The 72089-nt window shown below is 37.3% G+C and overlaps 3 protein-coding genes across 3 annotated transcripts; 1 reads left to right on the top strand and 2 right to left on the bottom strand.

Annotated features, from left to right (window-relative positions):
- Nucleotides 1–13311: 13311 nt before the first annotated feature.
- Nucleotides 13312–31789, bottom strand: LOC121427690 (ATP-dependent RNA helicase DDX19A-like). Its single transcript, XM_041624213.1, has 11 exons — nt 31513–31789; nt 26506–26641; nt 24674–24818; nt 23835–23927; nt 22681–22780; nt 21016–21130; nt 20225–20402; nt 18870–19107; nt 17682–17844; nt 15366–15557; nt 13312–14670 (listed from the first exon to the last, which is right to left on the bottom strand). Exons 1-11 carry the CDS (start codon nt 31558–31560, stop codon nt 14612–14614), a joined length of 1467 nt encoding a protein of 488 aa, XP_041480147.1. The 5' UTR covers nt 31561–31789; the 3' UTR covers nt 13312–14611.
- A 7052-nt stretch (nt 31790–38841) lies between these two features.
- LOC121427691 (28S ribosomal protein S22, mitochondrial-like) lies at nt 38842–56627 on the top strand. Its single transcript, XM_041624214.1, has 8 exons — nt 38842–39001; nt 49858–49991; nt 50350–50514; nt 51235–51378; nt 52283–52366; nt 53871–54016; nt 55267–55375; nt 56431–56627. The coding sequence occupies exons 1-8, from the start codon at nt 38893–38895 to the stop codon at nt 56533–56535; spliced, it is 996 nt and encodes a 331-aa protein (XP_041480148.1). The 5' UTR covers nt 38842–38892; the 3' UTR covers nt 56536–56627.
- A 5769-nt stretch (nt 56628–62396) lies between these two features.
- Nucleotides 62397–65162, bottom strand: LOC121427707 (fibrinogen C domain-containing protein 1-like). The gene is made up of 3 exons (XM_041624233.1): nt 65000–65162; nt 63722–63983; nt 62397–62796 (listed from the first exon to the last, which is right to left on the bottom strand). The coding sequence occupies exons 1-3, from the start codon at nt 65144–65146 to the stop codon at nt 62528–62530; spliced, it is 678 nt and encodes a 225-aa protein (XP_041480167.1). The 5' UTR covers nt 65147–65162; the 3' UTR covers nt 62397–62527.
- Between the last annotated feature and the right edge of the window lie 6927 nt (nt 65163–72089).

Below are 72089 nucleotides of genomic sequence, written 5' to 3'. Positions count from 1 at the left end.
CAAGGCGACTGCCTTGCGCTCGACACGCTTCACACCGTTTCCACCGCGACGCTTTCCCTTTGGGTGGCATGTGGCACACGTTCTCAGCCCGCTGCAGGCATTCGCGTTGCGCTTTTGCTGCGCCGCTGATGACTGGGCAGCGATTGAGCAGCGACCGTCCGCGCTGCTACAAAACACCGTCCCGATGGTGGCGGATTATCACATTTTCAACAGATAAAATGGCGACACCACGACGTTTTCAAATATACCTCCCAGAAAAAGGACCAAAAACGGCTGCCGGCGCTCCAAGAGGAAGTAAAAGAGGTTATGGTGGTGGTAGAGAAGGAGGAAGAGCCAGCTTGAAAGAGAGAAAAAAAGACGCTCACATGTCTTGATGACGAAATGGGTTACCTCCGCAAAAATATATAAATTGACTATGTTTTAAAAATAGAATGAATTCTAACTACAGTGACAGTAGACAATATTAGAATTTTGTCACTGATGTATTGATTGGGAAAGCACACTTTATGGGGATTCTGGCATTGTGCCCCCCCCCCCCTCCCTTATGAGTGCTCTCACTTCTAGTAAGCAAATTTGAAAGGAATTTACCTAACAATTTTGAGTGACAAATTTTTGTGGAAAAAAAAACAGAATATCAAAGATTTTTATGCTCTTTTATAAAATTATGGATGCATCCCTTTTATTATCCCTTTATTAGGCTCATCGACATCTTTTGAATGAAATTATTATAGATATTGTACATTATGACTTAAGTGACAGTCAGGATCGGACCCAGTATCTTTTTGGCCTCCTCCTTCTCCTTTCCTCGTACTCGACTTTTAACTGATGTTGTTGTATAATGCTAAGATGTATAAGTCCAACCAAATTCTGGTCATCCATCTTGGTCGGAGTTTGGCATTCGACTGAAAAATGTCTCATGTGCCACGATTAATATGCCGATTGCTTGAAATCGTTTCAAGAGCCCATCATGAACGTAACACAATCGCTCCATTCGTAGCACCACCGCACAGTGGGCCAGAATGGGATGAAAGTGCGCCAAAATTATATTCCGTGTTAGATTTTTACTTTAACATGTTGATTATGGGTAATTTTGGGCGTAGAATCGACTGAACATAATCTAAAACCGATATGACGTCACCTTCATACCAAATTTTGATTGGCTACTTGAAATATCTGTGAAAACACAAATTACATATAGTATATAAACTTTGTGTTATGTGCTACTTTAAAGTTGGGCAGAGTGAATGTTAGTTTATGCCTTAAAAGTGTTTTAAGAGATGCCGAAAATAATTTTTACTGCATCAAAATGATTATTGATTACATTTATAAACAAAAAAACTTTAAAATCTGAAAAATATTAACCGTGCTTTATCAAGCTGTGTTGACTTGTGTAAAACGCGGAGTAAATAACACCACGAATGTATCACTATTACGAGGGTTTTGGGATGAAATTATTCTACAAGTAAGTTTTTTCCCTGGAAGAGTTGTGGGTATAGCCCTTATTTGTTTTAGCAACATTTATTTTGTTTAAATTAAGCCCGGAATTCACGTCACTTTCATGGAATGGAAGGGGAATCGTCCTCGCCGTGCAAAAGCGAACGGCAATGTACCCCCATGCGGTGCGCTAAAGATGACTGCGCGTTTTTGAACAGGTTTTTGGGGTATTGTGTCAAGTTAAATCGGCTCTAATATAAAAACGGGCAAATACGGGCAGCTAAATTTGGTATCGACTTAAAGCTTAGACATCGGGAAAAATGATGTTTATAGAATTTAGACGGAAATCCACGGAAATCTAAACTATTCTATTGTAAATGCAAAAAAACATGGATTTTTCAGCCTATTTCGAGGAAAAAAATCATCCTATAAACCTCTTAAAATGTGTTTTTTATCTACTTTGAACCCTTTCACACGAAAAAAGAATATGTCAGGATTATGTGGGAGCCATTTCAGATTCCTACATGAAAAACCGTCTGTGAAATGGCCTGTTTTTCAACTAGGATGTCATATACGCGACATTTCGCAAAATGTCACATTTTACGATTTGATGTAGGAAATTAACAACCTTTATGCAAATTCCGGAATGAAATATTTTGCTGAAATATTCTTCAAAGTATTGTCTTTCAGCTTGGCATGACAAAAATTAAAAATCTGAAATTGCCCAAAATGACTTTTTGAGCACTTTTGTTTCGCCCCGGCCCACTGTGCACCGTACCGAGGTACTAATTAGCGGATGAGCCTCGTTGTACGGTCACTTTGATCGCAGAAGCAAGGCATCACATCTGCCTCAAATCGTGGCAAGAGAGTGGCAGCGTCGTACTATCAACGTATTATCATCGCCTTCAGCGCAGATCCGTCGTAGTGAAGTTGCAGTGCAATCGCCTCTCCGGCTAAAAATAGAATTCGAGGACGATTCTGCTACGCTATGCGGGATTTAGACAAATCGCCATGGTCGCTATGATCGCCATCCTAGTGAGATGGGGGCTTTGCACGCTAAATTAATTTTTGGGGGATAATATTGACAATTGTTTCCATGTTATTGTCTTTAATTCAAGATATCCATATTGCACCATTGATACTTATTATTATCATATAGATGTTATCCAACAACTTTTTCCTTTTATTAGCTTATCTAATTTGAATGTTGGGGAGAAAACTAATTATTACGATTGTGGGATTTAATTGTACAAAATAATATGCAAAATTGCAACATCAGCGCACAAATGGTTAAAAAAACACCACCTCATTACTTTTTACCATATTCTGTCAAATATTTCAGTCGAGAAATATTGTAAAATTTGACTAAGGTATTTGTAAACCTCGAAAAATCCGATCTCATTATTTTTTTCTAGTAGAACTTTTATAGGCTAGGAAAATTGGACTCTCACAATAATGGATATGCAGTAATAGATAACGTATTATTTCGGTGTTCCATCTCACCTCTATTAGGTCAGTTTGAAAAAATAATCCATTATCAACTCCGGTGATAATAAGAATTTATGAGTACATAAATCAATTACAAAATGTGCTCAGTTATTTCTTTATATAGGCAACAATATACATTTAGAATTTTTGAGTAATGGTAATTAGCCCAAATCGTAATCTCCCAGACAATCTTGTAATTGCAAACCCCTCATCGTTAACCCTTTTAATAATCGATCCGGTTATCATTAAAGTGAACGGAATAAAAGAAAAGAAAAGGGAAGAAAAGAAAAAAGAGAGAAGAAAGAAAAGAAACAAAAAGAAAAGAAAAAGAGAAAAGAAACAAGTGGAATGCCTCTTGCCGTCTCACCTGCATCACGCGGTTCAATATAGCAGCAGTGCTTACTTTGAATACTACTCTAACTCGCACAAGATGTTCAGTGATACATGGTTACTCTTATGTCCACTTTTTATGAACGAGACCAATAAACTTACAGAGATATGATGGTTATTCAACAAAAAACCCCAACATGGCCAAAGTTCATTGACCATACATGACCTTTGACCTTGATCATGTGACCTGAAACTCGCACAGGATGTTCAGTGATACTTGATTACTCTTATGTACAAGTTTCATGAATCAAATCCATAAACTTTCATAGTTTTGATGGTAATTCAACAGATAAACCCAATTCGGCCAAAGTTCATTGACCTTTGACCTTGGTCATGTGACCTGAAACGCGCACAGGATGTTCAGTGATATTTGATTACTCATATGTCCAAGTTTAATGAACTAGACTAATAAACTTTCAAAGTTATGATGGTAATTCAACAGATACCCCCGATTCGGCCAAAGTTCATTGACCCTAAATGACCTTTGACCTTAATCATGAGACCTGAAACTTGCACAAAATATTCAGTGATGCTTGATTACTATTATGTCCAAGTTTCATGAATCATATCCATAAACTTTCATAGTTTTGATGGTAATTCAACAGATAAACCCAATTCGGCCAAAGTTCATTGACCTTTGACCTTGGTCATGTGACGTGAAACTCATGCAGGATATTCAGTGATACTTGATTAACCTTATGTCCAAGTTTCATGAACTAGGTCCATATATTTTCCAAGTTATGATGACATTTCAAAAACTTAACCTCAGGTTAAGATTTCGATGTTGATTCCTCCAACATGGTCTAAGTTCATTGACCCTAAATGACCTTTGACCTTGGTCATGTGACATGAAACTTTACTAGGATGTTCAGTAATACTTGATTAACCTTATGGCCAAGTTTCATGAACTAGGTCCATATACTTTCTAAGTTATGATGTCATTTCAAAAACTTAACCTCAGGTTAAGATTTGATGTTGACGCCGCCGCCGCCGCCGTCGGAAAAGCGGCGCCTATAGTCTCACTCTGCTTCGCAGGTGAGACAAAAAAACGAAAAGAAAAGAAAGGAAAAAGCAAAGAAAAGAAAAGAAACGAAAAGAAAAGAAACGAAAAGAAAAGAAACGAAAAAGGAAAGAAAATAGAAGAATAGACATGAAAAGAAATGAGAAGAAAAAAAAAGATAAGATAAGAAAAGAAACAAAAAGAAGAGAAAAGATAAAAAAATAAAAGTAAAGAAACAAAAAGAACGTATCCAACGTATTATTTTGGTGTTCCATCTCACCTTTATTAGGTCAGTTTGAAAAAATAATCCATTATCAACTCCGGTGATTAGTAAGAATTAATGAGTACATAAATCAATTAAAAATGTGCTCATTTATTTCTTTATAGGCAACATTATACATTTAGAATTTTAGAGTAATGGAAATTAGCCGAGTTCGTATAGTCTCCCAGACAATCTTGTAATTGCAAACCCCTCATCGTCAACCCTTTTAATAATCGATCCGGTTATCATTAAAAACTGAAGTGAACGGAATAAAAGAAAAGAAAAGGGAAGAAAAGACAAGAAAAGATGAGATAAGGAAAGATAATGAAAGAAAGCCAAGTTCAGACTGGTTTGCAGTAGTACAGGTATTCTATTCTACGAAAAACAGCCTCGCTGCAGAGACAAAGAATAATAAAAATACAATGTAAATACATATTGATAAAATAACATTTTATGACCCATGTACAACATTTATTCCATGTGATAATTTACAATTATTTCAATAAATAGTTTACACAATATGATGATTATAAGTCTCAATATGACATTTCTTTATTCTTGCTTCACACATGAGGGTTGATAAGATATACATTCATATCATTTATAACTAAACTGCAGTTTGGATAAAAATGCAAAAAGAAAACATTGACCTGAATATTACATAATAAAAGATAGGTTTTATTGCAATACGATCCAATTAAAATAACTCACCGCCCACTACTCTCAATATCTCTAGGTTACTGTACTCTGGTAATTAGGCCTACAGTGTAGATGCAAACATCCTCTAGTGAGGTTGAGCTAAAGGGAAAATAAAACAAACTACAATCAATATCATGAAACAGAGTGGGTTACATTAATGTAAAAACATTTATAAAAAATCTTAACTTTAGAAGCATAAAATAGGTCAGTTTACATTTGAAAATTCAAATAAAGTACTCCCGTAGGCATCAATAATTATTTAGTAAGAGTAAAATACATGATCACACAAAGTTTACAAGTATACACTCATTCAATGAACAAGGTTATGATATAACCTTGTTCTCAGTTATATCTCTATGTGTGACAAATTAAGGTTGACAATGTTTGGATAATTTTCTCTTTTTCTTTTGGAAAAATGCTTGATTTTGTTTTACACTGTCAGAGTGTCAGTTTCCATTACAGCTTTTCACTATATAACTTGGCTCTTAAGTAAATTTGATTCTTTAAATTATTTTTTTAATTAAAAATAGAGCTTGAAAAATGAAAATTTTCTTGCCATATTACTTTCCACCAATAGAGGGCGTTCAAAAAAATATGCCCAAAACTCAAGTTTTTGAATGCTCTGGTCAATACAAAAATTATTCTATGTTTCTAATAAAAATTGAATTGCAACTGTATGGAAATAGATCATTTTTGTCACAATAGTGATTTTTTTAATGATTTTTTAAAGTGTGTACTCAATACAGCATCGTCCATAGTCCTACCTGTAGATTCTCCACAGGCAGGATAGTAGCAGTGAACAAGTGCAAGTATACAGTAGTATAATAACAATAATAATTAACTCACTTGTACTTTTATTCAAACTGACACGGGGAAGACAACCTTCTTCAAAAGCTCAATCTCTTCTGCCCTCTTCCCGCCAAATTCGTGCTCTAGCTGGCTTGAAAAGAAAGCCTCCTATACCTATTGGGGGTACATTATTGCTACCCCCAAATGAGTCTTGATTGGTCAAGAGATCAACCCAGCCAAGTATATCCAGGGATGATTAAATGCATACCTGAATACACTTTGAACAATAGCCATTGTTCACCAAACTACAGCAAATTTAAATAGCCTGATGCAACCCAATAGGGGTAGCCAATTTCACATTACAACAATAAGATAAGAAAATAAACAAAAAGAAAAGAAACGAAAAGAAAAGAAAAGATAAGAAAAAAAAAAGAAAAGAAAAAAAGAAAAGAAAAAACGAAAATAAAAGAAAAGAAAAGAAACGAAACGAAAAGAAAAGAAAAGGAAAATAAAATAAAATAAACGGGGGCGAGTATTCCGGATAGTGCCTGCGGTTATAGATAAAGGTTAGGAGTAAATGTAGCTTTACAAATTATATGAAATAGAAGACGAAAACTAACCAAGATTTAGGTCCCGATTAGTACATTTCAGCGAATTTCCCACGTGGTTGGCGAAGAAAGAGCGGGCGGAATAAAAAAAAAATGGGGGAAAAGAGCATAAGACAACCTCAAAACCCAAGTGGTTGGAAGTTATTTTGCATGTGATCTCTTCAGTATTTTTCTTGATATCGTTTAATGGGAATACGACAAATGCTGCCCCTATACATGAATTTTAATCAGTTTAATTGGTCCCGAATTGAATTGTCAGAAGTAGTAAATTAGATGGTTTTTCTTAAATGAAAATGTACGAGGCAAGAATTAGTAAATAAAATTTGTAATACATGTACATTGGCATTAGCAGTGGCGTACCGTGGGTCCATTAAATATTTTGAGTCACTAAGTGAGCGCGCGAAGCGCTCCCAGTTGCCAGGTATACTGACCTAATAGAGACATTTTAAAGACAGTGCCATAAGACGGATATGTCTCTCACTAGTCAAATAATGCGAGCGCGAAGCGCGAGCTTAAAAATTTTTATATTCAGGCCTATATATAAAAAAGGACATTATAATCAATCTTTTGTAATCATGATACGTACCTGTCTCGCTAAAAAATTCGAGCGCGAAGCGCGAGCTGAAATTGCTGTAAATATAGGGTCTATATTTACACATCTCACCATAGTCATCTAATTCGAGTGCCAATAAGCGCTTGTTGATTTTGTTAGAATTACATCTTAACATGCACATAAAGCACTTGTAATCATGATTATCAGATTAATCATGATAAACATACCCATCTCACTAATCAAATCTTGCGAGCGCAAAGTGCGAGTTGAAAATTTAAGAAAATTTAGACCTGAAGAGGGGCATTTTAAGGTTGTTTGAAGGAATTCACAAAGACCATATGTAGTTCACTAACCAAATGATGCGAGCGCGAAGCGCGAGCTGAAATTTTTTATATTTAGATTAGAAAAAGGGACATTTTAAGGACTGATTCTAGGAATTCATGGAGAGCACGGACAGGAAATGTATTATATTAAGACCTTTAAATGGGGCAATAACTTTAAGTAATCATCAAAAAGCATACTATTGTACATAAAATAATAACTCGAAGTGCAAGGAAATATATTTGGCAGTTTGGTGTATATTGACTTGAAAACGGGAGGTTTTAGTATAACAGGATTATATATCTCGGTATACAGACAATGCGAGCACCAGGAACGATGAAGACATAGGCCCTGAGCAAATTATGTTTCATAAAGTTCGGAAAAAATGTTTCTTATGTAATATAACATAATGTAATTATGATATATCACATTATAATGAACAATAATGTCTTTTTTCCCACTACGTTTCTCTTCCTTTCTCCCTCTTTTTCTCCTTTTCCCCGTTTTTTGTCAGCCGATGTGGGGGGGGGGGGGCACGTGCCCCCCGTAGTTACGCCACTGGGCATTAGGATATCAAATGTTAAACCATTAATACATCCATCACATACCTCTCAGAACGTATTATTATGGAAGCTTAAAAGTGCCACCGAGATGTTGAGATAATTATCTTGGGAAGTCGACATCATGATAGCAAAAGATCAGATGACGAGATCTCGGAACTCGTCATTTCGACATCTTGTAGAAGAGATGATCAGATGACAAGATCCCGGATCTCGTCATGTTGACATCTTGTAGAAGAGATGATCAGATGACAAGATCCCGGATCTCGTCATGTCGACATCTTGTAGAAGAGATGATCAGATGACAAGATCCCGGATCTCGTCATGTCGACATCCTTTAGAAGAGATGATCAGATGACAAGATCTTCGATCCATGATCATATCATCTGATCATCTCTTCCACTGGATGTAGACATCTCGAGATAGAAGATCTTGCCACCTGATCATCTCTTCTAAAAGATGTCGACATGACGAGATCCGGGATCTCGTCATCTGATCTTTTGCTTTCATGATGTCGACTTCCCAAGATAATTATCTCAACATCTCGGTGGCACTTTTAAGCTTCCATATATTATACTTCAGATTAAAATCGAATCTCATAGTTCTATTTTGGAAATGCATAATTCAATTAATTGGCAAGTGTTGGACAAAGAAGAAACGATCATTCCCTTATTGCCATGTATATGATCATGACTAATAAATAAACAAACAAAAATATTTAAGAAATGAATTTGAGATAGCATCACGTAGGTATCCCTCCCGTCTTGGAATCAAATTTAAACTAACCAAACCAAGAACAAATTACACCAAAAGATCCTTCAATTACAAAAGCGCCATGGCTTTATATATTTCCCTTCCTCCTCACATTAAATCATCCCCTAGTATTGATATATTAAAATCTACGATTATTGATCTGTAGCACATAGACTCCGGTATCCCCCCCCCCCCCTCCCCTTTCCTGTTAGGTTTGCAACCCTTCATTTTTTTTCTATTAGCTGTGCTTTATCTACATTACGTTTTTTTTTGTTGATACATTTTTAATCACTTATGTCCTTCACTGTTTTCATTTATCTTCTGTCCATCTGAATATTTTAATCTGCTTTTATTGTGTCTCACTTAAATGATAACGTTAAATGTTCTTGGACCCCACGGAAGAGCAGCGTGACTGTCAGTCACGCTGAATCTTGGCTATCCACCGTATTTTATCGTATATAATTATTTGTTTAATCCGGAAATAAATACTACCCATTACCTACTATATAATTATTTGTTTAATCCGGAAAATAAATTCTACCCACTACCTACGTTTCCCATACGGCGGCGGTCGTCCGGTGAGTCGAATACAGCCGTTGTATTCATTTTTATTCAAGCCATCTATATGAAGCTGGTACAAAAAAAATGTTAAAACGGCCATTTTCGAGTAGACGTATAGCCACCAAGGGGAATTGTGATTGAGGAATAATTATATCATGTTTTTTTTTTCATTTTCATCACCACAATAACACAAAAAGCAGAAGCAACATATTGTACAGTAACATATTCTTTTGCGTTTTATTTTCGGTAAAATCTTTTAACAAAGTTGTAAAAATGAACCTAAATTTATCATGTTTGCATTTTAACATTTTGAATGCACTTGCATTATGATTACACACAAAGACCTCTCTCTTAGTCTACCTCAATGTATGTATTACCGACAAGAAAATAAATAATTGACTTAAAAACAGATTTTTTGGAAACCTGACACAGAAATATCTTAAACAAGAGTATCGAAGATTGATGAATCATATGCATCTTGCTCAAGTACAAAATAGAAAAAAAATCATATTGCATTTATAGTCTTCTGATAAGACTTAACCTGGCAAAATATTCCAATGTTAATGTTTACAAATACCAATGAAAACAAAACTTTTTTCACAGCGCGTCGGAATTTACCTTTTGAATTTAAAGGGCATTTCCAAAATGGGCCTGGAACGGAATGGAAATCGTGTTATTAGAGTTAAATATGCCAGTTTGTCCTTTAATCCGAATTTTCTGTGTTTTTTCCGACTCAAGTCTTGGAACTTACATAAAGAATATTCTTCCATTTTAAGTATGAATGGAGTAATTGTGGGTCTGCAACATAAAGCTCAGTAATTGATTGTAAGAAAGATTTCTACAAACGATTGCAATGATTATTACTTGTGATCAAACGTATACATCATCTCTACGATCGATTGCGAAGGTTTATGTTACAGGCCCTAATTCTACACACAGCACAAACTTTTTTTATACCGAATTTTATCTGTGATTTAGGGGGACCTCAACTGAATTCCTTCAAAACTTCAGGCAACTTTACGGTAAAGGTATTCAGTAAAATATTTTTTGATATGTCTATTTTATCCCCCCCCCCCTTGTTTTAAATACATTAATGACAAGTACATGAATTATGCATAATGGGTGTTATTTTCATTTGCCTTTGCTCAAATTCGAGCTGTTTAAAAGCTGTTCATTCTACAGAAACTTGTTCACTGAAAACGCATTGTAGGAGAAATGTGACTCAGAAGAGGTACATAACGTGTTTTGAATTATGAACAATAACAACAATTTACCACATAAAAAATACCACTCTCACTTTATGAGCACAATCATCCTGCAGATATAAACTGCTTATTAAAGTCAATCTTGTGAAACCAGAGAGAGTTGCGATTGATCCGATAATTCGCAACTATGGAAAGCCAGCAAAGTCAACATATAACATACATGTTTGTTCAAAAAGAATTCTAGATATGATGTATATTCCATTACCTCACTGATTTATTACAAATAGTGTATTCTCCTTTGTTTCAAAAGGACACTTTGCAAAATTCCCTGTAGAAAAATATTATGACACTGGTGGATTTCCAATGAGTAACGATTTCAAAACAATGGACTCATGAATAATACAGCTTGGATAACCATGGTAACAGGCGTCAAATTGGCACACTGTGACAAAAGCATGCATCAGTATCGGACAATATTCAGTATTTATGCAGTAAATTAAGCGTAATTTACACAGGAAATCTGCATAAACCAGGGGTTCAACCAATGGTTTTCAAAACCGCCTTTTTGAATATGTGGGCCAATAAATGCATAATCTCAATGATTAATACACTGTTACACAGTGGTGCGCATCCTACAATAATTAGCATGATGTGTCCAATGCTGTGATGCCTGTTATACGACAAGCAACTGCATATTCAAGTGCAATTCTAAGTCATACTTGACTCTGTGAAACACTCCCCTGGGGCCCATCTTACAAAGAGTTGTGATTATCTGATCAATCATAACTATGGAAAGCTAGCAACATTAACATCTGAAATACATGTTTGTTCAAAATATTTTCTAGAAATGATGTATATTCATACATTCACTGTTTTCCTGACAATTCAGTATCTTCGCATTGTTTTCAAAGGACATTGTTTGGCATCATATGGCATTGATGGATTTCCATATACTTGAGATTGATCGGATCAATTGTAACTCTTTGTAAGACAAGTCCCTGTTCTTAAAGTTTGCTTTCAACTATTCAACTTCTGCAAGTTCACCCTTTGCATATGACATTATAATCTCATAGCGCCCTCCCTCAGAGGATATAGGAATACATGTAAACAGAGTTGTCAGAGATTCACCAGCTGCAGATCACCAACGCATGCAAGGCAATGGCTCCAGCCTCTAAGATGGCGGCATGACAATGTAGATGCACAAGGTCTAGAGTATTCTACACAGTTAATTCTCGTCATCTGAAATAGCATTACTGATTGGCTTATGGATACAGAAATTTTGCTTTCATTTTTTTTTCATAACAGATGATATGAAATGAGCCCAGAATTCATCCAGTTTTAAATCCACAACACAATGTTTGTTCACTTTACTTTGAATGAACTGAATATTACGGAAAAGACAGTGGAGAACAAGTGTACATTTACATAGACTGCTGCTGTGTTTCAGTTAAACATGTACATGTATGTAGTTCAAAGTCCTTTTGATAAATAGGTATTCCTTGACTTTTTATTCACTTTTACGTAGTCATAAATCACACACTTTGCAGTTAAGTTACAAAACCATATCTTTTTTTGCCAAAGTACTAGTATACCAAAAGAAACATATCTTAAAAGAAAATAAATAGAAACATTTAAGTTTTTATCAAACATTTCTGATTGAACATTTCAGAATCCCAACATATTTATGAATTGATCTACAGCATGGAGTTTTTTAATTCAATAGCTTCTTTTAATTGTGATGCAATGTAATAGAAAAAACATTTCTCTCAAGTCACTTTTCAACAAAACTAAAACTAATAAAGACCAGCTTTTCTTGGTTCAACCAGTTTTGACAAAATATTCCCCTTTTTTCTTATAAATTTTTGTTCATCAATTTGGTATTCACAAACTTTAAAAACCAAACATGCTCACTCTCGATACTTGTCTTTGATTTCTAACACTCATACACAGCTCTCTCATTCTCTTCAAAATTTCAGTTTCATTCGTTTAACAAAAAGTGATTACCGTCAAGCTGTAAAATAACGACCTGCTTCTATGATTGAACAGCGTTAACCCTTTGGACCCCAAAAAGTCAGAACACCAGCTTCACCATGACCACAAATATTCCAGAAAAGCCGGAAAACCAGCTCTAAGTCATGTGACTCGAAAAGCAAGGGTATTTGATATCAGGTGACCTTTGAAAATTATGTCATTTGATAGACATTCAGTTGATAACTTTGTCGACAACTGGCTTTCATCTATAAGGTTTCAGCATAAAAAATGACCAAAATATACTACCCTACCAAGGAGGCTCGTATGATAATACACGGCGAGTCGTGTACCGACTATGGGTAAGCCATTTTTGAATTTTACTTCCATAAAAGAGGTGATTTTGAGACAAAATTTGAGATTATGGTAAGTACGGGAAGCTAAACAATGGAATCACCCAGGCCAGGTTGTGTACCAGCGGAGTATTAAGGTGCTGCTGGCATGGCTGGGTTCAAATCATGAGAAAAGGAAATCATTTACATCATGCCTTGCCCTTACCCTTCAAAATTTAGCGAGAGAAATGGAAGGGTAGCATTATTCTAATGAATCTTCAAAATTTACTTATTTATCCATTTATATATCCATTCATCTAATTAGGTGGTATTTCACTCTTTTTACAAGACTTTGAGTGGGAAATGAAACTCTTCGTTTCATCGGAGAAAAGTAGGTAATTCAACTCAAGTAACCGGACTTTGCAAGCTCAGCACATAGATTTTGGTTATAAATTACTAAAAGTAGGATATAAAACAAATATATCAGGCGTTTCAATCGAAAGCATAGTGGGAATTAATAATCCTCGGTTGACTGGCAAAACTACTATATTTCCCTTGGGGCTTCGAGACAAATAGTAATTGCCAGACCAACCTTGGATAAATAATTCCACTATACTTTCTCAAAGCCTGACATATTTGTTTACTGTAATAGTAATCTGCCTTCCAGTTGTATCTTTCATGGAATCCTTGATTCTGATTGGCTGTTGAGCCTTGTTACCATTGAATGGCAAAGGTACCATAATAGTAACTATATATGCAACAGGGCTCTGGTATTACAAAGTGCGCTAAAACTTGACATTCAGAGTGGGGATCGTTTCAAAATTGTGCAGTAACCCACTGTCCCTCGCCAAGTGTATGTACCTGTATACATTACAGGCTTCTGTACTCAATGGGTTAATTACACATATTGTTTGCGTGTTATTTGCATTTGGATTGCGCAATGCAGGACATTCAATAGCCCGTATTCTGAAGTCAGGTTTAACCTAGACCATGGTCTAACTCTGTACTAGAATTATGGGAAGCCAAAAGTGTCAAAATTTGTATTATTTAAGTATATGCTACTTATATATTACTGTGCTCTCTCTCCTGATTCATCAATGGTGAAGTCAATCATCTATGTATACTTCCTAGACAATTATGAATGATTTGAGAGCCAAATGAGTTGAAATATGATATCTCTGCCCTTTGTGATTTATGCAGCAATTGGCTATCCATACTTAAACCACAACTTTAAACCTAAGTTTAAGTTAAACCTGACTTCAGAATATGGGCCACTGTATCTAACATCATCACACAACGATTCATGTTATCAATTTACACCTCAAATAATGCACATTATTCAGGTGGGCGCTGAGCTGACAGTTTGCATGGAGCCCAAATCTTGAAAATCATGTAAAATCAACCAATTTCCACAAAAGAAGTCTTTATGATGGCCTGAAATACATGGCCATCCTTGGGGTAGTATTCAGAATTTTGTCTGAAAAGAGATGTCTAAATCGTCTAAAACATGTTTATTTTGGCTAAGAAAGAGTCAGCAAGGTTCCAAGTCATTATCCTGTTAAACTCTCTCACCAACACCATAAGTAATGTGTATTATTTGGAAACTAATAACCATTTGTCAGGTGACCTGGTTGCAGTGATCAGGTGACCGTTGTGTGTGGAGATCAGGTGACTGTTGAATGCAGTGATCAAACTATCTTCTCAATCTCTTCTGCATCGTCTGTGTATAACCTCTCAATCTTTCGGCCTGGAGAAAAAGAAAAGATGTGGGTAAGTAATATTTACCCAGAGTAGCCACTTCAGTTCCAAAAAGTATTCGCCCTGCCATTATTACCCTGGCTTTAGCTTGGCTACCTCAGGCGCTCAAGCTTTTGAGGAATTTCTTCCTACCAGGTACCCATTCACCTCACCTGGGTTAAGTGCAAAACAATGTGGGTTAGTGATTTGCGACCATAAAATGCTTTCACATTATTTTCAATTTTTTTTTAATTCTGTTTGTATTATAACAAAGTCAATGGCAATACACTTTATTTCCCATTCATCAATATTGTACTGGGCTTTTCAAGTACTCTGAAGCACGGGACTTCAAAATCCACCAAATGACCTCAGTCATTAATTAATCATAATCTCTACTTATGGCAAATATCAAAATCATGAAAAAAGCGTCTCTATGCAGTGGAGAAAGAGAATGAAAAGTAAGAACAAATGTCTAATACAGTAATCATTCAATTGATTTGTTTTCAATAAAAACTTACATTTCATACTTGTATTAGAGTGAAAACTTCTCATTTTCTTTCATGTGAATCAGAGTATGATTTTAGCATCGTAAGTTGAATTTTGATTATCTTCAACCGAACGAAGGTCTTTGAACCAATATAGATGATTCTATTCATATATTGTCAAACAGAAGAAGAAACAAATAGCAAAATAAAAAATTCTTACCAAAATGTTCCTGGATATTGTTCATGATCTCCATACTCCTACGTCCATCTACAAAGTTGATTGCTAGACCCGACTTGCCAAAGCGTCCAGTTCGTCCGATTCGATGCAAATAGGTCTCACAATCAGCTTGTCCATTAACGTCAACTGGAAGGTCAAAGTTCACCACAACGGTGACCTGCTCGATATCAATACCTGTTGGAGGGAAGAAGAGGAGAAAAATTGTTGAAATTGATTTTTTGTTATTTTGAAATTGAAATGGTTTATTAAGAAAACTTCATCGCAGCCAAACGTTGAATTGCAAAATTCTGTACAAGGTAAAACACAAATATATACAATAACAATTGCTATAACAAAATGACATGTAAAAGTAACAAGTGGAATGCCTCTGGCCATCTCACCTGCATCACGCGGTTTAACATAGCAGCAGTGTTGACTTTGAATACTACTCTAACTCGCACAAGATGTTCAGTGATACATGGTTACTTTTATGTCCATTTTTTATGAACTAGACCAATAAACTTACAGAGATATGATGGTTATTCAACAAAAAACCCCAACATGGCCAAAGTTCATTGACCTTACATGACCTTTGACCTTGATCATGTGACCTGAAACTCGAACAGGATGTTCAGTGATACTTGATTACTCTTATGTACAAGTTTCATGAATCAGATCCATAAACTTTCAAAGTTATGATGGTAATTCAACAGATACACCCAATTCGGCCAAAGTTCATTGACCTTTGACCTTGGTCATGTGACCTGAAACGCGCACAGGATGTTCAGTGATACTTGATTACTCTAATGTCCAAGTTTAATGAACAAGACCAATAAACTTTCAAAGTTATGATGGTAATTCAACAGATACCCCCGATTCGGCCAAAGTTCATTGACCCTAAATGACCTTTGACCTTAATCATGAGACCTGAAACTTGCACAAAATTTTCAGTGATGCTTGATTACTATTATGTCCAAGTTTCATGAATCAGATCCATAAACATTTAAAGTTATGATGGGAATTCAACAGATATCCCCAATTCGGCCAAAGTTCATTGACCCTAAATGATCTTTGACCTTGGTCATGTGACATGAAACTCATGCAGGATGTTCAGTGATACTTGATTAACCTTATGTCCAAGTTTCATGAACTAGGTCCATATATTTTCTAAGTTATGATGACATTTCAAAAACTTAACCTCAGGTTAAGATTTCGATGTTGATTCCTCCAACATGGTCTAAGTTCATTGACCCTAAATGACCTTTGACCTTGGTCATGTGACATGAAACTCATGCAAAATGTTCAGTGATACTTGATTAACCTTATGTCCAAGTTTCATGAACTAGGTCCATATATTTTCTAAGTTATGATGACATTTCAAAAACTTAACCTCAGGTTAAGATTTCGATGTTGATTCCTCCAACATGGTCTAAGTTTATTGACCCTAAATGACCTTTGACCTTGGTCATGTGACATGAAACTCTAATAGGATGTTCAGTAATACTTGATTAACCTTATGGCCAAGTTTTATTAACTAGGTCCATATACTTCCTAAGTTATAACGTCATTTCAAAAACTTAACCTCAGGTTAAGATTTGATGTTGACGCCGCCGCCGCCGCCGTCGGAAAAGCGGCGCCTATAGTCTCACTTTGCTTCGCAGGTGAGACAATAAAATGAATGTTATATGTTGAAATTTAAGAAAGGAGAGCAGAATAATTTTATACATGGGATAACAGTAATCTTGGATAGTTGTAACCAAAGTATGATTCTGTGAGGATAAAGTCAGTAATTCACAAGCTTGCATGAAAAAAACCCCCCAGAAATTTATAAACAAACGGTCTTCCCTAAAGAATTGAGATGAAATATAACTTGCCGGAATAAGGGGGAAAATGAAAAAGATGTAGATAAGATTGGTAAAACTGCTTAAAGGGATTTTGTCAATGAGAAAAGTGTATTTTATAATAATAATAATCTGATTATTAGAATGCGCTTAAGACATAAATTGAAAATAAGCAGTTACAGATTTATTATTACCCTGGTCAATGGATTCAATCAGTCATTCCTTCACACAATGTATGCACATCCTCCACTCCCTGGGGAGTATTCCAGCGAGTCGGCACTGAAGCACGCACAATATATTTCTGATTAATTCTCCTCTCCTGTGCTTGAAATTAATGGCTCTGACCAATATTTCTTTTTGTTTTCAATTTGTACTCGCGACCTGTGCTATCTCATACATCTTTTAAAAATTACTCAACTAAAAAGCGTCCCGTGATAATGTATCTATGAAATACACAAGTTCTTTCACCAATCCTTACCTCTGGCCATGACGTTAGTCGTGATCAAGATCTTCTCTTTCCCCGCTCTATACCGCTCAAGAACTGCTACTCGCTGTTCCACCGTCAGCTCACCACTCAACAGCGCCACCGCATGTCCTTCTTGTGTCATCCTCTCTGCGAGCCAGTTGGCATTTCGTTTTGTCTGCATGGAATGAATTAGAGGCTCATTTTAACGATCAATTTCTCTCAGCATAAAAGTGATATATGTATAAAACATGTAAAGGTATTACAAGTAATATGTATTGGAGAAAACCCGGAAACGATAAAAGAAGTTTACATAAACCTTGAGAGAGTGGAAAAGTACATTGTTAATACGCAGTACCTCGAAGCATTTGCATTAAGCACTACATAAATATTGTACACTACTATTCTCATAATTAATCTTTATCACATTGACACAGATCCAGTGCCATGATTAGTTCACAACAGTCAGATATAGTCAATATCTGTACTGCAAAAACTAAACCTTTGACCATGCGATTATCATGTTTCATCCTTACATATTTAATTTCTTTATTTGATTTTTCTGAATTTTGAATAAAAAAGTATAATCCTAATGGCATAGGATGTAAAATAAGCAATTTTCATGGCAATTAATAAAGAAGATAATTTTGAATTGCTATTACAGAAAATCCTTAGAAATGCTTTTTTCTTTTAAATTGAAAAAAAAATTATCCAGCAGCATGTCGCTATGTAGCACATTTGTACGCCAAATACCTATTTCATAGGTGGTTCAAATTCCACTGCCAAAGTGAATTAAAGATAAATGCCAGTTGTGGAAATGATCTCAAAATTGAATCCAATAAAATGACACCCATGTGTTTGTATGTAAAAATAAAAAAAATATGTGCTAAATCGCTCTGGGAAAAACTGTTCAATTGCTGAGAAATGAGCGAAATAAGCACAGAATTCCATAAAATGTTGGGTATTTTTCCAAGCAATATCAATACACTGTCCCACATAAGCATTTTTGTGTTAGTGATCAACAGAATTATCGATTTTCAGCTAAGATTTCATGATTTCACAAAGATAAGTTAATTTCAATGTTTCAGATCTGGATCTACAACAATATGAAGGCAATTAATCTCGATTTTAACGTCTTTCTCATGAAATATTTATTTGCTACAACTTCTATCGTTAACCTTTAAAGGATAAAGTATTTCTCACCTGGCAGAAGATCATTGCCTGACCAATAGTGATAGTGCCGTAGATGTTTGACAAGGATTCAGCTTTCTCTTCCTTGTTTGAACACAAGACGTAGTACTGTTTGATGTTGGAAAGACTTTCTTCCTCCCGACGCAGCCGTATGACCACGGGATCCGGCACGACCGTTGTTGCAAACTTCATGACAGTGTTGTCGTAGGTGGCGGAGAACAGCATCATTTGGCACGAGCTTGGAAGTTTCCTTATGTGGGCAAAGTGGAAAGTATTCATACCAAATTTCACTGAATATTATTCTGAAATAGCCATACCCAATACTACTTCAAAACAATTTCTGTTTCTGTTTAACTTGACTCCCATAGGGTCCCAGCGGGACGGTGTTTTGCTGGTAAATGCCAAGCTGGTACATTACAATTAAATACGAAACATTTTACGTCGAAGTTAATCAGGCATAGTGGCTGACCGTATAGAAGACAGAAATTACTCTCGGGCCTACTTATCAAAGTAGAGACAATGGCAGAGCAGGGATTCAAACTCTCTACCCTGCGATTTCATAATTGAAACCAACATTCTTTTATGCATTCGCACAGAATTTCTTGATGATTTTAATAAATAAAGAGTAGGCCTACACAATTTTAACACTTTCAAAGACATTCTTCTTTAGATCAAGAAGCACCCTAATTCAAACTCTAGCTTAAACACTGCATAAATCTTTTTTTTCCTCGATCCGGCCGAATAAAAGATAAACTCTGAGAAAACTACAAAAACGAAAGTTAGCATAATTCAGCAATTGAAATTAACACAGGAAAAAGATACTTATTTGACATTGTCCAGGTGTGTGTTTCATAAACTCTTTGTAAGTTACAAAAGACTTTATTAACGACCGGTGATCTTTTCATAGGAACTAGATCAACACCATTGAATTATGGGGTGTATCACTCACAAGAAAGGATCACAAGCCATTTGTAGAGTGGCTCGTAACTTACAAACAACTTTATGAAACACCCACCTGAGCTCCGTGACACAAAGATTTGCAATCAATCACTAATTATCAATGACCAATCAAGATCATCTTTGCATACGTACTCTGATAAAAACACTGACCAGGAACCACTCGGAGCAGTTCTTTCATATCTGCAATTCATCGCAAACCTTTGTGTTACGGAGACCAGGGGAACATTTCATGAAAAAGACATGTCAGACGTTTTATCCGACAAGTCCCATATTATTCAACAGTTATCATAGTTACAGTGCTTCTCAGCCAATCAGAATAAAAACAAAAGATGTCAGATCTGACAACTTGTCAGACAAAAATGTTGATTAAATGACCCCAGGAATGACAAATTTTATTCCCAACTTACTTCTGGATGCGGATACTTTGGTCTTGGTGCCCTTGCGTCGCAATCATCACATCAGCTTCATCAAGACAGAACACCTTCATCCTTGATAGGTCTATGCTTCGGAACTTCAAACACCAGTCAAGGGTTGTACCAGGTGTTCCTATGATGATCTGTTGTGTGACCTTCTCTCCCCGTGCAACTGGAATAGAAATAATAAATGAAACTCTTTTATATAGGCCTTAGTGCATTGGAACGTCTCTAAAGGCTGTACAGAAATGTAACCCTAGCCATAGGACCCTGGTATATGCCCGCACACAATGTATGCACCATTCCCTGAGGAGCATTCCAACAGGACTCAATTGCAAGGCAAACTATATTAGCTTTTGCATCCTACCGAGTACCAATGTTTCACCTGAGTGGAGAGTGGCAAAGTGTGGATTGACGCCTTGCCAACGGACGCTAGGCCGTGGTGGAATTCTAACACATGACCCTCTGATTACAAGGTGAGAGTCAGAACCACTACACCATGACGCTTCCACGTGAATGAAAAAAACCCTACCATACTGGACAAATATACCTTGAATTCAATAGGTGTGTGTAAACAGCAAAAGAAATCATTTTTTAGAATTCATATTCAAACATAAAGCTGATAGGAATCAAGATTATTTAGAATACATTTTAAAACCCACAAACACATTCTAATCTCTTAATTTGTTGAAAAGTAGGTTGCGATTTACAAACGGCCTTCAGAAACATCCCCAAGATGTTTAATACCATTTAATTGTAGAACAAATATTCTTTTTTTATCTCACCTTTTTGTCCTCTGACTGCATACCTAACACTAACTTCAGGAAGATGTTTCCCCATCTCTTCTACGACCTTTCCTATTTGTCTGGCTAGTTCATAAGTGGGTGCTAAACAAAGAGCCTGCAGGAGTAGAAAATAAGTTATGACATTGTTTACAATTATGTACCATTGAATTCTAATATCAAGACCCAATATTGATATCAGAATGGTGTTTCCCATGGATCTCTTCTACCACCATTCCTACTTAGTGATCTAATTCATAGGTGGCTGTTAAGCAAAAGGCTGAGATGAGAAAATGTACTAATGACACAATAAACTGATGTATGTTTTGATTCATCCAGGAAGAAATACAAATTACGAAAAGAAAATAAATCAGTTCATCTGGACTTACTGTTACTATATGCTGTATACTCCCACATCTCAACACAGCTTCAAAGACGAAGATGTACTCAATCTATAAAAAGAACCTAGATGATTGGGGGGATCCATGAGGCTGTCTACGTCACTTTGGAGGACCCATCTTTCAACAAAGGAGGATTACAACACAACCTCTCTCAGATTCTAAATCCAGTAATCTGGAAAGTTCCTTGATATCTCGAAGACAAAACTCCCATAATGCGTCGGGCCAAGTGGCAAAAACAATTTCCCGTTAGTTCATATGAGATGAAGAAGCGTCCCGAATGGGACATGAAACTGTTCTCCTTCTCAATAACAGTAAGTCCAGATGAACAGATTTATTTTCTCTTTTACCCTTTTTAAACAGGATTTTCTCAGGCTCGGACTATCGCTAGTCCCGTACTATTTTTTTTTCCTTTTCACACATGTCAAATTGTTATTGCTAACCCCAAATAAGGAATGCCTGCTTTTCACACACAAAACTCGCTAACCCTGAACTAGTGGTAGCTCATGAATATTCACGATTGCACTGACGGGTCATTTGGGTCATATCCAAAATCGTGCATGCTTTAAATACATTTGTCGATCATTCGTAGTACAAGTACTTCACTCAGAATTGTTTACTGGCTATACAATAGACCTAATTTCATGAATATTCATTATGCTTACCTCTGATTGGACAACAGGGTTGGCTCTGTTGGGGGGCATGAATGGGAGCGCTTAGCCCACTTTCGTTTTACACTAGCGATTTTAAACCCGTACTATCGCTCTCGGCACCGCAATTGCTGGGATAACCCTGCTTTTTGCAGGGCCAAATAATCCCATATTATAGGTGGGGTTAGCCCACTTTGCAAAAATGCTGCATAAAAAGAAAGTGGGCTAAGCTTAACCCCATACTATAGGTGGGGCTAAATGGCAATTTAGCCCTATGTATAGTATGGGGTTAAGGGAATTTTAGCGTGTGTACAAAGGGTATTTGTAATTTATGCTAATGACTTAAAACAGTATTGTGATTAGTAAGAATCTAGGCTCATCATAGCCAATCAGAGGCTCCAGTGCATAAGTGGATCCCACAGCTTAACAACAACACCGTTTTAAAACAGATCTATGGAGTCTGCTACCATAATCGAAAGAGGAAGAAATTTCCAGAAATAATCATTATCCAAATTTCCCATTCAATGCTACAGACAAAAAAAACCTAAGAAATAAGAACACAAAATATGAATATTCCAATGTGAAAGGAAACCTTTGCAGGTATGTGAAAGGATATTTACCTGTGGGTATTGGTTGTTATCTACTCTACTGAGCATAGTTAATACAAAGGCTGCCGTTTTTCCGGTACCACTCTGAGATTGTGCTATCATGTTCTTGGGCCTGTTAAATGATACAAAAGATGACAAAATTTAGTCATAGTAGATTTCAACAAAAGACATATCCTACATGCATGACTCTTTGATGAAAAATTGAAGACATTTGTTAAAAAGAAAGAAGCTTTGCATAAGGGTGTTTCACAAAGTGCCGGCGCGCACATGATCTGTAACGCGCAATCTGATTGATGGATGTGAGGTAGTGCGTGTCCTGTGCACATGATCTGACCAATGCACTGATGTCTTCTATACCGTACGCAACTTGGAATTGAAGTGCAACTCTAAGTCACACTTAAATCTTTGTGAAACACCCCCAGGGATTGTTTAGCAAGTTTGAGTAATTTACCAGACTAGATAAGGATAGAACATGACAAGGAGCAAGATGACAGTCAACAGTGTCAAGATAAATGGGATAATGGTAATGTGATGAAAATTATAAAGATGGCAAAGTTGATGGTGGTGAAGATGATTATGATGTAGATTTTTAAAAATGCTGATGATGATGATGTTGACAAAGATGATGATGGTGGTGATGATAATGATGACTTAGATGGTGATGCTAGTAATGATGAAGATGATGATCAAGATGATGATGATGATGGTGATGATGATAATGATTTAGGTGATGATGCTGATGGTGAAGATGATGATGATGATGATGGTGTTGGTGGTGGTGGTGATGATGATGACAATGATGATGATGACTTCGATGATGCTAGTAATGATGATGATGGTGATGATCAAGATGATAATGATGATGATGAAGATTATGATGATGATGATGATGATAGTGGTGGTGGTGATGATGACAATGATATGATGATGATGATGAAGATGATGATCATAATCATGATGATGATGATGATGAAGATAAAGATAATGATCATGATGATGTTGATGAAAATGATCATCACCATCACTCTCATCATCATGAAAATGACAAAGATGATTACGACAAGCAATATGAGTATGAGGAGGAAGTTCATCAGGATAGGGAAGCAAGACATTGGCAACTTGAGAACAAAGAGAATATGTCAAAACCAAAGTCACAGTATACTCACGGATCAGCCATAAGAAGAGGGAGTGCCGTTTCCTGAATCTTGGATGGAGCATTGAACCCCATCTCATATACTCCTTTCAGAAGTGCCTGTTTCCTGGGAGGATGAATAAAAACAAATGATTTATTCCAAGTAGCACAACAACATGTCATATAAATGTCAAATACAAGCACCTATTAAAGATAACAGGGTTTGGAATTTCCCTGGAATTTTAACAAGTGGAATGCCTCTGGCTGTCTCACCTGCATCACGCGATTCAATACAGCAGCAGTGCTGACTTTGAAAACTACTATAAAATAATTATTCACAAAAAACACTATTTTACCAAATTGGGAAAATTTATAAACACGATACGCAACATAAAAATAGTTTGGATGTATTTTTACACGTACATATAGCCCTCACCACTTCCTTTTTCAGAAGTCAGAAATATATCATACTATTTAATAATCAATGAGGTAATAAAAAGAATTGACATATAAACCTCTTTCCAAATGGAGATTGTGAACTAACATGTTTGAAGCAACAAGAATTTGATTAGTGTCGAAGCTCTCATCATTCTGAATTTTGTTGCAAAACACTCTAACCCTAATTAGTTCGGCCTTAGGAGGACAGCTGCATTGTGCATTCATGATTCAAGGAAAAAATAAGTCATGGATCATGGCACAGCCACATTCCCCCTACAGTGGCCATACGAGTCGAAAATGGCCGTTTATATTGAGCCCACCTACAGATATAGCTGGCAGGCCTGGTACAAAATAAACCGGCCGTTTTTGACTCGCCGTACGTCCATCATAGGGGAAACGCGACTCCGCAATTGTTCATATTGTACATGTACTTACAAGCGGAGTTCTTCGAATGATTTGACGGAATGAAGCGGAGAATTGGGGTCCTTCTGTTGGACTTCAAGCTGAGAGCTCGCCGTGTGTTGGATCAGGCGGGAATGAAGAGCTACGTTGAGAAGGGATGCTTCAGCTGCTTCCTTAGCTAAAGACAAAAAAAAAACAATCATCAGAGATTAAATACAGAGGAAGGGTGCTACATAAGCACTTGCCGATTACCCAGGGCAAGTAAAAGTTAGAGTAGGGCAAGTGTTTTGAAGTAAAGACCAAAACTACTTGCCCAAATTGGCAAAGCAAAATTCTCACAGTAGAATGACCAAAATTAGGGTCAATATGATATGATATTGACCCTAATTTTGGTCAAGGCAAGCAAGATAAAATCACTTGGAAAAAGAAATGCAATAACAACGCAGATCAGTTCATGTCAAAAGGGAGAAAAAGGTCAATGGTTTAAATAACCGCAAAACTTTCCTTTGAAGAGGTAAACCTTTTTTTTCAAGAATTTTTTTCGGGCAAGTGAAAAAGATTTAGGGGCAAGTATGTTCCAACAATTTAAAAATTTACTTGCCCAACCAGGCAAGTGCTTCTAAAAAGTTATGTAGCATCCTGCAGAGGTTGATGCCCTGACCAGTATTATAGCTACAGTGGACGGCAGTGGTCGGCCAAACCAGCAAAGAAGATTTCTGACCACCACTCATCATGGAAAATATTTCTTCCATCCACCACCAATTTCAAATGAAGTGTTTCAAAACCAACTAATTGCAAAGATGAGTTGCACTTGGGTTCAATTCCATCTTTAATCTTGTTTTATTTGCATTATCTACATTAAACATTTGCTTATATTTGATAAGTATTACTTTATTTCTGAATATTTGCTAACGTCAGATTGTTATTACATTAATGTTCCTTCACTGTTGGCTATTAGACCACTCAGCCTGAAAAAAAAACAACTTTGTAACGACCACCAGTAAAATGGGTCTGGCTAGAACACTGGTACTGACTGTGTCTCTTTTAGTGCTGTAAGGTCACCACACACCTTTCGATTGTTAGGTGATCCAATTTTGAAATAAATTGTAGTTGAATGAAATGCTAATATTGAAACATAGAATATCAACTGTGTATTGTTCTAAGCCATCATCCTCATTAGAACAAGTGCAAATTTTCTACATGTAGTTGTAATGACGTTATGGCAATCACACGTTTGGCTACGATTTGAAACTAATTTGGCCTTTACTCCAAAATAAAGGCTTGCAATCACCCAAAATTGTTATATTAATATTCTTTCACTTAATTTGAACCTCAAATAGAAAGATACTTTTCATTCACATTTTCAGAAAATAAGAAAAAGTGTGATTTGTTTCAAAATCGGATCATGGACCAGTTGTAAGGCATGCAGTGACCTTAGTGGATACAGTACCTGTTCTGTGTCTATAGACACATTCTCTTGTTCATTTATTACATGTATTATTCATATAGCGTGGAGCGTTGTGGCCCAGTGGATTAGTCTCCGGACTCTGAAACAGAGGGTCGTGGGTTCGAATCCCAACCATGGCGTAATTTCCTTCAGCAAGAAATTGATCCACAATGTGCTGCACTCAACCCAGGTGAGGTAAATGGGTACCTGGCAGGAATTTATTCCTTCAAACGCAGCGCGCCTAACAGCTGCACTGCTAAAGCCAGGGTAATTATGCTGCATATACTGTAGAGCACTTAGAGACTTCTGACAAAGTAAGTATTAAGCGCTATATAAGCAAGTATAATTATTATCATATATTTCATTTGATATTATACACAATTATTCATTCTGTTTATATGAAGATAAAAATATTAACCATCATCTTCCTTCTCTTCTGGTGCTACAGCAGCCGGATTGGGAGGGGGAGCTGAGGCTGACGGAGCAGTGCTTGGAGGAGCGGCGGCCTGAGAGACTGTAGGGGGCGCTTCATCTCCAATCCCGAGGTTCTTCACCTGACCAATCAAAAAAAGAGAGAGAAAAAAAGCAATCAATTGTAGCATACATCTACTACATGCAGATCTACGGTTTATTTTTCTAACACAAAAGAAAAACAAGCGGAATGCCTCTGGCGGTCTCACCTGCATCAGGCGATTCAACATAGCAGCAGTGCTGACTTTGAAAACTACTATAACTCGCACAAGATGTTCAGTGATACTTGGTTACTCTTAAATTATTATCACTCTATCTTTACTACAAGATTATCAGATCACTTGAGTTTTTAATAATACAGCTCTGTGATTAGAAAAAAGATGTCCCATCAGCTTCTTGCACATTTGGTTTTATTCTTCACCCATCATCTTGGCGAATGGCGCATCTGATATTTTACAACCTTCTGGAGATTGCCTCGTAGTCAGTCTTGCATGCAACGATCCATATATGTGACCAAAATACATGTATGCAGGGAGAGTAACTCTTCCAGGATATACATGAACATAATTTGTGAAGCTTGAACATCCAGATAAGATAATCCTTTCCACTTTTTTTTCTTTCCTTAATGTGCCAATTCAATAGGATGGGCTGACGTCCAAGTTTCTGCATAGCATAGTGAGACTAAAGGTGCCGCTTTTTCGACGGCAGAGTCAACATCAAATCTTAACCGAAGGTTAAGCTTTTGAAATGACAGCATAACTTAAAAAATAAATGGACTTATTTCATGAAAATTGGCCATAAGGGTATTCAAATATTACTGAACATCCTGCCTGAGTTTCAGGTCACATGACCAAGGTCGAAGGTCATTTGGGGTCAATGAACTTTGGCAAAGTTGGGGGTACATGTATTTGATGAATTACCATCATAACTTAAGTTTATGGATCTAATTCATAAAACTTGTACATGAAAGTAATTAAGTATCACTAAACATCCTGTGCGAGTTTCAGGTAACATGACCAAGGTCAAAGGTCATTAAAGGTCAATGAACTTTGGCCACTATGGGGGTACTTGTGGAATTACCATCATAATGTCTAGTTCGTAAACATTGGGACAAAAGAGTAATCAAGGGTCACTGAACATCCTGTGCGAGTTTCAGGTCACATGACCAACGTCAAAGGTCATTTAAGGTTAATGGACTTTGGCCACTTTTGGGGTATTTGTTGAATCACCATCAAACCGTCTAGTTCGTAAAACTCGGACAAAAGAGTAATCAAGGATCACTGAACATCCTGTGTAAGTTTCAGGTCACATGACCAAGGTCAAAGGTTATTAAGATCAATGAACTTTAGTCAGGTTGGAGGTAATTATTAAATTGCTGTCACAATTTTCAAAGTTTATGGATATAGTTTTAAGAACTGTGGACATAGCTAGTGTCACTGACAAGTCTTAGGTCACATGATCAAAGGTCAAATGTCATTAAGAGTCAATGAACGTGTATCATATCATTATATGAATGGTGTTTTTTGTGAATAATTATTTTATAGTAGTTTTCAAAGTCAGCACTGTTGCTATATTGAATCGCGCAATGAAGGTGAGACTGCCAGAGGCGCTCCACTTCTTACTTCCATGCATTATCGCTGTAAACTGAGTGGATTTTTTAGAATAATGGGTGCGGCGCTTCAGAAAATATGTATCCAGTTCAGTAAAACTCCGATAATCCCGGGTACTACTTTTCAAAACCTAGCTACGCAGCACTTGTCTTGCAGTAACTTTGATGGCGAAAATTTTGCTTTTTCATTGCTTTTTGAAGATATCATCATAAATTTACAGAATTGGAAAGATGATCCTGGGCAAGTCCAAGAAAAGGTCACCCTAGAAGGCAACATTTCATCTTTCATTTAAGAAATTATCTTTGATGGGGTTACTGGGGTAACAAAGCACAAAAATTTCGTAATATGCATATTCATGCTAATTTTGGGAAATTTGCATAATTGGTAAAATGGACATTAACTATGGGACCATTATAAAAACTCATAGAAAATCAAAACAAAACTTGGGAGATTTAGTCATACACGTAGGTGGGACATGGTCACATGGACCCCCTAACATCTTATTACTTTTGAGGTCCAAAGTGGTGTCATCTACAACTAGTATTAATGCAAATTAGGTCTTGACTTGTCAAGGATGGAATATGTCCCATACATAACATTTCAAGGATTTTTTTACACTTATTTCTCATACATGTAATACTTGTATTGTTGCATCTCTGGGAAGTTCTAATTTATTAAGTACCCAAATATTTCAAAAATATAGTTTACTTTAAAAAAAAGTTAATGAAAACATTGTTACATGTACACATGGGACAGCATGTTACATGTATGTATGGAACATTTACACACAATTTCAATGGGGAGATTTGTGTACAAAGTGAATGGAGAAAAACAAATTTCAAGAGTGCTCTAAAAAGTGATCATTTACCTTTTCTTTATTTTTAAAGACTGACTTGTTATGAATGCTGATTAATGGAAACAATCGAAGCAAAAAATTATGAAAATGGAAAGAAAAATAGAAATACATAAGAAATTCATGAAACCATGAAAAACAAGAAAATAAATTGTTGAAATGGCTAATTTCCTTTTCAGTCATATAAAATATGTCTCAATAGAACATTTTAAAAGAAAAAAATCTGTTATTTCCATATTTTGAATTAGTGTAATTCTTTAAATTATGGAGAAAATTGTATACGTTCTCTATGGGGGCAAAATGTTCTATATGTAACATGTCATTAATTTGTTTAATTAGAGTGTGTAATTAGAGGGTTTTGGCTTATGACATGAAACTTGCCTAAAGCCCCTTTCACAATTGACGTACGACCATTTGCGACCTTTTGGTCGTGCGACAGGCTGCAACAGGCATCAATCGCTAGTCATCTCATAAGATCGCACAGACGCTTTCACAGTTGCAACAGCTGTCGTACAACAAAAACAACCAGTAAACCCTGTTGCACGAGTAAGTCACATACATGTATGCTCTTATTGTGCTCGTGCGATCACATGCGAGTGTTGTACAAGGGATTGCGAGTAGAATGATCGCATAAATGCGAATGAAACGGTAGTGCAATGTCGCAAGCCGTTGCGATCGATCTTGCAACAGTCTTATGGCCCATATTATTATCGCAACCAGTCGCAAGACAGGTCTCTATACATGTAGGTCGCTAGCACATTTGCAAGTGTTGTGCGACCTCCAGTCAAATAATGCGACTACTTAGTTGTGCCACCTCTCGCACCAAGTCGTACAACGTTGAACAACACTCGCACGATGATCGCCCGACCAATGGTACGATCCCGGATACGGCCTGATGCGAGTGAATCGATCGTATTTGATCGCGTTTGGATTTTGAACATGTTCAAAGTTCAGTTGTGACCAGTCACGATCACCTCGGGTTCGTGCGACCGTCTACAACGACTGCGAGTGCTCGCAAGACACCAAGAGATCGATCGTGCAACAACAAGAAAAAAACTGTTGCAGACGGTCGTAAACTGGTCGGACATCAATTGTGAAAGGGGCTGAACGGTCGCATACATGTGAATTTAACGGAAGTGGAATGTTGTAAGCCGTAATTTCGATCGGTCTTGCAACAGTCTTATATTATCGCATCCAGTCGCAAGACTGGTCTCTGTAGGTCTCTAGCACATGTGCAAGTGTTGTACGACCTCCAGTCGACTAAATGCGACTACACTTAGTTGTGCCACCTCTCGCACCAAGTCGTACAACGTCGAACAACACTCACACGATGATCGCCCGACCGATGGTACGACCTAATGCGAGTGAATCAATGGTATTTGATCGCGTTTGGATTTCGAACATGTTCAAAGTTCAGATGCGACCAGTCACGACCACCTCGAGTTCGTGCGATCGTCTACAATGACTGTGAGTGCTCGCAAGACACCAAGGGATCGATCGTGCAACAAGAAAAAAGTGTTGCAGGCGGTCGTAAACAGGTCGTACGTTAATTGTGAAAGGGTCTTTAGATATACTGGGGTGTTGTGACTTTTATCACACTAAGTTACAAGTTGAAAATGAAATACTTTCAGAGAATTCTCAACTTGAAAAAAATGTTTTAAAATAGTCTTTTTTTCTGCACCCCAACACAACAGCACATCTTTTCTCTCTATAAAAGGTCAAGGTCATATGTCACCATATTTTGCATGATTATTCTTCTCCTCATACCCCTTTCATAAACCTATCCTCCAATTAGCCGCCTAAGAGTAATGCGGATAATTCAATAAAAATTGGGTTCATAAACTCTGAAAATAATAAGCACTATTTTTACGAGCACCCGTCCTCAAAAAGGAGGATAATCGTTATGGCAACCGCACACACCCCCTCCGATGTGGTTGCGTTGGAAAAGGGTGACCTTGTGACCGCTCCATGACCATGGCAAATAAAAATGTGATAAGCAGATTCCTCATGACAAATTACCCATTTTCACCAGCTACTTTAAAAATTCACCGTCTACTTTTGTTTTGATAAGGATTTTTGCTGTCAATCACACACAAAACAAATGGGCTTAATTCTAGAGTTCTGACCTCAGTGAGACAAAATTTTGGGTTGAAAAAATCATGCTTTTGTTGGCATGGTTGGTCTTGTCCTTTTGCAAAGCAAGTCTCCAAATAAATGTGGGAGATTGTATCCCCTATCATGCCTATTGGAGAGAGTCTCCCATATTGGCCGTGCGCCTCTACTGTTTTTAGTGTAATCCACAGACAAAAAAGACTTCAAAAAAGTGTCCAGACACCCGACCCCCCCCCGCCCCCCCATGACCGAAGTCGACTCGAAGTACTGCTCGAGTCGAAGACGTCGATCCCGAAGTCCAAACTTCGAAGAGAGAATAATATTTAGGTTTGGAAAATTCACGACAAATTCTTGCTGTGATACTGAAACATGTTTTTACCTTGTTTTCCTGCTTTTGGATTTCCGCCTCCCAGTTTATGTTCGCCATTGCAACAGTGGTTATTCACGTCTCAGTTCAATCCAATGCGAGCAGTGCATGCAGGCTGCGATAACGTACAATATACGTAATAAAAAAATTAGTCAAGCTTCGAAAAATCTTCGCTGAGCTCCCCGTAAGTGCCGGGTACACCTTACGCTGCACCCGTATGGATTCAGGCACAACGCGTGCTTATTGACGAGTTGAAGTTAGCCACAATTTTCGTACGGATGTTGGAGGGGGCCGGGGGGCGCGTTTCCGTTTTACACCCTGGCGAAGGCATTTTCCGGAAAAGTAGCCAAAAAGCGACTAGTGAAGAGTCTACACACGTCGCTGGTTGCATGCAGCGTGCGACACAGGCGAGTCCACCACCGCATGTTACTGATCAGAGCACAGAGTTCCTCGGCACTTCATGTACAGAGAGAGCGGCAGTCAGGAGTGAAATCCGAACATGCTTTTGCAGTCGCGTTGTTTATGATAGTTTTTTTTCTAAAAATAAATTATTAACTAAATGAATAGAATGACAGACAAAATCAAAATAAACAGATACTTATAATGGAAAGACAAATTGAAGTTTGATGGATTGATACACTTAGAAGCTGCCGAAAGATAGATATAGAAGACTGATAAATAGATAGAGACAAGATAGACAGAAAGATAGATAGAAATAGAGAGGGAGAGAGAGAGAGAGGTGGATAGATAGAGAGAGAGAGAAAGAGGGAGAGATGGATGGATAGATAGAGAGAGGGGGAGAGACAGAGAGGTCGATATATAGAGGGAGAGGGGGAGAGAGAGAAAGGGAGAGAGAAGGATAGATAGATAGAGAGAGATAGAGAATTTGAGAGACAGATAGATGTTAGATAGCCTGATAGAAAGATAAAGAATGAGAGAGACAGAGAAGATAGACAAATTAACAGATAGATAGATACATAGATAGATATATAGATAGAGAGAAATAGAGAAAGACAGACAGATGGATAGATAGAGATAGATAGATGAGAGATAGATAGATGTTAGATAGATAAAGAGGGAGAGAGACAAGAATATTAACAAATTAACAGATAGATAAGTTAAAAAAATAGATAGAGAGAATAAGAGAAAGACAGACAGATGGATAGATAGATAGATAGAGAGAGATATTAAATAGATAATTAAAGAATGAGAGAGACAGAGAAGATTATTAACAAATTAACAGATAGATAGATACTCTAGTTAAAAAAATAGATAAATAGATAGAGAGAAAATAATAGAGAAAGACAGACAGATGGATAGATAGATGGATAGAGAGATAGATAGATGTCAGATAGATCAAGAATGAGAGAGTAGAGCGACAAATTAACAGATAGATACTGTAGTTACATAGGTAGGTAGAGAGAGAGAAATAGAGAAAGACAGACAGATGGATGGATAGATAGAGAGAGATAGAGAATTTGAGATAGATAAATGTTAGATAAAGAATGAGAGAGACAGAGAAGATTATTAGATAGATAGATACTGCAGTTACATAGATAGATATAGAATTTGAGAGATAGATATATAGACAGATAGAGAGAAAGACAGACATCAGCAAATCGGCAAAGGCAAATGATCTAGGCAAACATTCGGTGCGGACTTTGGATCGCGCGCCCAGCTGATAATGTAAACAAACGTAGACGTAGACTCTTCACTAGTCGCTTTTTAGCTACTTTTCCGGAAAATGCCTTCGCCAGGGTGTAAAACGGAAACGCGCGGCCGGGGGGTGTTATATCTCAACCTTGATGAAAGTCCGCAGCGTATATTATACTGCACTGAGCCAAAAACTTTTGTTTGAGGTTGAGGGGGCCAGACATGACATATGGCAGGGGTTCTCAAACTACGACCCGCGGGCCGGATCTGGACCTTGGAGTTGGAGTTGGAGCTTCTCAATCCGGCCCGCGATACTCTTCTGGGTTTTTTAAAATAATTTTTAAGTCACAATATGAAACATAGCTCTATATGTATCCAGCTAGACCTATAAAATTAATGACAGTCAAAACATATGAAACTGTTATAAATTTGTTGGATTAAATGCTCCCAAAATAAGGGCAAGATTGCACAAGAGAGCATCTAGGACCCCGACCGGAAGGGTCTTTGCACTGATTTTTTTTTCCAAGTATCCACTTCACCCTGGCCCTTTCAGGTTTACTTGGAGTCTAATCTGGTCCTTCAAAGAAAAAGTTTGAGAACCCCTGGCATATGGGGTGAGATTTATAAACAGCTGCGAGAAGCAAAGCGAGAAAGCAAATAAAATGATTTTTTTATGTTTAAAAAAATACTATAGATTTTTACTATATTCAGTATCATATTTCACACTTTTCCCCATTTCGTTTCTTTGATTATTTGTTCTCCTTTATTATAATGTGTATCTAATATTACTCTACAGGTTTTTTTGTTCTGTTTTGTTTTTTGATCTATCATAATGTGCACTCGCTCAGATGGCAATTCATACCATTCTAGATTTTACTAGGAAACTGGCGAGGGCGCCGGAAGCGGGGGGGGGGGGCAGGGGGGCACTTGCCCCCCCCCCAAATAAAATTTTTGGGGGGGCAAAACGAGATTTTGCCCCCCCCCCAATGTGCCCCCCTGAAAGAAGAAAAATATAAATTATTGAAGGACAAAAGTAAACGAAGGCACTTTTCTGCCTGAAATTTGTCATTTCCATTGTCAAAAATATTTTTTTTTTGCCCCTGACGGGGCAAATACATTATCATAGTAAGCCTCGCATCTTTTGACGAACAGTTCCTCTGTGAAACATACCTTTGATAAGCCCCTTTTCCATCTTATTACAGTGTGAAAACGTTTAACCTTTATTGAATACATTTCAGACTAAAAGCGAATGGCCAATTGATAGTAGTCCACCAATTATAAGGTTTATAGCTCTATGATGATGCTGGCTGTGTCGTCTAACAAACGCGCGGTCGCCCAGAAACGCTCCGGACCCGATATCACTAACGCGCGTGAACACTAATTACTCGAGCCACATATGGAATCTATGTGATTGATTGATTGATTGATTGGTGGTGATTTTTTACCTGATTGCTAAGAAAGCATGAATACTTGTAAGCAAGAAAACAGAGGACCGACAGGTTAAGGTCCTCTCCGAAGGACCCGGTACTGAGGATTAATGCCTTACCAAAGGGCACTAGCGCACCAAGTGGGAATCGAACCGGGTCACCGGAATACGAATCCCCCACTCCACCACATCATAATGTGCACTCGCTCAGATGGCAATTCATACCATTCTAGATTTTACTAGGAAACTGGCGAGGGCGCCGGAAGCGGGGGGGGGGGGCAGGGGGGCACTTGCCCCCCCCCCCAAATAAAATTTTTGGGGGGGCAAAACGAGATTTTGCCCCCCCCCCCCAATGTGCCCCCCTGAAAGAAGAAAAATATAAATTATTGAAGGACAAAAGTAAACGAAGGCACTTTTCTGCCTGAAATTTGTCATTTCCATTGTCAAAAATATTTTTTTTTTGCCCCTGACGGGGCAAATACATTATCATAGTAAGCCTCGCATCTTTTGACGAACAGTTCCTCTGTGAAACATACCTTTGATAAGCCCCTTTTCCATCTTATTACAGTGTGAAAACGTTTAACCTTTATTGAATACATTTCAGACTAAAAGCGAATGGCCAATTGATAGTAGTCCACCAATTATAAGGTTTATAGCTCTATGATGATGCTGGCTGTGTCGTCCGTCTAACAAACGCGCGGTCGCCCAGAAACGCTCCGGACCCGATATCACTAACGCGCGTGAACACTAATTACTCGAGCCACATATGGAATCTATGTGATTGATTGATTGATTGATTGGTGGTGATTTTTTACCTGATTGCTAAGAAAGCATGAATACTTGTAAGCAAGAAAACAGAGGACCGACAGGTTAAGGTCCTCTCCGAAGGACCCGGTACTGAGGATTAATGCCTTACCAAAGGGCACTAGCGCACCAAGTGGGAATCGAACCGGGTCACCGGAATACGAATTCCCCGCTCTACCGACTGAGCTATCGCGCCTCTATATTATTATGTCATAGCTGTCAAGCCCAGAAACCATAACATCTCGAGAAACTTGTTTCAAATATCTTATTAATACAGTGATAACAAGTAAGTGCCCTAAAGAAAATATCATGGTCATTTCAACTCAATATAGACATGTTATCAGAAAATTACACACAGAATAATCATGTGTAGAGGATTATAATTTACAATTTGTGAAAATGGTGAATCCCACTCGAAAGCAACTTTGAGATAATGTTTAGACATGAAAAAAATAAAATCATCTGTGAAAGTGTCTTCTTGACCGGACTCATATTATCCGAGATATGAATAAAAATGTAAATAAAGAATATAAAAGAAATAAAATAAGCGTTACAGTACTGCTCTACTATAAAAAAATATCGTAAGATATTTTTACAGCCCCGTATTTTCCTCTATTCCTTTTCATTGGCATGATTGGAAGGCGTTTTGTCTGATACTATTTCAGCTCATATGATATAGCACTTATATGTATTTTAGATTCCAAAACTTCTTCCCATTACCTGTTACTAATCAAATCGAGATGGCAGCTATGTTCTCTGGTTCATCCCAGCTTTTGTTATTCATGGACGTTTGCAAAAATAAAAAAGAAGAGTCCGGGAGTGGGTGGGGCTGCAAGACCTAAATTTTCGAAGAAACTTAACTGGGAGCGAGGGGGTTTGTGATGGGGGAGCTTTTGCATTTTCTAGAATAAAATTGAAGGATTTCGTTCACATTTTTTGTGAATTTTTTGTGAATTTTTCCCTCTCGATTTGCGGCCCCCGGCTGCGTACGGTCATATTTGTCACAGGTCTTTAAAAGGCCTATATTGCATTGGTTTGAAACAATTTCGTTTGCAATAAGGCTCGTTATTTACTGGAACTGGGACCCTGATCATAAAGAAACACCATTCTGGGTCAGAATTAGGAAACAGAAGGAGCAAAAAACTCCAAGACTGTTTAATTCTAAAGAAATTTTTTTTTGGATGCTCTTAGAAATGCAACTTTTATACTCCATTTTTACACAAAGTCCTTACCGGGGGGGTCCCACAGCCTCTCCCGCTCGATCGCTTCGGTATCTCACGCTGTCAAAAATATTGTGCCCCCTTCGGGATTTTGCCCCCCCCCCAAAAACTGAAAGTGTTCCGGCGCGCCTGGAAACTGGTATATTATGGGGAACTCGATCAGTTCAGGGGGAAATTCTTGATAATCATTGAAATTGGGTCTTTTGGGGCAAGTTGCAGACCGGGGTTACAGAACAATATTGAAAAAAGAAGGCTAGTTAATGTCATGATTTAACTGATCACGGTCATATGAATTCACATCATTTTTACACGTTTATTGACTCAGGGTGGGGACTGATAAGAAACTTTTTAAAAACTGTTCTGCTAAGAATGTTACAGGGGGTTACAGGTGTGTTAAAAGGCTGCAAGAACGCATTTGCTTTTGAAGGTCAAGTCCACCCCAGAAAAAAAAATGATTTCAATCAATAGAGAAAAATCAGACAAGCAAAACGCTGAAAATTTCATCAGAATCGGATGTTGGGGTGCCTAGTCTGTTAAGAAAATTGCATTACGCGAGTTATGTGACAAAAAATTATTGATATTTTTCTCAAGATGTGCTGCCGTTGACGTACAAACGAAAACATGCACATTGATACAGAAACGGTGAATTTATTTTGCTGTCCAGTTTTCTTTGCATCGCTGGTATCCGCCATCTAATCAACCCAATCAAATGTGGGGGTATCGACTGTCGTGGTCTAGTGGTTATATGAATCGTCTTTCAATGTGGGTTTGATTCCCTGCACGGAGGGTTTCCCATGCAGAGTCATGCCACATAGTGCTGCCCTCGGGCCCAGGTATTGGCGGCGGAAGCCATAAAGTTTAGGGGGTCCACCTAAAATTTTGCGATATACACGAGTAAAAAATTGGACAAGCAAAAAAAAGTTATCATTCAAAATTTTAGGGGGTCAACCTGAATTTAGGGGTTGCGCAGGAAACAATATTGACAAGCAAAAAAAAAATAGTTATCAACAGAAAGTTTTGGAGGGTCCGCCACCCACCTAAAATTTAGGGGGGCAGAACCCCCCATCCCACCCCCCCCCCGCTTAATATCTTTGAGCTCTCATAATGACAAACTTTTTTTGTGTAAATAGTGGTGATTTTTACCGATTGCTCATGAAAGCACGAATGCTTGTAAGCAGGCAACCATAGGACCTACGGCTTAAGGTCCTCCGAGGGTAATGTGGTAAATAAATATTAATGGTTTACCATTTCAAAGGGCACTTGCGCGCAGGTGGGAATAAAAAAAAAACAATCAGGGCCGGAGCGGGAGCTTTGACCCTAAAAGTTTCATACCAAGACAAAATAAAGGAGAGAAATAAAAATGAAACGAACAAGGTTGAAATATAATTCTGTCAAAAGTAGACACGATTGGGGTAAATGGTCCTGGGGAGTAGGGTGGGGGGCTGCATGTTCTCCAGAGGTACGTACCCCCAAATGCATTGAGATACTGAATGACCTATACACTTTGTAATAAACACACCCCCCCCCCCCCGCTCCTTTTTTCTTTTGCGTTTCATATTTCTCTGGAACAAAATGATCTTCATTTATTTGTGATTTATTTTTTTTCTTTTTTTTTTGCTTGTCAAATTTACATCGGCAACGGCCCTAAATAAAACATGAAAATCGTTTCCTGCAGCAGCTATCCTGTTGGGATTCCGTTTCATAAAGCCTTTACAATAACACATGAACATTTTCTATAACAAATTTACTATCAGCCAATCAGATTGAAGGATTTCAGTAGCTTTTAACTGTAAATTAAAAGAAACAGAAACAGAAGAAACAGAAATTTGTTATCATATAGCAAGTTTTACGAAATGGGCGTCCCAGATGTAAGCCCGTTCTTGAGAGGTTTTAACAAAATCTCGCCACTTTTTATAAGTTTTGCCCATCTATACGCCCTACATTCTTTTTATCATTTCTTTAGTGCTAAAAGGTCATTGAAATCGGATGAAATTTTTATTATAAAACATAATTATAATCCCAGCTACTTTACTGAAAATTTTTCGTAATTTTCGAACCCTCGTCCTCGATGTGACATTTTTTCAATTGGTCTACTCGAAGACACTACAAACTTGTTCAAGATGTAAAGAAGAAAATAGACCGTAAAAATATCCCTATTCTTATTAGTCGCAGTGTATCCCCCAACTTGCCTTTGAGTGCAGTGCGAATAGCTCGTGAGGATTAGATTTACGTCAGAGCTTATTTGACGCCGGAGCTAGGCGAAACGTCTCATGCTTGAATTTTGGCAAGATGATGCAGAGAAGTCGCCAACTTTTATCGACATACTCGTCGATTCGTTCATTGCTAAGCCTTTCTGTTACCGGACGCAAGTTATGTAAATCTTCCTTCAACAGTAGAGGTAGAAATTGGAAGCAAATATTTCATTTTTTGTTTGATTTCAATTATAAAACGTCTTCGTATTTTGAGTGAAGTGTCAGGTGTGGTCCCATACCTTACAGATTGTGTGAGTTGAGTGATCCCGTGCATCGTCGTCAAAGTTATTTCTGACTCCAGTGAGGGTTGGTTGGTGTTTATTTTAAGGCAGTGTATACAGCCACACGCGTGTGTCTTTACCATCCAGCCACACGCGTGTGGTTATATCCAGAACACCTATCTGTGAGTGTGGATACCGCCACACGCAGCACAAAGAAGAATTGTACAGGAAACCCGCGCATGCGCAGTACGATCGTTCGATCGCCAGCGTAGTGCGTGACGTCATGTTTCATTCACAAATCTTGAGCTGTGATCTCATTGGGTGTTTTGGCTCTCATTTGCATATTTTCCCATAATACAAAACCTATGTAGTGCGAGAAGATTCTCTGCGAACCACCGATCAACCTCATACTAAACACGACATATTTCCTTCAAGATTTCGAGTTGAAAATCTCATTTTCTTCGTACGGTGTAGCTACATTACCTCGGAAAATCTGATGATATTTTGCGGACTTCTCGTCATTTGGTAAGTCATATTTTTGAAGATATTTACCGTCGAGAAGTGAAAATCGCATGACTGTGTTCGTTGTTTACTGTGTATCAATGTGTGCAAAGTATATGTGAGCGACATGTGTATGTACAGAGCGACATAGTGAAAACTGTCTCCACCGATGTTGATTTTGTGGACTGCTTTGCGGTGGTGTTAGTGCTAGTCCGCATTGGTGTATATTAAGCATGGGAGCGGTGCGTTGTGATCGGGCTTCGCTCGGGTGTTCGTGAACGGCCGTGGAATGTGTGTGTGGAGCTCGGCCATGCGGCCTTGGGGCGTGAATGTAATATGAGTGGCAGCTGCAGCTGTTGTTTTGTATGCCTCTGAAATCGAAGCTCTCTCTTTGTTCAGGGCGAATGTAGTGTTTATGTTTTAGGAATATAAGTTTGGGCATTTTATTTGTTGGAACTTTGATACTGATGTGATACTGATCTAACTTCTAAACTGGACACTGATTTTAGTTTTTTTTTCGGTAAGGCCAGGGAAAATCAATGGAATTGACATTTAACATCAACAATTACAGACCCTATAGAAATAGTGGAAATTAAATTGAAAAAATAATGCAATTTACAATCACTGAAGTGTGGAAGTGTACCAAATTGATATGGATGGAGATTGGTTTTGATTTTGTTACCTTCAGTATTTTTTTTACAAAAATCATAAATATTTTCCTGCTCTGTTCTTTTTCTTATCTATTTTTTTAAATCTTTGAATGACCAATTATGTCATTAGCAATAAATCAAACTCAAAAGTTCAAACTATGGTCTATTTTCATTGTATAATCTACAGCATAAATCCGAAGATGACTGACTGACACTGGTTGAAACACTGTTGTTCACAAGACCCAAAGGACAAAGGTTGAGAGCTACAAGTTCATATCACATTCTACTCAAGAAGGTGAAGGATTTGGGGATCACTAAAACAAGACCGTCGGATATAGAAACAATTTTATTTTATGAGATAATCTTTCAACTTTATTTTTACTTACTATTGTAGAAGAGAAAAAATCTTTAAAAATTATGAATATGATGCTGAGAAGAGTAAAACCATTTTCTGTCAACAATGATGCACTGTAAAAATACTATTATGTATTGTCATAATATTCTTGTGATTTATTTGTAATTAATATGTTGTTTCACTGTTGTAAATAATTCAAACAACGTTGTTTAATATGTGAATTGAATATTAGTTTAAACATTTTAAACAAGTGTTTAAGAACTTTATAAACAACAAAGTTTAAACTCTAATATTTAATTATCAATAAATAAAGCATGGTTGTTTCAGATTTTAAACACTTGTTTTAAATGTTTTAGTATACAGCATTGTTTAAATTATTTGAACATATATATATTCAATAAATTATTATGCATTAAATTTGCCTTTACTAAGAGTTTCCAGTTCAGTATGAATTATAAAAAACATGGAATTCTTGAAGGACATTCACTTTCACGGAATACATGTAAAACACTGTTATAACTAAAAACTATCATGTTAAGTAAAATGAAGATCATCATAATAAATTAAAGCCAAACTGTAAAGTGTAAGCCAACCCCTATATCATGATTTCTTTTAATAAAGATTTAACAATTTGCAACTGCAACAACTATATTATTTTATGTCATTATAATACCCCAGTCACATTTCCCCTACCGCGGCCTTACGGCAAGTCGAAAACAGCAGTTTAGAAATACTTTTTTTTATCTGTTTATACATGGTTTGAATAAAAATGAATAAAACGGCAACGGCTGTTTTCAACTCACCGTACAACCGGCGTAGAGCAAATGTGAATACTACACTAATTAAGCCCGTGCATCAAAATTTGTAGAACATCTTTTAATGGAAAACTGGAAAAGATCGATATGAAGTCCAACAAAGTTACTTAAAGCCAGATTTATTCACATATTGATCAATAAATTTACCACATACTTTCTACATCTTTTGATATTGTGATTTAATTTTCCGAATGCGTGTTTTGGTTCTGTCAACCATTGTTTTTCACGTCTTTGACAGACTTGTACCTCGGTCATATTTTTGCTGCACGTCGAGTCGAAAACAACATTATTATTCATTTTTATACATGTACAAACCACAAATGTAGCTGGTACAAAAACAATATTAAACCGACTGTTTTCGACTCGCCGTACGGCCGCCGTAGAGCAAATGTGACCGATATATAAGGACCATAGCCCCTTGGTCCCGTCCGTGAAATCCTAAGATTAATTGTTCTGAGGCTTCCAAATAATTAATGGACATCTGCATTCATTAGACGGGGTCCCAAACCTCTCTGTATAAATTGAATATTTTTAATTTTCGGATAAATTATAACTTTCATAATTAATAGCTCTCTGTTAAAGTTTATAATTCGTATCCAATTATTTCATTTTCAACATGAATTATCAGTATTTTCATTTGTATCAGGGGCGGATCCAGGATTTTTTTTTAAAGGAGGGGGCACGTTTACCCGTGGAAAATTTTACAAGCAAAAAAAGTAAAAAATTCAACCCAAAATAATTGAGAGGATTTTAGTCTTCATTTTCTAGGGTGGGGGCACGCTTCTGTTTCAACAACATTTTACATTGCAAATTTTACTTGTGCCTCTCAATGGTGGAGGGGGGGGGGGCGCACGGGCCGGCTGTGACCCCGCCCCGGATCCGCCAGTGATTTTTATTGTTTGTTCACCCATGATCTCGAAGGTTTTCAAAATGCTTACATTTACCTTACGATTTTTTAAAGACGATTCTAAATGTTAGGAAGTAGTTCGAAAGGCCTAATTCTTTTTTAATATACCACACTCATATGGAGTTACTGTTGCTACTCTGCAGTCTGCATCAGCGTGTAATGCACGAGAAAGGGGGGGGGTGGTCGCAAAGAGCGATCGAGCATTAGACGAAGGGGTTATGAAGAGGGGATGTTGAGAATTGAGATCAGTGTTGGGAGGGGGGGGGGAATATTCGAAGCGAATGTTGTCACTGCTGATTACGACGATGGTTGATTAATCTTTACATCTTAATTTGGGCGATTTGGGAATTTTGACAAACAAAAAAATGGAAAAGGGTTTCAACCAAAATTAATTAAGGGGATTTCGGTTTTCTTGTATCATGGGTGGGGAGAGGTGAGTGATTCAGTAAATTTCCATAGAAGTGCAGTTTTAAAGTAATACAGAAGAGGATTTCACCCAATGACGGGAATTCGGGAAACACCATTTTCAAGCAATACAATTCGATCACGTGCCATCGGCTTTAGGGCCGAGTGTTCTCGTTCACATTCCAACTATCATTTCATAAATAGGCACTCTTACAAATTAGGCCGATGTCGTTGTGATTAAGATGACTATTTTTTAAGTAGAAAACTTTAAGTGTTATTCAGATATAAAATATATAAAACAATTGAAATTGAACAATTAATCGAGACGATATTCAAATAAAAATAGTATCAACTCGTGTAGATCTCTAGGGATGAAACAAACCAATTAAATGTAACTTTCGATTGATTGTTCAATTCCATCAGAAATATTCATCATGAAGTCTTTTCAGACTGTTGAATGTGAACTTCTATTGGAATTTATTGAATCACGTACCCCTCCCGATCCAGGTAGATTTCCCAATCACCATACATAACATACGGTCACATACCCATGTATTAATGATATCGTGTTACATTGTTAGGTATCGACGACATCTTCATAAATATATTCACAATTATTCCATGAAATGTCACCATTGCCGTGGCTATGACAAGCCTGAAAGCTTTGACATAAAACAGTTTTTGCACTTTGATATAGAGGTCAGATATTCTTGTCATCTAATATAAACATTCCATTGTGCAACATGTTTCAAAATGGGTAAGAAAATTACATTACCATCGGTATCCAGATAATGAGTCCATGATTAGACCAGGATCATCGGAGTCTACCCCTTTCTTTTTTTTTGGGGGGGGAATTTCTTTTTTTTCAGCACATCGAAGTGAGGAAAAAACAATACCAAAACCCTATATTGGTATTAAATGATAATCACGTTTAGGACTGAGGGAATTGGGGGAGAGGGTATGGGGAGGGAGAGTATTTCATTTTCCAATGAAGTGCAAAAGTACAATATTTTCATGAACACGAACGAAATAAACAAAGTGTTAAATGCACAATATTCATATTGCATTGTTCAATAGTACAATACTAGCTTTAACAATGTTAAAAACATTTCAGTAATCATTGTTATTACATGTGTTTAATCAATGTCAATATATTGACAATAGAAATGATTTTTTAATATAGAAAATATATTTTATATGACTATTGTGAATTTGAAATAATCCCATTTTAGATCGTACATGTATATTAAATCACCTTTCTGAAAACAATCACTTTGAAATCTCCTGTAAAATAAATTTTAGATTTTCTGTTAAAATTGATTTCTAAGATCATGTCTAAAAATTGATGGAATACTCTAGCTCGAGTAGAAGTGCATAATACAAAGATAAATGAATATACTCAAACTCTTATAATGATATTGTCCACCAAAAAAAATGTCAAATAGTTAATGAAAAATAATTGAATTATAAACAAACAATCGAGTCAAAGGGAATATGAAAATTATAACACAGAATGCAATCACGTCACATTCGTTCTCACTCTCGTAGTTGCAGGATGGGGGGGGGGGGGGTCAGGCGTCCGGACACTATATTTTTGAAGCATTCTTTTTTGTCTTTGCATTACACTAAAAGTATGAATTCAATGGTTGTAATCATCTAGTTCTCGATAGTATTTCCTAATATCTTGAAGTAAAAATTGATGAAACTTTGCTTGTATTATTTCTCCAAATGACTTTCTAAAATTGATCGTCCGGACACACAACCTGTCCAGACATACAACTTGTCCAGACATACAACTGGGTAGATTCAGCTCATGCTAGTCTAGAAGCACTCCCACACTCCAGACAATATGTCACAAGTACATGAACTCTCGTTTGCACACAGAAAATATAAATTATATGCTCCAACAGTTAAAATGTACTGCCTTTCAAGGTTCAAATATACATGTACACTCTTTTTGAACATCTAATTATTCTATTAAAAAACAAAGTTAATTTATAGGACATTAATATACATGTATGAAGTCTGCGCCGAGCATCTAATCATAAGGCAGTCTACCAGGAAATTCACTTATCGCTGGGGCAACGCAGAATTCAGTACAGACAAGTATACATGTACATTATAGATACGCTGTGCACTGTACTCAACGCAAATACAATTTATGCAAGCGGCCTTCAGCATTGCGTAACCCGATGAAAACCACATGTTTATCTTTAGACTTCGGACACTGCCTGCCGAAGTGCCGATATCATCCGAAAATGCGCCCGAAATCTACACGCTGGCATCTTTACCCGACAGAGTGTTGTGCTCCGTGAGTGAGCAGATCGCGTGGTGTAAAGATTCTCACACACAGCGCTGGGCGAGGAAGGGAAGAGGGTCGCGCGATCAGCCAATCAGCGTGCAGGGATTCCGTCTACTGTGTGTCTATGGGGAAAGTTCTATGTGCGCCGCCAGTAATAACAGTAAAACGCGTACCGGTATGTAGGTCTGACCGTCTATATCACGATCAAAATAACCTCATTTCTTCATTAAATTCTTACATTCTAAACCACTCTGATTTCTTTAAATCGTTTCAATTTCATTCTCACCGTCTTCTTTCCTTGCTTTTCTTGTCTTGTTACAAAAGGCCGCCTGTTAAATAGCAAATTTCCACACTTTTTCTACTTGTGTCGATTCTCTACTGACTCTAGGCTATGTGCGCGTACGTGCGAAACCCAAACTGTGTATGTCTACTACTGCGCTGCGCTAACGCTGTATGGGTCTGCCACCGCGAAGGAAGCCAGAATCGACACAAGTAGAAAAAGAGAATTTGCTGTTAAACAGACGACCGTTTGTAACAAGACAAGAAAAGCAAGGAGAGAAGACGGTGAGAATGAAATTGAAACGATCTAAGGATATCAAAAGGGTTTAGAATGTAAGAATTTAATGAAGAAATGAGGTTATTTTGATCGTGATATAGACGGTCAGACCTACATACCGGTACGCGTTTTACTGTTATTACTGGCGGCGTGTGGCGGTATCCACAGATAGGTGTTCTGGATATAACCACACGCGTGTGGCTGGATGGTAAAGACACACGCGTGTGGCTGTATACACTGCCTTATTTTAACGGCGTTTTCATTCTAAAAGAATATTTGCTTCTTCTCTGATTATCATTATTTTTTCTTGGTTATTCTGTCGATCTTTTTCTTCATTTTTATTTCTTTTCTCGTATAGAGTCGTAACAAAAAGTCAAAATCAGAAAGAACAACTTGTCAAGTTGCAAAAAAATGGGTGCCAGGCAAAACCGCTGCAAAATATTTTCATATTTTGTAAATGAATAGAAATGCATACTGCATAGTCTTAATTATACAGCCTATGCTTTGCCTCATTTAGGCGTGGGGGGGTAGGGAGTAACTGCATCTGTGCGCGGCCCGGGGTTGATGTGCAGCCGTTCGGCAGACTCGGCAATATTCCATTGATCACCAACACACTTTAGACATGTACACTACACATGCACTCCCACACTGCAAAATCATCTGGCGATATGGGCAAAATCACAAATAAAAAGTGAAATCCTCTTGCCTAAATCACCATCTCCGGTCAAAAATATCACCATCGGTATTCGGTACTTCTTAACATCGTAGTAAAGAAACATGGGGTCTAAAAGAGATTTTTCACGGTTTTCCTGATGTTCATGGATTTTGAAAACATGTCAGTTTAAATTGAGTAATGAACTTAAGGTAATCTTACTCACCTTGATGGTTTAGAGACAGTGGACCGGGCTACGATGCCCACAAAGCTCCATGCAGTAGCTCATAATCTGTAGTATCTCAAATAGTCTCTGGTCTCTGAATGTTTTCGCTGGTAATACCCACTGCCGTGGCCCGGTGTTGCAGCTCTTTTATACGTGGCTGCCGGGCCTATGGTTGACTGAGCAGCAAGGGCTGTTGATCGGGGGAAACGGGAATCAGGGGCAGGGTCTCCTGCCCTACATAGTAATCTTACCCATTACTTAAATAGGGACAGTGATTTTCCGCGATCGCAGAAAACGGACGGAATTCACGGAAAAGGCCTTTTGAAACGGAAAGTGGCATTTCAAACGGAAAATCACGGAAAACGTATTTTCCCTCAAAATACACAGAATAGCAACAGAAATTACTCCAAAATAACAACAAAATGAGAATATTAAATGGCCACAAAACCCCAGAAAACACGATCTCACTTCGCTACAATCATGACAATTCACACATCGTGATTGCTCTCGACATCAGCACACTCGATAGTACCCCGCGATCGTACCCGGCCGGCCGGGTTGAGCTTCACATCGCTTCAGATCGCTCAACTGCACGGTCGTGTGTTGCTGCCCTCTACGTTTGAAGATGTAACAGCACGATATCGTCTTAAAATCCAAGATGGCAGATTGGCGAAAGTCGTTGACTGATGATAACGATGTCCAAAAAAACCCAAAATTATCGATGAAATTTAATTTCACCGTAAAATAATGCTAATTATGTGAAAGGTGAGGATGTATGCATGCTAAATCAGTTTGAAAAATCATTAAATACACCAGCATAGATCCGATTAGAACGGATTCTATTGTGTTGTTGGTACAGTAGCAGATACAAATTTTGGCCAGTGCGAGTGTATGCGCTTTGATTTTGCTATTCAATGTGTAAACGGAATTGTCACTTTTCCGTGTGTACAACGTCTATGGGGAAACGGAATTTCCGTTTTCTGACGTGCTGAAACGGAATTTGTGATTTTCTGAAACGGAAAAGGCAATTTTTTGAAATGGAAAATCACTGTCCCTACTTAAAGGAGAATGAAACCATTGGAACAAGATAGCTTGTGTGAAAACAGAAAAATAAAAAAAACATATCAACATAAGTTTGAGAAAAATTTTATAAATAATGAGAAAGTTATAAGCATTTGAATATTGCGATCACTATTGCTATGGAGATAGCAAATTGGCAATGCGACAAAGATGTGTGATGTCACTTGTGAACAACTCTCCCCATTTATACTTTAGTATATATTTCACTTGAATCGCCTCTTTTATCACATCTGTCCATAGATCATGTGTTCTTTCTACATGAGGGCATGTAATACATATTTTTTTAAGAATAAATCATGGATAAAGAGTTTGTATCATCATAAAAAGTAAAAAGAGACATTTTGAGGGTATTTCATAGTCCATCAAAGGGAAAGTTGTTCATCAGTGACATCACACATCCTTGTCGCATTGCCAATAGGAGGATCTCCATAGCATTAGTGATTGCAATATTCAAATGCTCATAACTTTCTCATTATTTGTCCGATTTTTCTCAAACTTTCTTTACTCTTATTCTTTGATTTTTCTGTTTCTACACAAGCCTATTTGTTCCAAAGGTTTTATTCCCCTTTAATACAAGTACATAGAAAAGCCACATTAATGAAAAGAAAGAGGAAATAAATACAAATGAAATAAATTGTCAATTACAATATATGTACAAACTTCTATATAATGTCTGTTTTTCATCTTTCTCCTCTCTTTACCCTTTTTCTTGTTCTTCTTTTTTTGTCTATTTGAAGATAATTTTAACTCTCATACAAGGTTGTATGCTTAAATCCCCCCCCCCAAATGAAGCTACCAAGGTTATGATAAAAAAACTTTTTTTTTCCTTTTATCATATACCCGGTAATAATGATCATATTCTTGTTTTCTGGGACAATCCCAATTTTTGGACCAGCACATCAACTGGTGCAATGGACAATGGTTTTCCATGACGAAAGCAAAATTGTTATGAATGCTTTTAAAAAAATGATAGAGCAAAGTGTGGAAATACTTCAAGTGGTCATGATGGCCATCTACAAATTACCTTCATTTGATAGGTAGGGAAAAAAAACAGCATTTCTACTTAAAAGCATGGGCGTAATATATTCTTTATTAGCATTATTCTCACAGTGCTCAAAGCTTGAAATTTCCAAAATAGTGAAAAATAAGGGTTAAATACTCCATTAGATGTGCCAGGAAATGCATATAGCATATTGGTCCATCCCTATAGGCTATACTGTGTTGGCTCGTGGCTAAAAATAGGCATTTTAAAGTCTTTATGCTGACGTAGCCTGTTTGAGCCTCTGAGAGGAGCCGTGGAAACATGCCACATCAATAGATACATCAACATGGCTGCAAAAAAATGTGAAGATGACACTTAGTTTTAACCCAATGCATTGATCACTCAAAATAGAGAAAGAAAATTTTAGGCCAACTTGCCTATTGACTTTTTGGACACATGTCTACAGCACAAATCTAGTGCCATTGCCCAGCCTACATTTGAGTGATTTGATAAAGGCATTGCTACACTTCCAATGACCAATCATCTTTTTCTTCTTCCTCCTCCTCTGCTTATCAATAGCAGGATGTTGCATAAATATCACTAGTAAAATGAATTTATACAGAGCAGGAAAGAGATATAATGTTAGAAACTTCTATGGATTTTATAGAGGAAAGTCAACGATGGCAAAAAATAAGCTCATCATTCAGTTTAGAGGTGAGGTAGAGAGAGCCTGGCCTGGAAGTAACACAGCCATTATGGAATGCACCTCCTCTGGTTGTATCATAGAGGAGTTTGCTTCACGAATACCTTCTGCTTGCTGTTTAAACTGACAGACAATCCTGTAAATCAAATTATCATCTATATAGTGTTTTCAGAGCTGCCAAGTAGTACAGATTTTCAGTATTTAGTACTGAAAAATGAAAAGAATACTGATGGTTTCATGCAAAATACTGATTTCTCAAGTTTCATTTTTATGTGTTGTCCTATGGTATTTCTTTGAAAATACTGATTTTCTCGCCAAAATACTGATTTTCAGCTTTAAAAATACTGAAATGTTCTTGTTGAAGTTGGCAGCTCTGTGTTTTAGCCATACATTAAAACTGGTATTTTGGTCTGTATCAATTGCCCGTGCAGTATCAGAGCGTATGATCCCTAAAAAAGGACCGAAATCTGTCGAATATCCCATAGGCTCCTGTACAAAATTTACTATTGAATACGAGAGCATATTGAATAGTTATTTTCCCGAACTCTGGGAATATTTCTGGTATTCCATTCCGAGCCATCCAATATAATACAATGATTTCAGCATCTTGATTCTTCATTTTACCATCTGTGATCCCATTTCTCCAGGGTTCCAAGATGAGGAAGTCCAGAAGCTACTGAAGAGGATAACTGGTCTCCAGCTGGACAAGGTTTTCAAGCCTGCCAAACAGACCTTGGAGGCTCCCAGCTACAAACTTGTCAGCTCCAAGAAGCTAGAGGAGGTAGGAATTTGTAGTATTCATGTAGTGACTCGAGGCTCTCACTAAATAAAAATAAAAACCCAGCAGGGCAAAACTACTCCACAGACTTTGAAATAAGTTTTAAAATGGTAGTGGGATGACAGTTGATGATCTAGCTTTTTTCTATGAAGGAGGTTTGACATGTTGCTTGACCTAATAATGATGAGTTGCAACATGAAAGTTTTTAAACAGATTTTTCAAAATTCTCTGTTTCTCTTCTATTTAAGTCCCTTTTTAATTTTTTTATATACATTCTGTCAATATCTACTGGGAACTAGCTCTCCCAAGTTTTTTAATTTTTTTTATAAACTGTTCTCTACTTTCCTTACCCATTAAATAGATGCATCAAGAGGCAGAGGAAGAGGCTGCGAGGAGACTTCAGATGCCACCGGTCCTGCCTGAAAGAACACCCATTGATGAGGTACTGGAGGAGGACGAGGGTCTGGCTGGTCTTGACACTGCCAACGTCGTCTTCACGGACATCACATACGGACTCAACGACAGAGTGAGTTTACCTTGGATTTACCCTGGAAGTAGGCATGAAGTCAGGCACAACTTATATGCCCCTATGCATCCCGAAATGGGTAGCTTAAACTTATATGGTATCGAGGGGCTTGAGTAGAGTATGGATGGACGTAGAACATTTTCAACGACCTTTTGAGGACCTTTTCCACACATTTTCCTCATGTGATTTGAATTGACTGTTGAAATGTTTTTATCATCATCGGGTAGATTGTTCCTTTGAGTGACAACTCTCTTCGAGAATACACCTTGTCTCAACTTTGTACGAGCATGATTCTGCTGAATCTGTCATCTAATCAAATTTTATTTAGTAGATTATCCCATTCAAGAAAATTGATCACATGTTATTTTGGTTGCACCAAATAACTTGTGAAAGAGAACTTTATAAGTCATAAAAATTCATCAAAAGAAAAAAAAGACTAGATTGTACATAACTGGGCTCATTTTTAATGCATCTGTATATTTCATTCACTGGCATGAAAAAAATAAGAATAAACACTAAAATTTCAAATTGGCAACTAATTTCAAATCTCAAAACTAAAATTCAAATTTTAAAATGTTTCCTTTGTGACTGAGCAATCAGTTCATGCAGCAGTTGCCTTCTGAATATACATATTCTAAAGCACCATCCACAATCTTTCAATGAAATCTTCAGCAATGCATTCTATTTTTCATTATCTCTTTTTTGTTTCTCCGCACCCAGAAAAGATTTGTCGTAGTTCGAGAACCAAGCGGGCAACTCCGGAAGGCGAGCTGGGAAGAGAGAGATAGGATCATGCAGATTTATTTCCCCAGGGAGCGGAGAGAGGTGGAAGTACCGCCTTTGTTCCATGATGAACAACTTCCAGTAAGTCTCTTTTTCGTTCGCCTTCAGGTAAAAACTGTAAATCTTACCTTAAAGTGATTGGTAACATTGGTTTGACTTTTAAAAAATCTGAGCTAGAAAGTCACACTTGTCACCTGTGTCTGTGATATGTTCCAAACATGAAGCCCAGAAAAAATTGTGTTCGAAAATGATTATTTAGTGCTTCAAAAATTGAAATATAAAGTGACCGGAAACACCATCTTAATTTCATCCCATGCACTTATGTGTACTATTTAGGTGTCTATAAGATGCCTATTAACAAAATCGGGGTTTGCCTTGTAGTTTTAGCTTTTCATTCTCAATAATGGTTGTTTTCAGGGTTTAATTAGTTCTAATACATGCACTTGTACACATGTTTCATCTTGGTTTGAGAATTTTTAAAATCGGCTGCTCACAAATTTAAACAATACCTTTAATAGCATTTAGGATCTAGTTGGTCCAAATACAAACAATTGTGGATCTAACCGAAGATATACTGACAATTTTTTCAACTCTTGAGTCTGAGATACATTGCAGTAAATTGAACCTTCAGATACATGCTGTGATGAGATCCTGCATTTTTAATGTAGCATCTTGCTATTTCTTGATTAAAACTTCTTTTATCTGGCGAAAAGGCAGTCACTCTGCAAAACCCAAGTTGATCAGTGTTGATGGTTATGTATGTTTTATTGAGAGAGGTATTTAAAGAACTTTGATTCTTTGGTGATTTGATCTGAAGATAAATCTGGTCAGGAAAACTGACTGGTATATAGAAGAATTGTTTGTAGGGAGAATAAGGTAATTAGTTACTGCAAGTTACATCCACCCTTCGTCATAGATGGCATAGGTGCTGCTACAGTGGTAACCATCTCATTTTCTTATCATATCGCATTTCTTGTCCTTTCAGACTGTATTTGCCAACGAGAGGCACGAGTTTCTACTGGACGCTGCGTGTGTGCAATTTGAGCCCGATGCAGCCGGATTCTTGGCAGTAAGTTTGCAACAACAAAAAAATCACGTTTCCATGGATAGTAAATATTTTCCTTCCACTCTTTGAGATAATTTACCTTAGTCTTAATCATCATCGGGTTGCCCCCTTTCCTTTTCTTTTTATTCAATATTCCAAAAAAAGGATATTCAGAGATACAGTGCAGTGTATAATAATGAGTATTATATGAACATGGGTATAAATATTTTGCTTTGCAACAAATGGTAAGTTTGGTGATAAATACCAGTCGTGGTATCGACCTGAAAATAAGTTCAAATGGAATCCAATAAAATGTCCACCCAGGTGATCTTTTTTTCAAGCATTATTAATACACTGTCCTACATAATTATGCTTTTTATGTCAATATGTATGTGTGAGTAAAAAAATATGTCAAGTGGCTCTGGGAAAAAAAATGTGTAATTGCTGAGAAATAAGCAAAATGACCTCGGAATTCTGTAAAATGTCTGGTATTTTTCAAAGCAATATTAATACACTGTCCCGCATAATTATGCTTTTTGTGTGAATATATATGTGTGAATGAAAAATATGTGTCAGTTGGCTCTGGAAAAAATATAATTGCTGAGAAATGAGCTTGTAATTCTATAAAATGTCTGGTATTTTTCCAAGCAATATTAATACACTGTCCCACATAATTATGCTTTTTGTGTTACTCACCATCAGAATTATCTGTTTTCAGCTAAGATTTCATGATTTAACAAAGTTGAGTTGCTTTCAACATACCAGATCTAGATCTATGATAGTATTGTGGTAATTAACCTTGATTTTTAAAGGGGAAGTTCACCCTGACAAAATGTTTATTGTAGAATTAGCAGAAAAAAATAATAAATATTGCTGAAGGTTTGAGAAAAAATCATCAAATAATTAAAAAGTTATTAGAATTTCAATTATTTGATTTGTGATGTCATATGTGAGCAGCATTCCTACATAGCGAATGGTAAAAAAATCAATGAAATGTCATTTTCTCAGAAAATTGAAAATGGTTTTCACTGTACCTGTTGTATATCAATATACAAATCATTTCACACCAGGTCATGAATAGAAAACAAAATTAAGTCATCTGGGGCCCGTTGCAGAAAGAGTTGCAATCAATCGCAACTCTAAAAATCACGCGCAATTTGATTTTCGACCAATCAACAACGCGCATTCGGGACTTGCGCATGATTTTTAAAGTTGCGTTTGATTGCAACTCTTTCTGTAACGGGCCCCAGGAACCATACATGTACAAAATTTGAAACTCATGTATTTTATATTACATAACACATGGGGCAGCTGCTCGTTTATTATGTCACAAATCCAAAACTTTGAACTCTAATAACTTTCTTACTCTTTAACGGATTTTCCTCAAACCTTCACCAATATCTTTTTACTATTTTTACAACAAAGTTTTCTTCAGGGTGAACTTCCCCTTTCTCATGAAATAATTGTTTGCTGCAGCTACTTTCTTAAATACCTTTTTCTATAATAATCAACCCATCCTCTCTACCAGGTTCATCAAAAGGCCTATGAAGACATTGCTAGCAATGAGAGGTATGACCTTCTTCGATCCACCAGACACTTCGGTGGTATGGCTTATTATCTAACCAAACAGAAGAGGATAGATGGCTTACAGACAGATATGATTCAGAGAGATTTGTGAGTTAATGAGCCTTTTTATTTCAATCATTTAGAGAGCTGAATGAAGAAAAATTAATTTTTCTTTTATTTGTAGCATGGCTGGGCAATACAGGATGTGCCCCTTTGATAGCCCCCTTTTTCAGACTTCGTTTTCAGTTCTCTAGATACTCCAAATGACAGAAGTTCCTTTCAAAAGCTGCCCACCCCGTTCACACGACCCCTCTTATGAAATATCACTGATCCACAGCCCTGCCTAAATTGTGCAGCATGCATACTGCAAAGTTAGCTGCCTGCACGGCTTCATATTCCCATTATCTATACCACGCCGCTGGTACTTTACGGGGACATACCCCTTTGATTATCTCCTTTTTCAGACTTCATTTTCAATTCTCTAGATAATCTGAATAATAAAAGTTCCGTTCAGAAGCCGCACGCCCTGTTCACAACACCCCTGTTATGAAATATCTCTGTTCCACAGCCCTGTCTAAATTATGCAGTGCGAGTACCGCAAAGCTAGCTGCATGCACAGCTGCATCATATTCCAATTATCTATATCACGCCGCCGGCACCATGCATGGTGAGCGCCCACATGTACAGCACCCATCAAAGTATAATTTGGGTGGGTAGAGTAGATTCATGGCTTTAGAATGATGTATGCCCAGCTGGACTTGATGTTAGTAATTGTGTTTGGACGTAATTTCCTAGTGGAGTAAAATTTTACGGTACAGGAAAGAAAACTCGAAATATTACCACAACGCTGTGTTCACACGATGGATGTGGGAATAAACTCTGGCCAATTTACCACAACCTTTCCCAGGATCAATGGGGGGGGAGGTGCAACTTCCGGAAGTGGTAGTACTGCACAGGTCAAACTGATTGTAACCTTTACAAATCTGTATATTGCTCGAGTAGGTAGCGTTGCTAATCTAGATGATGGATTCGTTCAAACTGCTCGGTCATAAGGTCATAGATATTCTAAGAATCTGTCCACACAGGCTATTTTCTCAAACTGGCTAGTCATGGTAGCAAGATAGTAATAGATCTGACCCACTACCAAAGCTTTAGACAGGCTTGTCAATTTAGAAAATTTGACATTTTCAGGAGAGCTTACAAAAAGCTGCATTTATATATAAACAACCCACTGCTGAAATGTATTGCGGTATAATTTTTCATTTGATGGTACAACAAATTCACAATTTGAAAGTTTGTTTGTTTCCCTAACTTATATGCACCAAACATTCATGCTTCCTTGTATTTTGTTATTACAGGTTTGATGATGCAGTAGATCTTATCCACTTATATAATATCATCCATCCAATGAGTCCAGTCGCTCTGGAGGCGAAAGCACAAAACCTCGACTCTGTAGAGCTTATTAAGGTAAGATAAACTTAATGTAAACTACAAAGAATTGTCAAATTATGCCAAAATTTATGGAGCACCTAAAGATGCATCCAGAAAGAAAAGTGTAATTTCATACAGAAAGAAAAGTGCAATGTAATGTCTTTAATGTCACGTATTAAGATTTGAAATTTATCAAGACGTGGGTTTGAATCCCAGCCATGGCGTATTTTTCTTTTTCAAGAAATTTACCCACATTGGGCTGCACTCGACTCAGGTGAGGTGAACAGGTACCAGGTACCTGGTAGGATTTATTCCTTGAACGTTGGTGGCTCAGCTACAGCCGGAGTAATAACATACCAAGTATCAAGCGCGGTAGAGTATATGCAATTATAGTAGCTGCGCTATATAAGTGATCCATATTATGATTATATCATTGCCATGAAAGGTGCATCCTTTGAATCATACACCACTTTGTTTCAGAGCAAGTGCCATGAGAGCCTTATTTTGTAGGAACTGAGACTGGAGGAGACTCCATTATTATCATAAAATGTCATGTAACATCAGGCATATACGGTAGTTTTTGAAAACTCAATGCGGCTGTGCTATATTATATTTCATATCGGTAAAGAGTGTGGTAGGTTTTGTATGTGCATCAACTATTCTGCCTGAAACTCGATGTTTCAGGTAGGTTGAATGGCCATCTTCAGGACATGTGTACCTCATTCTTGATATCCTTACCACCAGGCAAACCTTCAAAATATCAATCATCAGAGCCCCGTCTTACAAAGATTTACGATTGATCCAGTTAATCTAAATTGTATCGAAATTCATCCATACCATATTTTTTCTACAGGAAATTTGCACTATCTCCTTAGAAAACAAAGAGAATCATACTGAATCTTCAAGAGAATAATGAATGTATGAATATACATCATATCTCGCAAATATTTTGAACAAATTTGCATTTTGGATGTTGACGTTGCTGGCCGTCCATAGTTGCGATTGATCGGTTCTATAGCTAATCTTTGTATGATGGGGCTCGGATTGTTATCATCAATTCCTAATTCTTTGTCTGATCCTACGTATTGCAGGCATACATCAGACTTGATTCACATCACTCTGGGAAACTAGAACTAGCTCTCCAAGCCTGGGAAAATGCAAGGAGAGAACCTGAAGCGCAAGGTCTGGCAGAATAACCCTGAGGATTCTTTGTTTTACCTGAACTGGAAACAAAATACTACAATGTGTCTGAAGGAAGAGGTGGCTTCACAAGCCTGGTAACATGCAAGGAGAGAAGCAAAAGGGCAAGGTCAAGAAGAATGTTTTTCACTGCTGATGTTTCCTTGTTTGACCTGGCTCCGATCAAACGGTTACAATATATGTGAAGAAAGAACAAGCCATAACAAGACTGGGAGAACGTAAGGATAGAACCAGAAACACAAGCAGAATGTCATTTGTGTCTTTGTCGTGCCTGCCTGCAAATAGATGGTTCAAATGTATGTGAAGCAAGAACTAGACTTTGAAGACTAGGAAATGTATGTGAAGCAAGAACTAGCCTTTGAAGACTAGGAAATGTATGTGAAGCAAGAACTAGCCTTTGAAGACTAGGAGATTGCAAGAACGGAGCCAGAAACAGAAGGAGAAGCATGAGAGTATTATTAGTGATAAGTGACTGTCAAATGCTTTAATATATTTTTGAAGGAAGAGAGCCAGAAACACACTCGGCATATAAAGGAATGTAAAATTAAGAACTAATGCTGATGTTTCCTTGTTATGCCTGACTGCAAATAGATGATTGGAATGTTTTTGAAGAAAGAAGTAGCCTTACAAGTCCAGGAGACTGTAAGAACAGAGGCAATAGCATATTCTGGATGTAGCAGAAGAAAGTGAATTAAGCAACCAATGCTGATGTTTCTATGTTATACCTGACAGCAATCAAGTAGTCAAAATAAATATAAGGAAGAAGTAGCCCTACAAGCTTGGTTGGGTGTTTCATAACGATGTTCGTAAGTTAAGAGCGACTTTAAGAACGATTGGTGATCCTTTCTTGTGGTAAATGTTCATCGGCAATGGTTCAGGGCATGAAAGAGAGAATCACCGGTCGTTCTTAACTTAAAGGACAAGCCCACCCCAACATAAAGTTGATTTGAATAAAAAGAGAAAAATCCAACAAGCATAACACTGAAAATTTCATCAAAATCGGATGTAAAATATAGAAAGTTATGACATTTTAAATTTGAACTTAATTTTACAAAACAGTTATATGCCTATCCTGGTCGGTATGCAAATAAGGAAACTGATGACGTCACCCAGTCACAATTTCTTTTGTATTTTATTGCATGAAATATGAAATATTCTAATTTTCCCCTCATTGTCAAGTGAAAGAACGATTAATTTCTCCCTGAACATGTGGAATCAGCATTGTTTAATACTATATGGTTCAGTCAAGTTGGTCCTTATTGTCAAATCTGAAAAAAATGAAATATTTTATCATTAAAACAATAAAAGACAAAAGAAATAGTGAGTGATGGACATCATCAACCGACTCATCTGCATATTCACTGTTTTGTGAAAAATATTAAAGGGGAACTTTTAAATGCCATAACTTTCTATCCTACATCCGATTTTGATGGAATTTTTAGCATTCTGCTAGTTTCATTTTTCTCTATTTATTCAAATCAACATTTTTCTGAGGTGGACTTGACCTTTAAAAACAGCTTTATGAAACGCTCCCAGGAGACTGCAGGTATAGAGCTAAAAGAATGCTCAGTGTGTAACAGAAAGAGAGTGTCATTGCCAATAAAGGTCTCGTTAAGAACCTGTAACAAGATTTTTTTTTTTTGCTCTTCCTTCGTGCCAAACCTAAAAGATGTTTGAAGAGGAGATAAAGATCTGCAATAGAATTCTATGTAGGGTGATGGAAGAGCAGGGCCTATGTTACGGGTTTGGTAGATATGAGCATTTCATCAACAGACATGGGCCTAGTCAACATCCATTGTTGTACAACGCCTACTTAGCTTGTTGTACGCGATCAAATGGGAGGCTGAATATCACACATTCGTACCGTTGCACACAAGACGTACCATCCAAAATGTACCATTGCACGGCTTTAAGAGGTGACGTCACAATGCGATTTTATTAAATAAGGTGACAATGCGCGTACAGCCCGCTGGCTAAATGCGCAATGTTGTCCAAGATCATGCGCGCTTGTGGGCCCGGCTTGTGGGATTTTGCTTTTCGCTTTCAATATTTTTGCTCCCTTTTCATAGATTACTGGATGGAAAAACTCTTGTTTTTTTTCATATTTTCGCTAGATTCCGAGGCGTTGTACAACACAAATAGCGAATATTCTTATTCGTGCAATGGTGCGAGATTTCGCATTCGGTGAAAGAAAGAAACGCTCTATTCAACTCGGCTAACGCCTCGTTGAATAGAGCATCTTTCTTTCACCTCATGCGAAATCTCGCACCATCGCACTCATGCCTATTCGCTATTTGTATACTGGCCCCTAGCCCTTTTTCATAAAAGTTATTATATATGTAGTAAATGCCACCTGGGGAGCATTTCATGAAAGGACTTGTCGGACGTTTTATCCGACAAGTCCCATTTTATCCGACAGTTACCATAGGAACAGTACCTCTCAACCAATCAAAATCATGGAAAGTTGTCAGATCTGACAACTTGTCGGACGAAAATATTGATGAAACGCTCCCCTGATGGTACCTGCCATTGTAACAAGTCTCAACAGCCAATTTTGGCCAATCAGAATCCAGGAGTCAATGAGAGTTACCATGATAGTAACTTTTGTGCAATTGGGTCCTTGTGATTGTTTGAAATATCACAGATCTCTCTTTTCTCTGGCATAATCAGGGTTAAGCCATTCTATTTTTTTCTCTATTTTCCTTGAGCATCGACTATGTAATAGTGATCGGCAAGCTTTTGAAACATATTGGCCTGTATTCTGATAGCAGGTTTAACTTTGTGTTTAAAGGTTTAAAGTTGTGGTTTACGTATGGATAACCAATTGTTACATAAATCACTAACAGTAGAGATATCATACTTCAGCTCAGTTGGCTCTCAAATCATTCATAATTCTCTAGGAAGTATAGACAGATGATTGTCTTCACCATCGATGAATCAGAAAAGAGCACAGTAAACATACTTACAACTGAATAAAAAATTTGATACTTTTGGCTTTCCATACTTTAAACCACAACTTTAAACCTGAGTTGAAGTTAAACCTGCTATCAGAATACGGGCCACTGATGTCTGTAAATTTGAGGCATTACAATAAGATGGGTTTCTAGTCTGTATGCACAGACTCATATTTGACACTTTTAACTAATAAATACCCTGTCTAGTGGGGAGACTAGACTCCAAACCCTCTCTGTGTGTGTTGAATGGTATAAACCATCACAGTACATGAGTGAATCTACATGTAGTCTCACTACTTCAGACTCTTACGCGATGCATTATGCACCATGTTAAAATGAAAGGTCTGTGCCTACAGACTAAGGTATTACCACCTAGTTTATTACGACAAAAGACTAGAATACGATCATAACAAATTAATGAATTTTGTCAATTTGATATTTAATGTACATGATATTGCTAATAAAAATACTTGTAAACAATTGTAAATATACAGAGATTAAAAAAGTATGTTGTATTGTTCATTCATGCTTATTGATTTTACAATTTATATAATGTACAAAAACATCACTTTCGATTACACACTTTTGAACCTTCTATTTTTGTTTTAAAGGGGAATCCAGCCTTGGCCATAAAATGGTGTGTTGGGAAGGAGAAAAATAAATTAAACAGAATGGTGAAAGTTTGAAAGAAATCGGACAAGCAATAAGAAAGTTATTGCTGTTTTAAAATTGAGATCACTAATACTATGTAGATTTCAAATTGGCAACTGGGTAAGTAAATTATGACAAGGGGCAAGGACAACTTTCCCATAGGCCACGTACTTTATTATCAGGGATTTGTGGCTTTCTCCTAAGTACCCATTCCCCTGGGGCAGTAATATGAATATAACCCAGGTAGTATATTGTTTTATGTCCTCATGAAAGAAAAATATAATTTGAAATAAAACTTTTGGGAAAAATGACATTTTAGCCATGATATGTATTGGAGTACATGGAAAAGTAGTCCTTGCCTTACATCACTATGACATCCCATATGTGGCCAATTTGAAGTTTCCATGGGTATAGTGACTACCAATATTTACAACCTTTAAAAATTCTTAACTTTCTTGTTGTTTGTCCAATAATGTTCAAACTTTCAGCTATCAACTTGTCTGATTTTTCTTTTCCTTATAAAAACAAGTTTTAATTTGGGTTGGATTCCCTTAATTCAATAATGACTTATTTACAAGATATCAGCACCCAAGTGAATAGTTTCAATCATTCACAAAAGTAAACAACATACAGTACCATGGGCTGTCCTGCCCGGGGGGGCCACTTACATTGACGAGTGGATACCATGCGCGACCAAAAAAACACGTAAAAAGGATGTCTTTTTCACGATAGGGCACGTTACGTACGTAACGTGATAAGGGTGTCAAAAACACAAAAATAATGAAAAAATGGTATCTATTTCGCTAGGAAAATTACGTGTTTAGGGTCGACTTTGCGGGGATGATAAAACAAAATTAAATGTTTTATAAAGGATGTCCTTTCTGCCCCAACACTACGCGTTTAGAGTCCGATTTGCGCGAGGTGTAGAAGGTGGGGTCGTAGGCCTACTAAACCAAATAAGGTAAAGCCGACGACCGAAAGACCCGTAACAATAAAACATTCCTGTACTTGTTTAGGGGTTCATTTCAGGGAATATTTGCCAAGAGTATCGTTTTGTTTCCAAGACTTGTTAAGGGTAGGGTTTCACACGCCAATACTTGTTAAGGGGTGCATTTTCAGAATATGAAAATTACGTGTTTAGGGTGCTTTTCGAGACCCCATGGTCGCGCATGGTATCCACTCGTGAATGGAAGTGGCCCCCCCGGGCTGTCCTGCTGGCCTCTATTTTGGCATACAGGATCACTGTTGAAGGCATGTGTAAACATACATGTATCCACTATTAACCACACAGAACAGTAGGGACTCGAGGCTGAAAATAATATGCTTTGAATTGAAACGATAAAAATTTCATCGAAATTGGATTAGGAATAATGAAGATGTGAGATTTTTGCGTTATTTTGTTTGGGGGGGGAGTTCTTTAATTGTCTTCATGGATATGCAATGAGCGACCCAGTGATGTAATTCCACCATTTGTTTTTATGGGATATTTTTTTTCATCTGAAATGATATTGACTGCTGTCTTAATGTGCAAGATCATCATCACTGAAAAATATGTTTACACAAACACATGAATGAAAAATAAGTGATTATGATTTCATCTGAAAAAATGGAAAGTGGGATATGGCATCAGTCACCTCATTGCATATCCATGACAACCTGCATATGATTTTTATACAGAAATCATGCAAAATTTCATGTTTTCAGGGAAATTTTCAGTGTTTTGCTTGTTTAACTTTGCTCTATTCACTGAGCATATATCATTTTCAGCCTCAAATAAGAAGCCCCATATATTGCAGACCTCCATATTAGGGCCAGGTTCGTATATTATTAATATGTACTTTCAAAGGGGTACTCTGCTGAAAATAAATATATCTAAATAAAGAGAGTACAATTCACCGAGCAACATGCTGAAAATTTCATCAAAATCTATTGATTTTAAGATTAGCAAACGGTTATACGCATATCATTATGAATGTTCATTGGGTGAGCTGATGTCACATCCCTGCTTTCCCCTTCTGTTATTACATGAAATCATAATTATTTCGTATTTTCATCCATGTATGGATATTGAATATCCATTTATTAGTTCTTACAGGACAAAATTAGAATGAAGATAGGTTCTTCTACTAAAATACAACAAAAAAATAAGTGGGGATATGACATGAGTTTGCTCATTGAATAATCATGAAACGTGCATAGAACTGTTTTTTCCGAAATAATGCAAATCTTGAATAATTCATAACTTCCTTATTCCTTTTCAGACTTTGATGAAATTGTCAGTGTTTTTGTTTGTCTGATTTTTCTCTATCTGTTCAAATCATCATATCAGCCTTGAGTACCCCTTTAATACGTTTGGGAGTCTCATTTTCTGAATAAATCCCTTTTAACCCTCCGTTGGCTCACTACTGTGGTAGGAAGCCGGTCTGATCTTCATCTGAGCCTTCTTAAGAGCCGTCTCGTACCCCTTCCACCCCGACCAGATGATGTTATGGGCGCTGGCAGGGCGTGGTCGCCCCTTGTAGACCCCATTCAGGTTGCTCTCGAAGCACTGGCCGTACCACCACGCCCCTTTGCTGTTCGTGGCGCATTGGTGCTCCGAATCCCGGTCGTGCGTGTGGAACCTTTTGTTGCCATGGAAACTGAGCGAGTCCTCTGAAAAACAAAAGAATAGAGAAGTCAAGAAAAGTGTATGTAATATAATATATAGGAAACAAAAACAGAGACAAATTAGGAGGGAGAGGAGTAACGAGGATGAAAAGAGCAAATATGGGAGAGAAAAAACAGAGAAAAACGGAAAGAGAAAAATAGGCCAAGGCATGTAGACACTAAAATAGGATTTTTAAGATAGCCCTTGGTATGATCAAAACGTCCTTTTTATTTTCTTCTTCCCTTTTTCTCCTTTTACATCATCTGCTTCATCTTTCTTTATTTCATCTTCTGCTAGTACTCCTATTGTAAAGAGTAGACATAACGTGCGTTTTCATAAAATGACTTGTCGATTGTCTTGATATCCGACAGTTACCATAGTAACAGTCAGACACCTTTGCTTCTCAACCAATCAAAATCAAGGAAAGTTGTCGAATTGAAAACGTGTTTGACGATGACGATGTTGATAAAACAAAGGAGACATCTCCTTGATGAAACGCTCTCTGAATCTGAGATACTTTCCCGTTGTTTAATGATTTCAAATAAAGATGATATAAAAAAGGAAACCAATTTGAATTCTGTTATAGAACATGCATTATGACTTTGAATTCCTCGCACACCATCCCGTACCCGCTTCCTTGTCCCCCTCCCGGTAGTAGCGTAATGAACTAAAAATTTTAAGGGGGCCTGATTTGATGTGTGAGGAAAAATATCTTAAAAGCTGCGAACGAGCAAAGTGAGGAAGCAAAAATTTGAACTTTTTAACTTTTTTAAACAAAAATCCAACTTTTTGATAGAATGGGGCTTAAATATTCTGAAAATAGTATCGTATTGCAGCCATTTTCACTTCCTTTCCTTTTCTTTTTTTTAAATCTTAGTTTTTATTTTTTGGGGGTCCATCCCCCTCCCCCTACATTTCCTCCCTACCTACCTGCATCACCTTGGTAGGTGCCGAGCAGGAGCTTATAACCCGTCTCCTCGTCACCTATCCGGAAGTAATCATACTCGGCGTACTTCCGGTCACCTTGGAAGTCCTCGAGTTCCACCCTAAGGACGTAGTAGGTCTGCGTTGAGAGGCGATGAATCTTATCGTTCCCGAGCCAGTGCTCAGAGTTGACGTTACCGAAGCCGTACTTGTAGTCGTTCCAGTCCCGGAAGAAACTCACGCTTCCGTCTTCGCGGTTTTGAATCACCTAGGGATGTAGAAGTAAAGAAAGCGATATGTTATTTTGTTTTTATATTTTTCTTTTTTGTTGTTGTTTTTACTTATTTTGTTTTTTCTCCTTTTCCCTCCCCCTCTCCGTCTCCATCCATCCCCTCTCTCCCTCTCTTCCCCTCCACCTCTATCTTTCGATTTGTTGTCATCCATCATCTCTTCTTTCAATGTGTTGATCTCTCCGTAAGAGACTGGTCCACTTCTATGATCTATCCATATAAATTCACTTTTTTATATAAATTATAAATTTTTCGTAAATTATTTTTAATTTTTTGTAAATTATCTCTATCATTCTTTTCATTTACCAATCTATCTTTCTATCCAAAATACATATACAGTCTTCTTTCTATTCTTGTATATATCCATTCGTCTATCATTCTTTATCTCAATTCGTTTATCTACCCATCAATCTATATAATTATGTCTATATATTTATCCATTTATCTATCTGTCTTTCTATCTATCTATCTATCTCATTGTCTATTCTATCTATCTCATTATCTAACCTATCTATCTATCTGTCTTTCTATCTATCCATCTATCTATCTATCTCATTATCTATTCTATCTATCTTATTATCTAACCTATCCATCCATCTATCTATCTATCCATCTATCTATCTCATTATCTAACCTATCTATCTATCTATCCATCTATCTATCTATCTCATTATCTATTCTATCTATCTCATTATCTAACCTATCCATCCATCTATCTATCTATCCATCTATCTATCTATCTATCTCATTATCTGACCTATCTATCTATCTCATTGTCTATTCTATCTATCTCATTATCTAACCTATCCATCCATCTATCTATCTATCTATCCATCTATCTATCTATCTATCTCATTATCTGTCTTTCTATCTATCCATCTATCTATCGATCTCATTATCTATTCTATCTATCTCATTATGTAACCTATCTATCCATCTATCTATCTATCTCATTATCTAACCTATCTATCCATCTATCTATCCTCTATCTTACCGTCCATCCTCCTCCATCAGTCTCCGTATCACAGTACGCATAGAATGGATCCCCGTTGTCTTGTGGGTAGATGATGTAACGGCCGCTTCCCGTTGCCCCTGACAACAAAACTTCGGAGCAATCACGAGGGAGGCTCTTCAGGGTCATCGAATGGTTCTCACAGACTGCTGAAAAAAAAAGAAAATACAATTTATTATTTAAAAAATAGAGAACGAAGTGAAATGAATATCTTCAATATTGTAAATAAGAGCATATGATTATAATGATACAAGTGGAATGCCTCTGGCCATCTCACCTGCATCACGCGGTTCAATATAGCAGCAGTGCTGACTTTGAATACTACTCTAACTCGCACAAGATGTTCAGTGATACATGGTTACTCTTATGTCCACTTTTTACGAACTAGACCAATAAACTTACAGAGATATGATGGTTATTCAACAAAAAACCCCAACATGGCCAAAGTTCATTGACCTTACATGACCTTTGACCTTGATCATGTGACCTGAAACTCGCACAGGATGTTCAGTGATACTTGATTACTCTTATGTACAAGTTTCATGAATCAGATCCATAAACTTTCAAAGTTATGATGGTAATTCAACAGAAACACCCAATTCGGCCAAAGTTCATTGACCTTTGACCTTGGTCATGTGACCTGAAACGCGCACAGGATGTTCAGTGATACTTGATTACTCTAATGTCCAAGTTTAATGAACTAGACCAATAAACTTTCAAAGTTATGATGGTAATTCAACAGATACCCCGATTCGGCCAAAGTTCATTGACCCTAAATGACCTTTGACCTTGGTCATGTGACGTGAAACTCATGCAGGATGTTCAGTGATACTTGATTAACCTTATGTCCAAGTTTCATGAACTAGGTCCATATATTTTCTAAGTTATGATGACATTTCAAAAACTTAACCTCAGGTTAAGATTTCGATGTTGATTCCTCCGACATGGTCTAAGTTCATTGACCCTAAATGACCTTTGACCTTGGTCATGTGACATGAAACTCTAATAGGATGTTCAGTAATACTTGATTAACCTTATGGCCAAGTTTTATTAACTAGGTCCATATACTTTCTAAGTTATGACATCATTCAAAAACTTAACCTCAGGTTAAGATTTGATGTTGACGCCGCCGCCGCCGTCGGAAAAGCGGCGCCTAAAGTCTCACTCTGCTTCGCAGGTGAGACAAAAATGAAATGTGACACCAAATTTCAACAACTTGGGTATTAATAAAACTGACTACAGTTATGGTCCCGAGACGACAACACGTTGCACCCCAGAGAATTAACACAACCCTAAAGAGTGTAAAAGTTCCAAGCACAGAACACTAAAAATTTAACACCGGAAATAAAATTACTGGAGTGGTTCTTTGTCATGTTTGTGTACGCAAATTAACACTGCACAGTTTTTGTTGCGCATGCACGGCGATTTCATGAGATTTTCTCATCATTATAGGGGTGACGAGGTGACCCTAATTCCCCATAGGGGGCGAGTATACGAATTCCAAACCACATGTCTTCTCGCACTCGGGATCGCCTTCCATGTATGACATTAAAATGGAATATATAACAAACAAAACAAAGAAATAGATCAATAGATTGCACTCAGATCAACTTTTGGGGGTACAGTAGTTCATGAAACAGATTTTCACGGACTATCTGTTATAAGCTACTGAAATCCATGCACCTGATTGGCTCAGAGCAAATTTGTAGGTGAAAATCACTGTCAAGATGCTTCAAGAAACACTCCTAGAGGCAACTCCTTGCAGCAATGGGGCTACCAGCATGGAGGCAGTGAAGAGGGTGCTGTGACTTCTTGTTATAAGCCACTAAAATCCTTGTATCTGATTGGCTCAGAGCAAATTTGTCATTGAAAACCATTGACCAGATGCTTCATGAAACATTCCCCTCTATTTTTTCCTCAGACGGTGTCCCGATGTCGCAAACCCTCATTACACACTCCCTCCACATTAAGATGTCACGTGACCTCATCATCTAAACCTATTTTGATTATACCATGATGCGACATCAAGGGGAGCGTTTCACGATCCAATTTACCACTGACAACTGTTAAAAGTTACTGAAAGCCGATCATATGATTGGTTGAGGTCATGTTCATCAATAATGATTACTGACAGGACGAATCATGAAGCACAGACAGGAAACACGACTTCCCCTCCCCTTCCCCCTTTTCGACCATGTAAGTTTATTAACCTAAAACGCTTCTCGTGAACCTTAATACAAACCACAAACCTCGATTACTCTAGTTTTAAGACATCTTCTTAACATTTAGGTTTCCTTTCCTAACATTCTGCATGCCAGATATGTTTATACACCCAGTTCCTCGTCCCACTTTTTTACTATTAATTTCATCATTTAAAGAGAATCGAGTCAAACAGAATTAAATCAAAGAATATCATCAATCAAATTTTGATGCAGAATAATGAAACAAATCGAAATGTTGAAGTATTTTGAAGTTGCTTTAATGCAAAATATTGCCCGTGTTTTAATGTTTGGTAAATTGATTTTTGGTAAATCTACCCAAAATGCCTTACATTACCAATCAATCATTATATGAATGTGTTAGCTGTAAAACAATGTTATGTCGGAGAATTGTATGTTATTTGATAAATTCCACGATTTAACATTAAAAAAGGTTATCAGGTGCCCAATTTGAAATGAAATATCTGCCTGCAGTGTTTTTGTTCATTCTGTATGAAACCTTTTCTCAAGCATGCGTCCTTTATCAGCATAGCGAGAATGGGTGTCTGGAAAACGAAGACCGAAGACCGAAGACCGGGGACACGTATCACACTCGTGTGAAAGCGTTTGTAGTTCACGCACGAAGCGTGTACAAAGCAGTGCAAAGTGTGTACAAAACACGTGCGCGGGTTAGAATGGACTTTGGACCTTGCCCCCTACACATGTTCTCCCATTGACATAACGCATGTCCCCGGTCTTCGATCTTCGTTTTCCAGACCTGTTGTTGGGTGTCTGGAAAACGAAGACAGAAGACCGGGGCCATCGCATCCGTCTAGCTAAAATAAACAATTATTATATTCAGATCAAATTCAGGAATATTCTGATATTGGATATGTAATGAATTATGATTGGTTAATGATTAATTGTATGGATATCGTAATGTGAATGATAATTGATTGAGCAATATATCGCGCTCAGCTCAGCTGGCATTCAAAATTTTATACCATTGACATAACGCATGTCCCCGGTCTTCGATCTTCGTTTTCCAGACCTGTTGTTGGGTGTCTGGAAAACGAAGACAGAAGACCGGGGCCATCGCATCCGTCTAGCTAAAATAAACCATTATTATATTCAGATCAAATTCAGGAATATTCTGATATTGGATATGTAATGAATTATGATTGGTTAATGATTAATTGTATGGATATCGTAATGTGAATGATAATTGATTGAGCAATATATCGCGCTCAGCTCAGCTGGCATTCAAAATTTTATACCATTGACATAACGCATGTCCCCGGTCTTCGATCTTCGTTTTCCAGACCTGTTGTTGGGTGTCTGGAAAACGAAGACAGAAGACCAGGGCCATCGCATCCGTCTAGCTAAAATAAACCATTATTATATTCAGATCAAATTCAGGAATATTCTGATATTGGATATGTAATGAATTATGATTGGTTAATGATTAATTGTATGGATATCGTAATGTGAATGATAATTGATTGAGCAATTTATCGCGCTCAGCTCAGCTGGCATTAAAATTTTATACCATTGACATAACGCATGTCCCCGGTCTTCAATCTTCGTTTTCCAGACCTGTTGTTGGGTGTCTGGAAAACGAAGACAGAAGACCGGGGCCATCGCATCCGTCTAGCTAAAATAAACCATTATTATATTCAGATCAAATTCATGAATATTCTGATATTGGATATGTGATGAATTATGATTGGTTGATAAGTTAATGATTAATTGTATGGATATCGTAATGTGAATGATAATTGATTGAGCAATATATCGCGCTCAGCTCAGCTGGCATTAAAATTTTATACCATTGACATAACGCATGTCCCCGGTCTTCAATCTTCGTTTTCCAGACCTGTTGTTGGGTGTCTGGAAAACGAAGACAGAAGACCGGGGCCATCGCATCCGTCTAGCTAAAATAAACCATTATTATATTCAGATCAAATTCAGGAATATTCTGATATTGGATATGTAATGAATTATGATTGGTTAATGATTAATTGTATGGATATCGTAATGTGAATGATAATTGATTGAGCAATATATCGTGCTCAGCTCAGCTGGCATTAAAATTTTACACCATTGACATAACGCATGTCCCCGGTCTTCGATCTTCGTTTTCCAGACCTGTTGTTGGGTGTCTGGAAAACGAAGACAGAAGACCGGGGCCATCGCATCCGTATAGCTAAAATAAACCATTATTATATTCAGATCAAATTCAGGAATATTCTGATATTGGATATGTAATGAATTATGATTGGTTAATGATTAATTGTATGGATATCGTAATGTGAATGATAATTGATTGAGCAATATATCGCGCTCAGCTCAGCTGGCATTAAAATTTTATACCATTGACATAACGCATGTCCCCGGTCTTCAATCTTCGTTTTCCAGACCTGTTGTTGGGTGTCTGGAAAACGAAGACAGAAGACCGGGGCCATCGCATCCGTCTAGCTAAAATAAACCATTATTATATTCAGATCAAATTCAGGAATATTCTGATATTGGATATGTGATGAATTATGATTGGTTGATAAGTTAATGATTAATTGTATGGATATCGTAATGTGAATGATAATTGATTGAGCAATATATCGCGCTCAGCTCAGCTGGCATTAAAATTTTATACCATTGACATAACGCATGTCCCCGGTCTTCAATCTTCGTTTTCCAGACCTGTTGTTGGGTGTCTGGAAAACGAAGACAGAAGACCGGGGCCATCGCATCCGTCTAGCTAAAATAAACCATTATTATATTCAGATCAAATTCAGGAATATTCTGATATTGGATATGTAATGAATTATGATTGGTTAATGATTAATTGTATGGATATCGTAATGTGAATGATAATTGATTGAGCAATATATCGCGCTCAGCTCAGCTGGCATTAAAATTTTATACCATTGACATAACGCATGTCCCCGGTCTTCAATCTTCGTTTTCCAGACCTGTTGTTGGGTGTCTGGAAAACGAAGACAGAAGACCGGGGATCGCATCCGTCTAGCTAAAATAAACCATTATTATATTCAGATCAAATTCAGGAATATTCTGATATTGGATATGTGATGAATTATGATTGGTTGATAAGTTAATGATTAATTGTATGGATATCGTAATGTGAATGATAATTGATTGAGCAATATATCGCACTCAGCTCAGCTGGCATTAAAATTTTATACCATTGACATAACGCATGTCCCCGGTCTTCGATCTTCGTTTTCCAGACCTGTTGTTGGGTGTCTGGAAAACGAAGACAGAAGACCGGGGCCATCGCATCCGTCTATATAGCTAAAATAAACCATTATTATATTCAGATCAAATTCAGGAATATTCTGATATTGGATATGTAATGAATTATGATTGGTTAATGATTAATTGTATGGATATCGTAATGTGAATGATAATTGATTGAGCAATTTATCGCGCTCAGCTAAGCTGGCATTAAAATTTTATACCATTGACATAACGCATGTCCCGGTCTTCAATCTTCGTTTTCCAGACCTGTTGTTGGGTGTCTGGAAAACGAAGACAGAAGACCGGGGCCATCGCATCCGTCTAGCTAAAATAAACCATTATTATATTCAGATCAAATTCAGGAATATTCTGATATTGGATATGTAATGAATTATGATTGGTTAATGATTAATTGTATGGATATCGTAATGTGAATGATAATTGATTGAGCAATATATCGCGCTCAGCTCAGCTGGCATTCAAAATTTTATACCATTGACATAACGCATGTCCCCGGTCTTCGATCTTCGTTTTCCAGACCTGTTGTTGGGTGTCTGGAAAACGAAGACAGAAGACCAGGGCCATCGCATCCGTCTAGCTAAAATAAACCATTATTATTCAGATCAAATTCAGGAATATTCTGATATTGGATATGTAATGAATTATGATTGGTTAATGATTAATTGTATGGATATCGTAATGTGAATGATAATTGATTGAGCAATATATCGTGCTCAGCTCAGCTGGCATTAAAATTTTACACCATTGACATAACGCATGTCCCCGGTCTTCGATCTTCGTTTTCCAGACCTGTTGTTGGGTGTCTGGAAAACGAAGACAGAAGACCGGGGCCATCGCATCCGTCTAGCTAAAATAAACCATTATTATATTCAGATCAAATTCAGGAATATTCTGATATTGGATATGTAATGAATTATGATTGGTTAATGATTAATTGTATGGATATCGTAATGTGAATGATAATTGATTGAGCAATATATCGCGCTCAGCTCAGCTGGCATTAAAATTTTATACCATTGACATAACGCATGTCCCCGGTCTTCAATCTTCGTTTTCCAGACCTGTTGTTGGGTGTCTGGAAAACGAAGACAGAAGACCGGGGATCGCATCCGTCTAGCTAAAATAAACCATTATTATATTCAGATCAAATTCAGGAATATTCTGATATTGGATATGTGATGAATTATGATTGGTTGATAAGTTAATGATTAATTGTATGGATATCGTAATGTGAATGATAATTGATTGAGCAATATATCGCGCTCAGCTCAGCTGGCATTAAAATTTTATACCATTGACATAACGCATGTCCCCGGTCTTCGATCTTCGTTTTCCAGACCTGTTGTTGGGTGTCTGGAAAACGAAGACAGAAGACCGGGGCCATCGCATCCGTCTATATAGCTAAAATAAACCATTATTATATTCAGATCAAATTCAGGAATATTCTGATATTGGATATGTAATGAATTATGATTGGTTAATGATTAATTGTATGGATATCGTAATGTGAATGATAATTGATTGAGCAATATATCGCGCTCAGCTCAGCTGGCATTAAAATTTTACACCATTGACATAACGCATGTCCCCGGTCT

Source organism: Lytechinus variegatus, chromosome 14 (genome assembly GCF_018143015.1).
Source record: "Lytechinus variegatus isolate NC3 chromosome 14, Lvar_3.0, whole genome shotgun sequence".
Lineage (NCBI taxonomy): Eukaryota > Metazoa > Echinodermata > Echinoidea > Temnopleuroida > Toxopneustidae > Lytechinus > Lytechinus variegatus.
This window is presented reverse-complemented; position numbering and strand designations above follow the sequence as displayed.

Excerpts from the sequence above, each read along its gene's own strand:
- LOC121427690 (XM_041624213.1), bottom strand. The coding sequence starts at position 31,560 with ATGGCGAACATAAACTGGGAGGCGGAAATCCAAAAGCAGGAAAACAAG. Across the intron at positions 26,642-31,512 it reads TCCAAAAGCAGGAAAACAAG|GTGAAGAACCTCGGGATTGG; the intron begins GTAAAAACATGT and ends TTGATTGGTCAG. Across the intron at positions 15,558-17,681 it reads GACTAACGTCATGGCCAGAG|GTATTGATATCGAGCAGGTC; the intron begins GTAAGGATTGGT and ends TCCCTCCAACAG.
- LOC121427707 (XM_041624233.1), bottom strand. The coding sequence starts at position 65,146 with ATGACCCTGAAGAGCCTCCCTCGTGATTGCTCCGAAGTTTTGTTGTCA. Across the intron at positions 63,984-64,999 it reads CTGATGGAGGAGGATGGACG|GTGATTCAAAACCGCGAAGA; the intron begins GTAAGATAGAGG and ends CTACATCCCTAG. Across the intron at positions 62,797-63,721 it reads CACCTACCAAGGTGATGCAG|AGGACTCGCTCAGTTTCCAT; the intron begins GTAGGTAGGGAG and ends TTTGTTTTTCAG.
- LOC121427691 (XM_041624214.1), top strand. The coding sequence starts at position 38,893 with ATGATGCAGAGAAGTCGCCAACTTTTATCGACATACTCGTCGATTCGT. Across the intron at positions 49,992-50,349 it reads GCTCCAAGAAGCTAGAGGAG|ATGCATCAAGAGGCAGAGGA; the intron begins GTAGGAATTTGT and ends CCCATTAAATAG. Across the intron at positions 51,379-52,282 it reads TCCATGATGAACAACTTCCA|ACTGTATTTGCCAACGAGAG; the intron begins GTAAGTCTCTTT and ends TTGTCCTTTCAG.